This window comes from Bos javanicus, chromosome X (assembly GCF_032452875.1).
Source record: "Bos javanicus breed banteng chromosome X, ARS-OSU_banteng_1.0, whole genome shotgun sequence".
NCBI lineage: Eukaryota > Metazoa > Chordata > Mammalia > Artiodactyla > Bovidae > Bos > Bos javanicus.
Genome location: NC_083897.1, coordinates 30,645,528 through 30,717,616, shown reverse-complemented (window position 1 = coordinate 30,717,616; position 72,089 = coordinate 30,645,528). Strand labels below are relative to the sequence as shown.

At 38.9% G+C, this 72,089-nt stretch overlaps 1 long non-coding RNA gene across 2 annotated transcripts; it reads left to right on the top strand.

Moving 5' to 3' along the window:
- The first annotated feature begins 51,241 nt into the window (after positions 1 to 51,241).
- LOC133242478 (uncharacterized) lies at positions 51,242 to 71,389 on the top strand. 2 transcript variants are annotated; one of them, XR_009734869.1, is made up of 6 exons: positions 51,242 to 51,593; positions 52,598 to 52,735; positions 58,679 to 58,720; positions 58,798 to 58,862; positions 65,433 to 65,536; positions 70,846 to 71,389. It is a non-coding gene; the product is annotated as an uncharacterized LOC133242478 (long non-coding RNA). The 2 variants fall into 2 exon arrangements; XR_009734868.1 differs by having other exon boundaries at positions 58,798 to 61,724.
- Positions 71,390 to 72,089: the final 700 nt, after the last annotated feature.

Here is a 72,089-nt window from a genome sequence, read left to right as displayed (position 1 = left end):
AGTAGTGTTCCAAATAATCACATTTGGGAAAATAGGCAGTATGGTACAAATGGTACAGTATGGTACAAATCAGTGGGATTTTGACCAGACAGACCAGGTGTTAAATTTTTTCACTACCTGATATGTATTGATGAATAAGTTACTTAATGAACTTCAGTTTCCTCACTTGAAAATCACATCAATAATAGCATGTAATATGATATTGAATATTTGACTGTTGATTCGTAGGTAGACACTCAGGAATATGGTGATGCATTTCGCAATAAATCCTTGCCTAATCAGAGTCTCCGGTTATTTAGGAGACAGGTGTTACAAAGGTCATCATCTTTCTAGATGATCCTGATACAGGAGGAAAGAAAATCAATGGGATGTACTGGGCCTTGGGTGTTGGAACATGTGACTTTGAGAAATGATCAGATTAGCTGCACCAGTAGAGTTTCAAGGTAGTCAGTGGTAGGTTGTTGGGGAGATGATCTTGAATTGAGATGCCAGCTGTAAGACTGGCACATGGGACAGAGAAGAAGGGTTCAGGATAGTATGAAGAATACTGATAGTCTTACGGAGGCTAGCTATTGAAGAATTTTCTCTTCCTTTATTTCTTTTGACTTTGCATCTCTGCTTTTTTTTTAAGCTATCTGTGTGTCCTTAGTGAGTATAATTTATACTGTTTATGTATTAAGCACTGCTATAGGCACTTTACAAGTTATGTAGTACTTATGCCTATCACAGAAAAGAGAAAAGCCTATCACAGAAAAGGGAAAGATAATATCTCTCCCTTGGGCACTGGCAGCAGCAGTCCTGGGACGCAAGACTTCCTTAGACTGTTGGCCTAAGCCCTTTTGGAGGTTGCCTTTTAACCCTACCATAGATCCTGTAGACTCCAGGACAAACAACTAAAAGGGAGGGAGCACAGCCCCACCAATCAGCATAAAATTGGATTAAAGATATATTGAGCATGGCCTTGCCTACCAGAGCAAGACCCAGTTTTCCCCACAGCCAGTCCCTCCTATCAGGAAGCTTGCACAAGTCTCTTCTCCAGAGGGCAGAGAGAGGAAGCAAGAACACAGTGCCACAGCCTCCATAATGAAAAACACAAGCTAACCAAAATGATCATGTGGATCACAGCCTTGTGTAATTCAGTGAGGCTATAGAGCCATGTCATTCAGGGCTACTTAAGATGGATGGATCATGGTGGAGAGTTCTAACAAAATGTGGGCCACCAGAGAAGGGAATGGCAAACCACTGCAGTATTTTTGCCTTGAGAACCTCATGAACAGTATGAAAAGACAGAATAATATGACGCTTAAAGATGAAATCTCTAAGTTCAAAGGTGTCCAATATGCAACTGGGGAAGAGTGGAGAAATAGCTCTGGAAAGAATGAAGAGGGTGGGCCAAAGCAGAAATGATGCTCAGTTGTGGACATGTCTGGTAGTGAAAGCAAAGTTTGATGCTGTAAAGAAAAATATTGCATAGGAACCTGGAATGTTAGGTCCATAAATCAAGGTAAATTGGTCAAGCAGGGAGACGGCAAGAGTAAACATCAACATTTTAGGAATCAGTGAACTAAAATGGATAGGAATGGGCAAATTTAATTCAGATGACCATTATATCTACTACTATGGGCAAGAATCCCTTAGAAGAAATGGAGTAGCCATCATAGTCAACAAGAGAATCCAAAAAGTGGTACTTGGGTGTAATATCAGAAACAATGGAATGATCTGGTTCATTTTCAAGGCAAACCATTCAACATCACAGTAATCTAAGTCTATGCCCCAACCAAACATGCTGAAGAAGCTGAAGTTGAACTGTTCTATGAAGACCTTCAAGACTTTCTAGAATTAAAACCCATAAAAGATGTCCTTTTCATTATAGGGGACTGGAATGCAAAAGTAGGAAGTCAGGGATACCTGGAGTAAGAGGCAGGTTTGGCCTTGGAGTACAAATTGAAGCAGGGCAACAGAATTTTGCCAAGAGAATGCACTGGTCATAGCAAACACCCTCTTCCAACAATACAAGAGATAGCCTTACACATGGACATCACTAGATGGTAAATACCAAAATCAGATTGATTATATTCTTTGCAGCCAGAGATGGAGAAGTAAAATCAAGTCAGGAAAAAAAAGGCTGGGTGCTGACTGGCTCAGATCATGTGCTCCTTATGGAAAATTCAGGCTTAAATCGAATAAAGTATGGAAAACTACTAGACCATTCAGGTATGACCTAAATCAAATCCCTTATGATTATACAGTGGAAATGACAAATAGATTCAAGGGATTAGATCTGATAGACAGAGTGCCTGAAGAACTATGAACAGAAGTTCACAACATTGTACATGAGGTGGTGACCAAAACCATCCAAAGAAAACAAAATTCCAGAAAGCAAAATGGTTGTCTGAGGAGGCCTTACAAATAGCTGAGAAAAGGAGAAAAGCAAAGGCAAAGGAGATAGGGAGAGATATACCCAACTGAATGCAGAGTTACAGAGAATAGCAAGTGGAGATAAGAAAGCCTTCTTAAGTGAAAAATGTAAAGAAATGGAAAAAATAGAATGGGAAAGACTAGAGGTCTCTTCAATAAAATTGGAGATACCAAGGGAGCATTTCATGCAAAGGTGGGCACAATAAATGACAGAAATGTCAAGGACCTAAAAGAAGCAGAAGAGAATAAGAAGAGGAGGCAAGAATATACTGAAGAACTATACAAAAAAGGCATAATGTCCCAGATAACCGCAATGGTGTGATTCCCTCACCTAGAGTCAGATATCCTAGAGTGTGAAATCAAGTGGTCCTTAGGAAGCATTACAATGAACAAAGCTAGTGGAGTTGATAGAATTCCAGTTGAGCTATTTCAAATCCTCAAAGATGATGCTGTGAAAATGCTGCACTCAATATGCTGGCAAATTTGGAAAACTCAGCAGTAGACACAGGACAGGAAAAGGGCAGTTTTCATTCTAATCCTAAAGAAAGGCAATGCCAAAGAATGCTCAAACTACCGTAAAGTTGTGCTTATTTCACGTGCTAGCCATGTAATGCTCAAAATCCTTCACGACTGAGTGACTTTCACTTTGGGAGATAGTGAAGGACAGGGAAACCTGGCATGCCGCAGTCCATGTGATCACAAAGAATGGAACATGACTTAGTGACTGAACAACAACAGCTGTTCTTGTTGCAATTAAAATGCAATTAATTCCATCACTTTTACCCTAGTTTTTTATTTATTATTGATGTATGTAGTCATAGTTTAAAAGACTATTATCCTTTCCTTTTTGAAAATAGGTTCAGGAAAACTGTCACTATTTGCAGATGACATGACATTCTACATAGAAAATTATAAAGGTGCTACCAGAAAGCTACTAGAGCTCTTCAATGAATTCTATTAATTTGCATGATGCAAAAATAATATACAGAAATTTGTTGCATTTCTATACACCAACCATTTAATGTCAGAAAAAGAAATTAAAGAAACCATCCCATTTATCATCGCTTTAAAAAGAATAAAATGACCATTCTACCCAAGGAAATCTACAGATTCAATCTAATCCCTATCAAAATACCAGTGACATTTTTCACTGAACTGGAATAAGAAATTTTAAAAGTTTAAATGAAACACAAAAGACCCCAAGTAGCTATAAAAATATTGTTACTGGCACAAAAACAGACAAATAGATCAAGTTTCTCATTTTTAATCAGAAATGTCTAGCTTTATGAATTTATTCAACAGTTAATTGCAAAGAAAACTTTATTTCTTTAATGGATTTTTTTTAATTTTTAAAAAATTTATTTATTTTAATTGGAGGCTAATTACTTTACAGTATTGTAGTGGTTTTTACCATACATTGACATGAATCAGCCTTGGGTGTACATGTGTTCCCCATCCTGAACCCCCCTCCATCCCCATCCCATCCCATCCCTCAGGGTCATCCCAGTGTGCTGGCCCTGAGCACCCTGTCTCATGCATCAAACCTGGACTGGTGATCTATTTCACATATGATAATATACATGTTCCAATGCTATTCTCTGAAATTATCCCCCCTTCGCCTTCTCCCACAGAGTCCAAAAGTCTGTTCTTTACATCTGTGTCTCTTTTGGTGTCTCGCATATAGGGTCATTGTTATCATCTTTCTAAATTCCATATATATGTGTTAATATACTGTATTGGTGTTTTTCTTTCTGACTTACTTCACTCTGTATAATAGGCTCCAGTTTCATTAATGAATATTTATTGACTGTTACTCTCTGGCAGGCATTTTGGTGGTAGGCTCTAGGAATATAGCAGTGAACTAAATCAAGTCTCTGCCCTCATGAGGTTTGTATTCTACAACTATTAAATATTTCCATTCAAGGAATCCTTTTCACTCAAATGTTAGTGGCAAAGAATTTGATGAAATTCTTTGATTTAATGATTATTTTAAATGTAATTATTTTGAAAAGCCTGTTTATTTTGTTTGCTCTTTGTAGTCATCATTTATCAGGAAGATATTCCCTTCTATTCATAGTTTGCTAAGGAATTAATCATGAATAGGGGCTGATTTTTTCAAATACTTTTCTCCATTAATTGAAATAATTATCCAGTTTTTATTTTTTTATGAAGTAAATTATATCAATATTTGAATGTTACACCAGCTGTGCATTCATGGAACACACTCCACTGAGCTATAATGTATTATGCTTTTATATTGCTAGGTTGGTTTGCCAAAAAATTGTTTCTAAAGATAGTTGTGTTGATGTTTATGAGAAATATTGTTTGTAGTTTGTTTTTCCTTCTGAGGCACATGTCTGGTTTTAGAACCAAGATATGATGGCCTGAAAAATGTAGAATTGCCAGTGGACACATGTGGATTCTGTTTAATTAGAAGATGTATATTAAGAGATTTGTAGCAAAGAGTATTAGTAGGAGATTATAATTATGTATTAATGAATATGAGTACATATAATTATATAATAAATGGCAAATATATAAATGATGTTTTATGTATATATCAACATAAAATCAAACAATGAAGCAATTGAAAGTGAAATCAAACAGGAATACATACACACACATGTGAAAAGAAGGAAGAAATGAAGAAGGAAAGGAAGGAAGGAATATTTAATAAATTTAAAATAAACCTTGTGGCTTATTCTGAGTTGCCTGAACGATAAACTATCTGTGACTCCAGGTTTCTCCTTCTCTGAGCCATACTGGTTGCATTGAAGTTCAGTGCTTAATGAGGAAAATAAGCTGTATCACCCTAAGAAACCCAAGTTGTTTAAAGTCTGGAGAGCTGGAATTCCCATATAGCTCCTATATAAAGCTGGCACCTGAAAACAGGCTGCCTTGTGCCTAGGGGGTTGTTTGTAACCCATTTGACAAGGTCATGTTGTTTCTCTGCCTCGAAGAGGGGACAGCAACTTCACTCATGCTGTGTGTCCAACAGGATCAGACCCTGACCTATGTTTTTGTGTGGTAATGGAATAATGGTGGGTTTGTAATTTATCATTTCTTATTGATTCAGTTCTTGAAATGTTTACTTCTCCCTAATAATTCCTTAACTCTTGCTGTTTGATATTTTGGAATATGTCCTGAGCTTTCTTCAGTGACAGGTGGTAACTACAAGTGGATCAAACATGTTCTTCTCTGTATTACCTTCACCTACTACCAAAAGACCACTTGCTCTTCCCTTCTGTTAAGTTTGTGCACTCAGCGGCCTGTATCTTCCCTTCCTCTTTTCTCTTCATTATTACTGCAAGAAACTTATACCCCTTACCCTAAAAAATCTCTCACTAAGGTCAACAATGATGGAAGGATATTTTAATTCTGTTACCAAACAAATCCCAGGTCTTAGGAGCCAGAGTCCTGGTGGTATTAGTCTTGTATGGATCTAAGAGTTTATGGCCAATGTTGTATGAATGACTATGGAAGAGATTAACATAAGTAGTTTTGTAACTCATGAAATACAATTTAACTAATATGGTGACCATTTTCAAATTAAATTATCAAAATCCTTTGTCTACATTGTGTATTATCTGTGGGTAATATAATTGGATATTTCCAAAAATGCTAGGCCAGGTTTTGTCCTTCTTTATAAATTTCATCCTTACCAGTTTCCAACACAATTTCTAGCTCACTATACAATAATTAAAATTCCATGGCCAAGAGGCACATGAAAAAATGCTCAATATCACTAATTATTAGAGAAATGCAAATCAAAACTATGATGAGGTATCACCTCACACCAGAGTGGCCATCATCAAAAAGTCTATAATAAATGCTGGAGAGGGTGTGGAGAAAAGGGAACCTTCCTACACTGTTAGTGGGAATGTAAACTGGTAGAGCCACTATAGAGAACAGTATGGAGATTCCTCAAAAAACTAGGAATAAAACTACCATATGACCAACAGTCCCACTACTGGCATATATCTGTAGAATAATCTAATTCAGAAAGAAACATGCACCCCTATGTTTATAGCAGCTATTTACAGTAGCCAAGACGTGGAAGGAACCTAAATATCTAATGACAGAGGAATGGATAAAGAAGATGTGGTACATGTATACAATGGAATATTACTCAGCCATAAAATGAATGAAATAATGCCATTTGCAGCAACATGAATGTACCTAGAGATTATGGTATCCAGTAATACAGAGAAAGACAAATATCATATGATATCACTTATATATGGAATCTAAAAAAAATGAAACAAACTTATTTACAAACCATAAATAGACTCACAGACATAGAAAACAAACTTATGGTTACCAAAGGGGCTAGAAGGGAGGGGGAGAGAGAGAAATTAGGAGTTTGGGATTAACATATACACACTACTATATATAAAATAGGTGAACAATAAGGACCTACCACAATAAGTATACCACAGGGAATTCAATATCTTATGACAACCTATGATGGAAAAAAATGTGAAATATATATACATATATATGTGTGTGTATACATATAAACGAATCACTTTGCTGTACACTTGAAACTAGCACATTGTAAATTAACCATACCTCAATATAAAAAAACAAAAATCCAGCTTAGTGATCCAGATTCTATGGAACCTCCTAACTTCAGATTTGCTGTAGTAATACATGGTCAGGGAAAGTGATGTGTGATTTAATGTAATAAAATTTGTTACGTGCATCTTCATTCCCCATGAGATATCAAATGACTCATTTCAGTGATTTAAGAAGCTATGACATCACAGACGTTTCTTTTTCTCACTTATGTGAAGTGACTGTTTTTCATATTTTACTGTGTAAGCAACGAAGCTTGTTCATGTGATTCTTTATTCTCATGTTCACAATATAGCACTGTAAACACTAGTTAATAGCATAGGTATAAACATACTGCCAATTACATTGTAAAAGATTATTGTCATAATCCATTCACTACTATCTCAACTTGTTCTTTGGCCAAATACAAATATAAAGCTGCTTATTTTTGTGTTCCATTTATATTTTTTACAACATGGTTTAAATCATTATATCCTAAGTTTCAGGGCCTATGTGATATATTTGCAATTTTGCCATATTCATATTTTACCGCTACTAGTATTTACTTCTTATCTTTTTATATCAAATTCTTTTTGTGCTTGGTTTCTTCCTGAGAAATAATATCCCTGAAGACAAAGGTTTTATGTATTGATTAGTTTTTTCTAATGTCCATTCAAATACAGCATAGTTATTAGCCTACACTGCTTGTCAACATGCCAATCAAAATCATCTCACACATACCCAATGATCAGTTAATTACCACTTTGAAAAAAACAGGTTATGAAACCATTGTCAAATCTAAATATATTCCTTTCGTGCACACATACCTCAGGCCATATGCCAATACATGTATGGACACACTCATATACACACAAAGACATACAACTACATATACATATTAATGAAACAGACCTTTCCTTGATAATTTTGTTTTCCTTTTTGTATTTGGGTTTTATGTAGAAATTCAGAATTAACATAACAAGCTTCAATTTAAAAACAGTGAAACCATGATGGTATTAATGTAAATGACTTGATTTACAGTAAGCTTTTCTAAAAAACAGCATTTAGCAAATGAGAATTAGCATTCCTGTTGCAATTGCAATCACTACTTTGCAATTTGCTAAAGAATTAGTACTTTTTACTAGCAGGTGTTAATTTGTAAATAAAATGAAAATTCATGAGATCCTTGAATTACCTAGAGTCAGGGTCTTTCTAGTACAGAAATCTTCCCATGGAATGAGTTTTCATAAAAATTATTGACAGATTTGGAGAATAAATTCCTGTTTTTGTCATTTCTGAACTGGAGTTTGTAATTTTTTACTTTTCTATGGAGTGATTATGATGATATCTGTGTGAGAAACATTAACCTTCAGAGACAAACCAAGGCTTGATTTCTAAATATGAAAAAATGCTCAGTGGTAGTGCTGGTCTAGTATTATACTTCTGAAATTACCACTGACAAACTGTAGACTTAAAAAGATAAATTTTTGTGTATCATCATGTAATTTCACACTAAATGAAAATAGTGTTAATTGCAGGGTAAACAAAAAGAAGTTCAAAGCTGTTAGATTCAGAATAAGAACCAGATAGGGTTGTAGAGGCTAGGGAATGAGAATCTTATGAATCAATTGGTCGTAGGTTGGTCAGGGCTTGAGAATTCCCCTTAGCTTTTACTGTGGTTGTAGTGTTCTGTGGCCACTGAGTGGCTCACTAGATGGCTGTTGAATGAAAGAATTATAGGAAAAGGTATTTAGTTGGCCCATGATAGAGTGAAATGTGCACAATTAGATGATACAACAGTTCTCCAAAGTCATAATCACACAAAAAGCATAAAGACAAAGTAACATTCACTTTATTAGGCTTAAGTAATTGAGACATCTGTTTAGAACATTAAACATTAAAATAGTAAAATGCAGGTGATGATTGACATTCTTATGTGAAATTGGGTTTTCTGGTCAAAACATGACAGCATTCATATTCATTTATATTGTCTTCCCCTTTCATTTACTTTATGTATGCCTTTCAAAGCCTTTTCAACTAAAGAGATTACAGTGAATTCAATGATAAACAATTTTTTTTTAACGTGGTGGGTTGAGCCCTGTAACTTCCAAGAGACCTAGCTGTGGAACTCTTAAGAGATTGTGCTTATAGGAAAAGTGTATAACCTTAGAGAATATTATTGTACACTAATCATCCTCTTCAAACATTTGTGATACAACTTTGCAATTAAACAGTACTTTTCTTTTTTCCCCAAAAAAGCTTGACTGTAAGAACATGTATGTGCTCAGTCGTGTTCGACTATTTGCAACCCATGGATTATAGCCTGCTAGGCTCCTCTGTCCATGGGATTCTCCAGGCAAGAATACTGGAGTTAGTTGCCATTTCTTCCTCCAGGGGATCTTCCCAACCCAGGGATTGAACCCGAGTTTCCTGCTTGGCAGGCAGATTCTTTACCACTGAGCCACCTGGGAATTCTGCATTTCTGTGATAATTGATGGTTTTGACCATCTTTTCATGTGATTGTTGGCAATTTATTTATGTTTGTGAAACAACAGTGAAACTTATTTCCTAATTTTTATTGAGGTGTTTATCTTCTCTTTTTTGAGTTGTAAGAATGATCTGTGTATTCTGGATATACTATAAATGTTTCTTCCTAATCTGTGGCCTAACCCCTTTTTTCTAATGATATTTTTAAATTAGCACAGAATTTAACTTGGTGAACGTTTTTAATCAATATTTTAGCTCAAATTTAGTGCTTTTATGTACTCTGTAAGAAGCAGTTGCTTACTCCAAGGTCACAATGATGTTTGCTTTGTTTTCATTTTGAGGCTTTGTTATTTTACCTTAATAGTTAGGTGTTTCTATGATTGATCATCCTGGAAGATGAGATTTATATTATACCTGAGAATATCCAGATTTATATTAATATTTATTGAAAAAGACTTTACTTTTACCTTTAGGTTGCCTTGCTAACTTTGTCAAAACCAGTTGGCCATACAGTTAAACATATAGAGAAATAAACTCTTCTATGATGTTCCATTGATGAATCACTATTTTCTTCTCAAATACTTTAGCTTGATTGGAAATCTTGGAACTGAGTAGTATGATACCAACAAATATGTTCTATTTTTTCAATATTGTTTTGATTATATTTTTTCATGTGAATTGGATTGATTTTCATAGAAATTTTAAGACTCAACTGCTGAATTATTACCAAAAAAAAAAAAATACAGCTGGCAAATTTGACTTACATTTTTTAAGTCAGAAATTCTTATTTCTTTGAATTTATAGACAAAATTGGGGAAAATTGGTATCTAAACAGTAGTGAGTCTTCCAATCTTAGTCCAAAATAATACACTTAATTGTTTTCTTTCAAGATTAGACTCAAGATATTGAGTTTCAGAAAATATATCAGAGATGCAGTGCCCTTCCCCCATTGTATCACCTCAGGGGATCCATGGCATATATCTGACATCACTGATGTGATCAGCCTGTATCACTTGGTTATATTAGTGTTTGTCATATATCTCTACTGAAAATTAATATCTTTTCCCTTTCCATGCTTTATTATTTGAAAGTAAATAACAAGTAAAGTAAAGTAAGTAGAGCCTATACTCCAGGATTGTGGGAGTGAGGCAAAAAGGAAGATTAAGTGCCACTTCTGGGAGGAGTACTATATATAGGTATTTTTTGAAATTATTCTATAAAAATTTTGTATCTTCTCTATTAAATTATTTATATCAATATGGACTCATATATGTTTACTTTGTCTTTGGGGTGATAATCCAGTGGTAAAGTATACATTCTATTGCTACTGTTATTCCAGATTTGGCCATTGGGAGCTCTTTCAGGTTGGCTCCTGTGTCCTCTCAATTGTCCCTGTCCTTTTGTTTTCTTGAGCTCTTCATAACTTTCTGTACTATAAGATGCTCTAGTCTTGTCTCCTAATTTCCCTGCCCCATCCCTAAATTTGGTCATTTATCCAAGGATCCCTGGTTCCTTTTCTTGGAGAATTTCAAGTCCAATGAGGGAGGTGATCATTGACCTTCCTCTTCACATCAAAGGGGCAGAGTGAAGTGGAGGGAGACAGCACTAATTGGCACTCTGCTTTCCTTCTCTCCTTAGAGCAGCAGGGCCCAGTGAGGACTGAGAGTGTCAGGGTTTTGACTGAAATGGCATGGGGAGGGCTGTTTGAATAGGGCTGCAGTTGCCACCTTCAGTGTGTCTGTGTGCTGTACCCCATTCCAAGGCTTGCCATTCATCTGGCTAAACTTGTGATTGGCATGTCTTGGGATGAAGTAACGTACAACAGTGATGGTGATCCTGGAGGAGGAGGTATGGCTGCCTGAGTCTTTCCTTTCCATGTTTTCAGTGCTGGGCTGCATCAGGGGACCATTGTGCATGCCTTCTAAGGAATAAGATACAGGGAATTAGGGCACCCTAGGAAAACCTTCATATGTATGTTCTTGAGGGTTTAAAAGTTTGATAAAAAAGGGAGCTGGGTATATGGACCACAACATGGGAGAAGTTATAATGCTCCTCTGTCTTACCATTGATATTTCTCTCTGCAGAACCAGATTTTCCCTTTCTTGGATTCACCTTCAATCGTAATTGAAGTCACCAAAGAAGTAGGAGTAACCATTAAGTTAGATGAAGCTCTGTCAGTCTGATATAGTATTCAACATTTATTTATTGATTTATTATGTGTATGCTTGTTCACTTATTTTTTAGTTGTATGAAAAATGGATGGGCAATGGGTAACTATACTTTAAACTCTTTTTTTAATTAATTTATTTTAATTTGAGACTAATTACTTTACAATATTGTAGTGGTTTTTGCCCTACATTGACATGAATCAGCCATGGTAGAACTCTTGATAATGATAAAATGCTTCTATTTTTCCCTTTTGTTCACCTTTGGATTTCTATTCTTGACCCTGCGCACAGAGGGAGACAAAGAAGATAGTAGTTGGGTAGTTGGAGACCATCTGCAAAACTGGAGCAGTGCATGGGAAGCAACTTACACATTCTTTTACAACTTTTACATTCTTCTATGGAAGCATAGTCTTGAGCTCTGTAAAGGTAAGCCTTCTTCAACCAAATTAGTGGTTATGGAAAGCTAAGGGTTTTGGTATCCCTGCATCTCAGGTGGCCACAGGTTTCACTCTCACCTCAATTCTGGGCAAAAATTTAGGTTGTGATCAAAGGATGGAAATTTCTTTATCTGTCTCCTAACATTATTCAGTTCAGTTCAGTTCAGTTGCTCAGTCGTGTCTGACTCTTTGTGACCCCATGAATCGCAGCACGCCAGGCCTCCCTGTCCATCACCAACCCCCGGAGTTCAGTCAAACTCATGTCCATCGAGTCAGTGATGCCATGCAGCCATCTTATCCTCTATGGTCCCCTTCTCCTCCTGCCCCCAATCCCTCCCAGCATCAGAGTCTTTTCTAATGAGTCAACTCTTCGCATGAGGTGGCCAAAGTATTGGAGTTTCAGCTTCAGCATCAGTCCTTGCAATGAATATTCAGGAGTGATTTCCTTTAGAATGGACTGGTTTGATCTTGTAGTCCAAGGGACTCTCAAGAGTTCTCCAACATCACAGTTTAAAAGCATCAATTCTTCGGTGCTCAGCTTTCTTCACAGTCCAACTCTCACATCCATACATGACCACTGGAAAAACCATAGCCTTGACCAGATGGACCTTTGTTGGCAAAGTAATGTCTCTGCTTTTGAATATGCTATCTAGGTTGGTCATAACTTTCCTTCCAAGGAGTAAGCATCTTTTAATTTCATGGCTGCAGTCACCATATGCAGTGATTTTGGAGCCCAGAAAAATAAAGTCTGACACTGTTTCCCCATCTATTTCCCATGAAGTGATGGGACCAGATGCCATGATCTTCGTTTTCTGAATGTTGAGCTTTAAGCCAACCTTTTCACTCTCCTCTTTCACTTTCATCAAGAGGCTTTTTAGTTCCTCTTCACTTTCTGCCATAAGGGTGGTGTCATCTGCATATCTAAGGTTATTGATATTTCTCTTGGCAATCTTGATTCCAGCTTGTGCTTCTTCCAGCCCAGCGTTTCTCATGATGTACTCTGCATATAAGTTAAATAAACAGGGTGACAATATACAGCCTTGACATACTCCTTTTCCTATTTGGAACCATTCTGTTGTTCCATGTCCAGTTCTAACTGTTGCTTCCTGACCTGCACATAGGTTTCTCAAGACGCAGGTCAGGTGGTCTGGTATTCCCATCTCTTTCAGAATTTTCCACAGTTTATTGTGATTATTACTCATGTACAAAGGCTTCCCAGGTGGCTCAGCAGTAAAGAACCTGCCTGTCAGTGGAGGAGACACAAGGGATGCTGTTTTTCTCCCTGGGGCAGGAAGATCCCCTGGAGAAGGCAACTGCAACCCACTCTGGTATTCTCTATGATGAAGTTGCTTAGCGTGTTTGGCCATTAACCGAAAGGTTGGTGGTTTGAGCCCACCCAAGGATGTATCTTTCCTACTATAGAATGTAAAGGATTCATAGCTCTACCTAGGGCTTCCCTGGTAGCTCAGTTGGTAAAGAGTCCGCCTGCACTGCAGGAGGCCCTGGTTCTATTCCTGCGTCAGAAAGATCCCCTGCAGAAGGGATAGGCTACCCACTCCAGTATCACGACTGAGCGACTTTCACTTTCACCAGTATTCTTGCCATGGACAGAGGAGCTTAGCAGGCTACAGTCCATGGGATCGCAGACACTTACATGACTGAGCACACATGCCTACACAACCTGTGTCTACTACTTATGATATTTTCTTTCTTACATCACATGAGCTAAGGCTTTCTCTGCACAATCTCACTACTCCAGATGTGTGTAGGCAGTGACTATGACACCATTGAAGGTTGTTCTCAGATTTAATTGTGGGTTTATTATGGAAAGGTCTGAGAGTTTATGTGTGAGTGTGTTTGTGTATAATTGTCCTGAATTGTGTAAGGATTCTTATTTGACACTGAAATGGCCATGGATGGTTTTCAGGAGTAATGTATGTGGAGAAAGCTGATACAAATGGTACAACTACTTCAAAGATGGCTACAGAACAGCTTATAAATAAAAGTAATATGTTCCATGGAATATGAAAATATTACAGCTGGGTGTGGCCTTTGGATTTTGTCATGGATCAAGGTGCCTTATAAATGGTCTCAGTTTGATTGAAAGTAAATCCTAAAGGAAATAACCTGTTTCAAAGGACCCATTGCACAAAGAAACGCATTTCAAATATTCAAAGGAATATTTTAGAGACTTAGGTCTGTAAATAACTTCATGATTCAATATTTGAATAACAATAGCATGTAAGGGCAGCAGAGGGAGCATATAAGAAGAGTGAGCATAGAGGGAAGGGGTCAGTGGTTCAGTTGTGTCTGACTCTTTGCAACCCCATGGACTGCAGCATGCCAGGCTTCCCTGTCCATCACTGATTCCTAGAGCTTGCTCAAACTCATGTTCATTGAGTCGGTGATGCCATTCAAACATCTCATCCTCTGTCATCCCTTCTCCTCCTGCCTTCAGTTTTTCCCAGCATCAGGGTCTTTTCCAATGAGTCAGTACTTCTCATCAGGTGGCCAAAGTATTGGAGTTTCAGCTTCAGCATAAGTCCTTCCAAAGAACACCCAGGACTGATCTCCTTTAGAATGGACTGGTTGGATCTCCTTGCAGTCCAAGAGACTCTCAAGAATCTTCTCCAACACCACAGTTCATAAGCATCGATTCTTCACCGCTCAGTTTTCTTTATGGTCTGACTCTCACATCCATACATGACCACTGGAATAACCGTAGCTTTGATTCCATAAACCTTTGTTGGCAAAGTAGTGGTAGGAAATAGATTTCTCGAGAGTAAGGGAACCAATGTCAATGTGTGTTAAGAATGGTTCTGTGTACAGCAAAAGGATTCAGACACATAAACATACACGTGTGGGTGTGTGTATATATATATGTATGTGTATATATATATATATATTCTTTTCTGTTATTGCTTCTTACATGGTATTGAATACAGTTCCCTGTGCCATACTGTAGGTCCTTGTATATATCTTTTATATTTGGTAGTTTGTAACTGTGTGGATCACAATAAACTGTGGAAAAATCTGAAAGAGATGGGAATACCAGGCCACCTGACCTGCCTCTTGAGAAACCTGTATGCAGACCAGGAAGCAACAGTTAGAACTGGACATGGAACAACAGAATGGTTCCAAATAGGAAAAGGAGTTCATCAAGGCTGTATATTGTCACTCTGCTTATTTAACTTATATGCAGAGTACATCATGAGAAACGCTGGGCTGGAAGAAGCACAAGCTACTCCAAGATTGCTGGGAGAAATATCAATAACCTCAGATAGGCAGATGACACCACCCTTATGGCAGAAAGTGAAGAGGAACTCAAAAGCCTCTTAATGAAAGTGAAAGTGGAGAGTGAAAAAGTTGGCTTAAAGCTCAACATTCAGAAAATGAAGATCATGGCATCTGGTCCCACCACTTCATGGGAAATAGATGGGGAAACAGTGGAAACAGTGTCAGACTTTATTTTTCTGGGCTCCAAAATCACTGCATATGGTGACTGCAGCCATGAAATTAAAAGATGCTTACTCCTTGGAAGGAAAGTTATGACCAACCTAGATAGCATATTCAAAAGCAGAGACATTATTTTGCCAATAAAGGTTCGTCTAGTCAAGGCTATGGTTTTTCCTGTGGTCATGTATGGATGTGAGAGTTGGACTGTGAAGAAGGCTGAGCACTGAAGAATTGATGCTTTTGAACTGTGGTGTTGGAGAAGACCCTTGAGAGTCCCTTGGACTGCAAGGAGATCCAACCAGTCCATTCTGAAGGAGATCAGCCCTGGGATTTCTTTGGAGGGAATGATGCTAAAGCTGAAACTCTAGTACTTTGGCCACCTCATGCGAAGAGTTGACTCATTAGAAAAGACTCTGATGCTTGGAGGGATTGGGGGCAGGAGGAGAAGGGGACGACAGAGGATGAGATGGCTGGATGGCATCGCTGACTCGATGGACGTGAGTCTGAATGAACTCCGGGGGTTGGTGATGGACAGGGAGGCCTGGCGTGCTGCGATTCATGGGGTCGCAAAGAGTCAGATACGACTGAGCGACTGATCTGGTCTGATCTGTTAATCCCCAAATCATCTAATTTATCTCTCCCCTAGTTTGGTTCTTGTGTACACCAAGGTCAAAGATGAAAGTTAGGTTCAGCAGTTGGGTTGGGAGGTAGAGTAGGTGCTCCTTCTCTCACAAAGAGAAGAGGACCAGTCAGCCTAGGGAGTTGGCAACCTGGGAATATATTATTTTTGTCTTCTGGTCTCCACTAGAACCGAAATACTCAAGTACAGTTGGGTCAGTACTCAACTGCCCACTTTAGTAACTCTCTGAATTCTTACTCTGCTGCTCAAGATAAACACAAAGGGATGCAGCTGTTTTTGTCTTTTTTTTCTTTGTTCACTAGGCAAGAACATTCTCTGTGTTCCATTATATTTATATGAAGAAACTCGACTGGAGGGCATGGCTGAGGTAGTAATAAGTACCAGCCAAAAGACTGTCAGAGCTGAAAGAGGTTACAAGGATTGTGCCCATAACAAACCCCTTATCACAGACCAGATACTTGGGTTATAGATGATTCAGGTATATTTACTGAAGATGTGAAAGTTCTAACATTTTTGTGAAATGGGAACTACTGAACCTGTCCAGGTTCGATGCATGGTACTGGATGCTTGGGGCTGGTGCACTGGGACGACCCAGAGGGATGGTATGGGGAGGGAGGAGGGAGGAGGGTTCAGGATGGGGAACACATGTATACCTGTGGTGGATTCATTTTGATATATGGCAAAACCAATACAATATTGTAAAGTTAAAAAAAAAAAAGTAAAAAAAAAAAAAAGACCTGGGAAACTCCAGTTTATATGTCCCCTCTCCATAGCAAGTGACAGGTGGAAGTGTGTTTCCAAATCCTCTTTCCTCTCTCTCTGAAGGATTGGCAAAGGTGACTTATTCTCTTAGACTGTGGCTGGTCTGTGGTCTCCTTTCACCTTAACATGCTCTCTTTCATCTTCTATCAGGTTCAGTTGGTCATCAAAAATCAGAGTCCTTGGTGCCTGTGTCACAGAATGGAAAATTGGAAAAATACATTATCAACAGCCAAAATTTTTAATCAAGGGCTGAGATAATCTAAAGCTGAGAGGAAGAAAATATATCTCTAGGATTTCACCTCATGTCTCTCTTAGCATTGAAGAGCAAAATATTAAATGGTTAGTTTCTTTTAAAGAGACACAAGAGATGGAATTTCTGCCGTCTCAGTATTTGCATCCCTGACTGATGTCCCCTTTCCTTCCTAAGAGTTTTACTGTGCTTTCACTGATGTGGATTTGAAATGAAGGAATTTGGGGGGACTATGGAGTATGGGGGTGTTTTAAATATTTTGTTCTTGTTTTGTTTGGGTTTACTTTGGGGCAAACAGATATTTTCAATACTTAGTTCCTAATAACTTGAAAGACAACATGTTAGAGTAAAGATATTTCTTAAATGAGGAAGGAAAGCCAGGAAGGGGCTCATTCTCTTTGGGGCATGAGAAACTTCCAAGGGTACACAGACGAAGTGAGGGGAAACTTATTCACGTAGAGATGGAACTTGTCAGGCAGTATGTTTTTATGGAAAATGATGGCTATCATGCTGTGGCAGTCACTATTGGGTAGATATTAGGAGAGCTATATTGATGTAAGGTGGATTGGGCAGAGGTGCCACCTTGAGCCATGCTATGTGCACTGCCCTATTTAGGAAGACGCCATTGACATATACTCTATTATCAAGTGTGCCTTTCTGTAGAGAGTAGTGCTCAACAAGTACACCTTGGTTGGTGGCTTAAGTCCCTGAGAAAAATTTGTCTCAAGTCATTCATGAGTCTATAACCCTTTATTATAAAGAGATATGGCCACAAAGAAGGAGGCATGCACAGGGATATAAGCCTACCTAAATTCTGCTATGAAAAATTCCCTGATTTAGACAGTATCAAGACTCGATTAATATGATGCTCTCCATACTCGGCAGTGTAATGCCACTCCATCTTCATAGAAGGAACAGGGTTCCCTGGTGGGCTGTCTATGAAAATTTCACCATGGTTTTAGGTCCTATATACCACAGGACATCTGAAAGCCCAAGATTGGATATGGATGTGGCAGCTGAGGCTGGATGGAAGGAATATTCCCTGATTTTTCAGATCAAAAATTGCTAAGCACATACAGTGTGCCAGTCCTCATGAGAGGTACTGCAAATATTGTAGGAGAACAGGAGAGGCAAAACTTCAAGAAGCACTTAGTACAAATATACAATAGCTAGTAAAAAAAAAAAAAAAAAAGAATGTGAACTGTGCACAACAGCCCAAAGTACTCTGGCCGACAGTAAAGTGTATTGAGGATTGGACAGTACTCCAGAAAGAAGTCGTGGTCGTTTCAAAGACAGTGATCAGGGAAGGTTTCTCTGAGAAGACACTGAGTAAAGTCCTGTGTTATGAAGGGAGAGAATCAATCCCTAATTTCTCAATGCTCCAAGACTTCCTTTCTGCCTTAGTGATGGAGCTAATCCCAGTTTTTCCTGTTGATCTTTTCTTACTGTCCAGTTTCACCTCCAACACACATAGTTCTACCCTGGCCCAAGGGATTTTGTGGTGCAAATTCATGGAAATATTGAGATACTTTGGTTAAAGAAGTGGAAAGGAAAGGGGATCAAACAAAGAACCTGTCAAGTTGAATCATATATCTCCATGATGGGAGAATAGGAGTTAATGGAAATAAGAAAAAAAATTAACTGCTGCCATGATGCTTTATGTAGAGGGTATATCTCTTCTCTAGGAGGTTTCCAAAAATCACCAGCAAGAAATTGAGTGTATTTTTTAAAAGGGAAGAAAAGACATTGAAGACATTTGAAAATGATGCTTTTGCTGGTACTGATTATCCTTGAACGTGAGAAACCCAGATCAGGGACTGAGCCATCAGTTTCTTGTCTCAAAGGAGTTGCAGCTGCTTGTTAAACTAATAGTACATGTGTGCAAGTATTTTCTGCGAGACTTAATCTTACTTTTTACCCTCTGCCAACTTAAAACCAGTGCATGGCTACTATGGCTGTTGCTTGTGCTTCTGCATTCCTGCTAGATTAAATTGAGAATGACCTAGTGCAAGACAGCATGGTGGTAAGAGAGAAGGCTGGGTTGGACAACAGACCGCAGTCAAGCTCTGTGATGACAGAGCTCAACACATCTGCAGTGTCAATAGGAAATTGACCCTCTGTATTACATAATACAGGGGGCCCTCTGTATTATGATTTCCTTTCTCTCTTATAGGAAATAGAAGGGAAAATGGTATTTCCTCATTTTGGGTAATCTGCACAGACAGAACAGAGATACAAAGTGGCCAGTGGTCCTTAAGACATACAGCTGGGAAGAGGAGCATTGGGATGAATAATGTTGAGAGGAGTTAAAGTCTTCTTGAAAATACTGGTACAGTTGGCCTCCATATTCATGGATTGCACATGCACAGATCCAATGAAGCACAATCAAAAATATTTGAAAAAAATTAACAAAATTCCAGAAGGCAAAACTTGAATTTGCTGAGGACCAGTAGCTATTTATATAGCATTTATATTGTATTTACTACTATGTACGTAGCACTTACATTGTATGAGGTATTATACATAATATAAAGATAATTTAAAGTATACAAGATCATACTAAGAGAAGTTAGAAAGAGAAAGACAAATACCATATGCTATCACTTATATGTGGAATTTAAAATATGATACAAATTAACATATCTATGGAACAGAAACAGACTCAGAGTACAAACTTGTAGTTGCCAAGAGGGAGGGGGTTGAAGGAAGGATGGATTGGGAGTTTGGGGTTAGCAGATGCAAACTATTATATATAGAATAGATAACATCAGGTGACTCAGTGGTAAAGAATCCACCTGCCAAGGCAGGAGCCATAGGAAATACAGGTTCGATCCCTGGGTCAGGAAGATCCCCTGCAGGAGGAAATGGCAACCCACTCCAGTATTCTTGCCTGGAAAATTCCATGGTCAGTAGGAGCCTGGCAAGCTACAGTCCATAGGGTTGTAAAGAGTCAGGCACGATGCAGCATGCCCCCGCCACCATGCAGATAACAAGGTCCTACTGTATAGCAAAGGGAACTATATTCAATATCCTATAGTAAACCATAATGGAAAAGAATATGAAAAAGAACATATATAGTTATAACTGAATCACTTTGCTATACACCACAAACTAACACAGCATTGTGAATCAAGTATACTTCAATTAAAAAAAAAAAAAACAAAAAATGTAAAGTATATGAGAGTATGCATAGGTTATATGCAAAAACTCTGCCATTTTACATAAGGGGCTTGAGCACCCTCAGATGCTGGTGTCCGTTGGGGATACTGGATACCAAGGGATGAGTGTACTTTTTGGAAAAATGTGGGACTTGTGGCTACTATAGTAATATAGACCAGGTATTTTCCCTATTAAGGAAGATTTCAAGACTTTCAGACATCAAGACAATTTCCTTTATCTGTCTGGATTATTGTTTCAATAAAAATTTATAAACTAGATATAATTTCCCATACTTGTCCACCTACCTATTTGAAAGATCTTCAGCCACTAGTTATCAAGATCTAAAAAAAAGAGAACAAAACTCAAATTTTAGACTGGCACCATCTCACCTGTACTGCCAGCGTTTTCAGGTTTGTGTGTGTGTATACAACTTAACATTTCAATGTATGCACAATACTATAGCTTCTTTTTAGTGAACACTTATGCAAGTTTAGATGAATGTGAAATTTGTATAACAGTGACAAAATTCAAGATATAGAATAGTTACCACCACGTAAAAAAAAAAAAAAAATCTTACCAGCTCATAGAGTAAGAACGTCCCATAATTCCCAGAGTCTAGAATCCATTCGCCATATTTGTTTCCCTGCATTTTGGTGTCCTAGGCTTAGTCTTTGCAGAGAAACACAGGCACCTAGTAGCATGTGTCTAAGATTTAAAGAAATGGAAAAACATGCTCAAGGAAAAGGCTCAGAAAACCCAGATCCTGAGAGGGATATAAGGGCATCCTTAGGTCCCAAGTTCCTATCTGTTTTGTACATCATTCTCAGTAAGTAAAAATTTTACTCCAGAGTCTGAAAAAAAAAAAGGGGGATTTCTATTCTTTCCATCCCAACAATAAACAATCTCCCCCCCAACTTTGTTTTTAGGATTTTGTGTGTTTAACTGCTTATTTTGTAATTCTAGAGTTGAGGTAAGAAGCTCAGGTACAGGGCCTCAGATATTTGAGAGATAAACTTGGGGTTGATGTGATAGTGTGTATTTTCTGCCTAAGTGGATGTGAGGAATGTAAATTGCTTGTTAGTAACTCATTATATTAATAAGTAATAAAAGAGGCTAAGATAATTCATGCAAGGATATTTCTTCCATGAGCAAGAAAACCTAGTAGAAAGGTTTAAAGGTTTTCAGTTCTTAAAATTGTCACATAAAACCTGCAACATGGGAGATCATCGCACTCAGGAGGGTTGGATGAAAAAGACAGCGAGGTGGGTGCTCTACAGGTCCCTTGGTCAAAAATCTGTGGCACTCACTGCCTGAAAACAATGAACGTTTGTTTCAGAAGAGCATGAGTGGATCTTTAGGAAAGGTTTAGACGTTTAGAATGACATCTAGACGTTCTTTGTGTGACCATTCTAAAAATAGCTAGTAATACTGATCATAGCACTTTATGGCTTAATTTTGTGTTTTTGTTTCATTTTTTTGTCTTTTATTTTTTCACAAGTGTTTTTTGAGACAAATTTTGGATATTTTATATATGGGGTTTGGATATAAATTTTTTAAAATACATTTACTTATTTTCATTTTGAGTCTTTGGTTATTTGGTTGTTGTTGATTTGCCTGATCTACAAATAACTGGGATAATAAACAACCCCATGTCCCAAGGCCCTCCCTGATTTTCAGAGAATACCATAGGCATAATTTTGTTCTGAGGACACTGATCCTGAAAAATAAACATTTAAAAATCAACATAAAATAAGGCTCTCCCTTTATGGTGAATAAGTCTATGAGTTTTGAAAAATACATATAGATATATAGTACTGTATCCACCAATGTGGTCATGATTTTCTGCCTGGATGATCTATCCATTGATGTAAGTGGGGCTTTAAAGTCCCTATTATTATTGTATTATTGCCATTCCTAGTTGGATTTCGCCCTTTCCTATGAATTCTTTTCCACATAGAGAATACTCTTTAACATTTCTTTCAGGTTAGGTTTAGTATTGATGAACTCTTTTAGCTTTTGTTCATCCTAGAAGTTCTTTATATCTCCTTTTATTCTAAATAAGAATCCTGCTGGGTCATGTATCCCAGGCTGCAGGTTTTTTCCTTTCAGCACTTTGAATGTGTTGTGCCACTCCCTCTGGTCTTCAACGTTTCTGCAGAAAAATAAGCTGAGTGCCTTATGAGCATCAGTTATATATAACTATTAATTTTTCTCTTGTTGCTTTTAGAATTCTCCCTAACTTTTGCCATTTAATCATGTTATGTCTTGGTGTGGATTTGTTTGGGTCCATTTGTTTGGTACCCTCTTTGCCTCCTGTACTTGAATATCTGTTTCCTTCTTCGGAGTCGGGAAGTTTTTAGCTGTAATTTCATCCAATATATATATATATATATTTTATTTTTTTTAATTTTACTTTATTTTTAAACTTTACAATATATTTTTGATCCCCTCTCTCTCTTTTCTCCTTCTGGGACTGCAAATGTTGTTATGCTTAATGTTATTGGAGCATGGCCTATGGTGTTGTGACTGCTGTCAGAGTTTAGGGTTGCTTCTAATACACTGCTTGAGTCAGCACTAAAAATGGTTGCTGTCACCCCACTCAGGCTTACCCTGGGATCTCTGAGTCTTCTTCCTGGTCATGGTCTTATTCTACCCAGATCCAGTGCTCAGCTGTGACATGGAGTGAGCGGGGCCGGTGCATGCACTCACCTAGCCCTGGAGTGTGTGGTGAGCTGGTTGTGGGAAACCCAGCATCTGCTAGAGCAGTCATCTCTCTGCCCCCAGCTCTGCTTTAGAGAAGCCAGCATGCACACAGTCCTCATGGGTGGAATCCAGGCTTCCTACAGTCCTCTTGTTAGTCCCAGCAATCTTCCAACTAGCCAAGGGGGCCGATCTCCCCAAAATATGACCCCAGGATTGTGGCACCCAATTTGTGCCAAACAGAGACATTACTTTCTCAAAAAAGGTCCGTCTAGTCAAGGCTATGGTTTTTCCAGTGGTCACGTATGGATGTGAGAGTTGGACTATAAAGAAAACTGAGCACTGAAGAATTGATGCTTTTGAACTGTGGTGTTGGACAAGACTCTTGAGAGTCCCTTGGACTGCAAGGAGATCCAACTAGTCCATCCTAAAGGAGATCAGTCCTGGATGTTTATTGGTAGGACTGATGTTGAAGCTGAAACTCCAATATTTTGGCCACCTGATGTGAAGAGCTGACTCATTTGAAAAGACCCTGATGCTTGGAAAGATTGAGGGCTGGAGGAGAAGGGGATGACAGAGGATGAGATGGTTGGATGGCATCACCAACTGGATGGACATGGGTTTGGGTGGACTTTGGGAATTGGTGATGGACAGGGAGGCCTGGCGTGCTGCGGTTCATGGGGTCGAAAGAGTCGGACATGACTGAGCGACTGAACTGAACTGAACCACTCATTCCCCAGGGCAGGTGTTTGCCTATGTATTCTCCCTTTCCCCCCTGAGTCCCTTCTCAGGGGCTTGGGTGCCAAACTGATCACTTTTCTTTCTTACCTGATTATTTGTGGGTCTTTCTTTGGACATGACTGAGCAACTGAACTGACAGCCTTTATTGTATGGTATTTTTCTTCCAGCTTCTAGTTAGTTTTCAGTGAGAATTATTCCACATGTAGACATATTTTTGATATGATCATGGGAGAGAGAATAAACTCCATGTCTTCTTATTCTTCCATAAGAGCCTTTAGTCTTAGACATATGAATTTGGGGATAGAGATTTTTTTTTGCATTTTGAATACATTATCCCTTCGTCTTCTGATCTGCATGGTTTCTGATGAAAAGTCAGCTGTTAATTTTATTGAGGTTCCCTGGTATGCAATGAGTTGCTTTTCATTTGCAGCTTTGAAAATTCCCTAAATTAAGAAAAAATAAATTCAAAGCTCCCTTTTCCTCAATCTCTTTCTCCCCAACTTCTTTATTTTATCCCAACACCAAGAGATTGAATGTAATGTCTGCCAATTTGGGTTTCTTTATGTTTATGCTGCTTTGGATTTGTCACACATTTTTGATATGAATAGATTAATATTTTCATAATTTTGGGTAAGTTTTAGCCATATTTCTTTGAATATTTTTTTCTGATTTATTCCCTTTCTCCCTCTCATTTTGGTGTTTCTAATATGCATATTTTTTGGTTCCTTCAGATATTCCATCTTTCTCTGAGACTCTACACATTTTTCTGCTTTTCGTTTACTCTTTGTACTTTAAAAGTATTATCACTCTCAACCTGATTTCAAGTTTCTGATCTTTTCTGCTGCCAATTCAAGTCTCTTGTTGAGCCCCTCTGTTGATTTTTTTTTTTTCATGTCTGATCCTGTGCCTTGAAACTCCAGGATATGTTTTACTTTAAAATTATTTTTTGCCATTTTTGATATGCATGTTTGATGAGATGTACATCTTGGTATACACGTCATCATAACTTCCTCTGCTTCTCAAATTATGGTTTATTTCTTTGAAAATATAATGTTTACTTTAAATTCTTTGTTAGTATGATATTTGGAATCTGTCACAGGAATTTTCTTTTGCCTGCTTTTTTCCTGTGTGTGGAATATTTTTTTTCCTTTCTTTTCATAATTTCAGTTAAAGGATGATTGATTGTAGCAACTCTGGATGATAATCGCCCCCTCCCTGGGATTGTTTTGTTGTTGTTGTTTTCTGCTTCTATATTTACTGACTTGGCAATACCGTATCAGTGAAGTTTTGCCTACAACATGAAACAGTTTGTATTTATCCTATTAGGGCCCAAGTTTTGTTATCCACAATAATTCTGAGAAGACAGTGGTTTTAGCAGAACTTTCTTTAACTCTTCCTAATCTCTTTGTCAAACTGTCTGCCTTCATGTGTATCACACCCAGTCCTTAGACTTCCTAATTGCAGACAGATTATTGTGTAGTTTTCAAAATGTTATAGGCAAAAATTGGTCCAGAGTTTAAATAGTTTAGACCCTTTGGCACAGGTAGTTCTGAGGCAAGTCTTTGAGGTTTGTTTAGATACTGTGAGGGCTAATATTAGCTATCTGTACCCTTGTTTCTCTCCGGTAAACAAGCTGGACTATTTTCAACTTATTACTCTCAGATTACTACAAGCTCGTTTTATTTACTGACCACTAAAATCTATATTGTTTTTGAGAATGTGGCTAGGTTTGACATTCCCTTCACTCTGTTACAAATAGTCTTGTCCCTTAGGGAGAGTGTTAATATTCTGTTATTCAGGGCAGCCTCTCACACTGGGCAAAAATAATAGAATCACTAATCTGCAGTTGGCACTAAAGGCAGATCTACTTCTCTCAGAGTGACATTTCTGCTTTACAAGTAGGGTGCTTATCATGTCAGGAGATTTTGTTTTTCTCTGGTTGCCTCATGTGACGTGGAACCTAAATCCAATGATCAATCCAGGGCAAAGTGTACTAGAGATCCAGTATTTTTAAGTGCTGCACCTGTAGTGGATATTATAGTAGGCTCTATCATAGGAGGCTGAGTGGTGGAAGTGTCCCTGAACTCCCACCACATGTACCTCGTATTTAGCCTCTGAAACATTAAGCTGGTTTTGTGGAATGGATGAGAAATGCTGGAGGGTTGCAACTTCCACAAGTACACTGTAGCTCTTGAGTGGGAACTAGATGTAGAGAGAACCCATTTTGTAGGCCACAGTCACTTTAAGTACTAAAACCCCAGCCTCTGGCATCCATTTACCTTATCTGTGTACTTATATTGTGTCTTAGAAATAAGACAGAGAAATCCAAGCATCATATAATTTATGTCAGAATTGAAATAATGCAATAACATATTCTAAACAATCTTGTTTCAGATAATCACCCAGAAAATGGAAGAGCTGAAAGAATATAAAATAAGGGCATTTTCATGTGTCAGTTATATTTTACATCTTGTAGATCACTCCAATTTAGTGAAATGGGCTTTCTGTCCCCCAGGGTCTGAGGATGAAAAGGGATTTCTACTTTCTCCATCCCACCACCTACTATTTATTCTCTCTTTATTTACATCTAGGATCAGGTATACTTTTCCTGATTATTATTTTTCACTGGATTTGAGGTAGAAAACTCAGGTAGAGGGACTCATATCCAGTGAGTCAAATATGGGTTGGTGACTTGAAGTATATTTGTTGCTTAATTAATGGACCTGGGGAATGCAAACTTCTTTGTAATGGGAACAAGACAGTGGGAAAAGAAATAGGATAAGACATGCAAGGGTATTTCTTGTATAAGAAACAGAACCTATAATAGTAAGAATTAATATTTAGCAGTTCTGAAAAACTATGAAAGCTCTAGCATGTGGGTAGATTCCACCCAGGAGGAAAATATGGGAAGAACAGTGGAGTTGGTGCTATAGAGATCCTAAATGACAAATTCCACTGATCACTCACAGCCTGAAAACACTAAGGGTTTGCTTCAAAGGTGCATTAGTGGGTGTTTAGGCACGGCTGTCATCTCTAGACATGCTGTGTGTGGTACCCTACTGAAGAGGCTGGCAATCGTGTATAATTAAAAATGATTGGCATCTCTGCTGGTGAAGTAACACGTGACACGTGTGACATACGTGATGACACTGTGGGTGCACTGAGAGTGGTTAGTTACTTGTGGGGGATGATTTCCCTAGACGGCAAGAATACCACTTTCACACACCTTCCATACCTGTACTGGACTACTTCAGAGCACTCTTTTAGGTGCCTTCTCAGAGACAGCGACAAAGAATGTAAGGTGCCTTAAAAGTATCCCATTGAGTTCTGAGACTCCCATCCATTTTTCTGAAGTTACTTGACTGAAATAGTAACAAGGCTTTCTGTGCTATTCTGTTGTTCCATTATGCCTGGAAAGCATTGTTCCTTTTGCAGAACCTATTCTCTACTCCAACCAACAGATATATTGAGCTATTCTCATCTATTAGCTTCCTTCCCCTTTTAAGGCTTTTCCTTAACCTTCTGGAGCTCAAAATGTTTTCTATCTTAGGTATGCATGCATGCATGCTCAGTTGCTCAGCCATGTCCAATTCTTTGAGACCCCAGGGATTGTAGCCCACCAGGCTCCTCTGTTAATGGGATTTCCCAGGCAAGAATACGGGAGTGGGTTGCCATTCCCTTTTCCAGGGGATTTTCCTGACTCAGGGATTGAACCCATGTCTCCTGCATTGACAGGCAGGTTCTTTACCACTAACGCCCCCTGGGACGCCCAGCCTTAGAGATAACTTTCTTCCTTTCTTTCTCTCTTCCTCCACCCCTCCCTCCTCCCTCTCTACCTCTCTCTTTTTCTTTCTACATGTGTCTAAAACATGATCATTCTTTTGAGAGAATGTTTGAATCCTATGTAAGTCACCAATTTATTATGGTTTGTACACCATACTGGGAAAATTGTGCTCTTTGATAGTATTTTTCTGCTGTTGTCACTTAAAAAAAATTCACATATCCTTAGTTTTTCTCTTTCCTTTGCTTTCCCTTCCTAATACAATGAGGAAAGAGTAAAAAGAGAAGGGAGGAAAGAGAGAGAGGGGATAAAAATAATTAGATCAGTACTTCATTTCGTTTTCTTATTGTGCAGGGTACTTGTCACAGGTGAAGGATATCTAGGTTTTTTTCTACTGTTTAGAAATTTTGAATAAGTCTACTCTATTTGCATACAAATGTGCATTTGAATGCAAGATTCATTTATTATCAGTTTATGATTCTGCAGGTAAGAAGCATAGAAGTTGCCACTTCATGCTTACAGCAAGGAATCTGAAGAGACCAAAAAATAAACTCTTCTCAATTTTGCAAGAAAGACACAGAGCAAACAACTACCACCAAAATTGGAGAGACAAAGAAGCAAATACAGAGGGTGTCAGCTTACAGAGTCAGAGACTCAAGAGTGGACTTCTTTGCCAGAGTAGGAAAACAACTGTAATTGATTAGTTGCTACAAGCTCAGTGCAGACAACTCTTGAAAATTAAAAACCCCCAGGGGACCCAGTCATAGGGGACCCCACAATTTTGTAAGATTTACCTCCAGAAGATTGATAAGATTCCCACAAGAATTGTCAGATAAATATTTCCTTGGTCTCCTGACACAGGGAAGGGGAACGGATCCATTTTGAAATACACCAGAGCACTCTGCTCTTTTTTTTTAATTTTTATTTTATGTTGGAATATAGTTGATTTACAATATTGTGTTAGTTTCAAGTATACAGCAAAGTTAATCGGATATATTGTTTTTCAGATTCTTTTCCAGGTATTCAAGATATTAAATATTGTTCCCTCTGCTATACATTAGGTCCTTATTGTTTATCTAATTTATATATGGTAGTGTATCTACTGTAAATCTGTAAAAATTTGGGATCTGTTAATCCCAAACTCATAATTTATCCCTCCCCACACTTCCCTCATTGGTAACCATAAGTTTGTTTTCTATGTCTGTGAGTCTATTTCTGCTTTGTAAGTAAGCTGATTTGTATCATATTTTAGATTCCACATATAGGTGATATCATATGGTATTTGTCTATCTCAGTCTGATTTACTTCACTTAATATGCTAATCTCTAGGTCAATCCTCATTACTTCAATGACATTGTTTCATTCTTTTTTATGGCTGAGTAGTATTCCACTGTATATGTGTACCACATCTTCTTTATCCATTCATCTGTTGATGGACATTTAGGTTGCTTCCATGTCCTAGCTATTGTAAATAGTGCTGCAATGAACACTGAGGGTGCATGTATCTTTTTGAATTAGTTTTCTCAGATAGAATAGATGCCCAGTAGTGGACTTGCTCAGAGAAGGTGATGGCACCCCACTCCAGTACTCTTGCCTGGAAAAGCACATGGATGGAGGAGCCTGGTAGGCTGCAGTCCATGGGGTGGCTAAGAGTTGGACACGACTGAGCGACTTCACTTTCACTTTTCACTTTCATGCATTGGAGAAGGAAATGGCAACCCACTCTAGTGTTCTTGCCTGGAGAATCCCAGGGATGGGGGAGCCTGGTGGGATGCCATCTATGGGGTCACACAGAGTTGGACACGACTGAAGTGACTTAGCAGCAGCAGCAGCAGCAGTGGAATTGCTGGATCATATGGTCTCTAGTGGTAAAGAATGTGCCTGCCAATATATGAGACTTAAGAGACAGTGGGTTTGATCCCTGGGTCAGGAATATCCCCTGGAAGAGGGCATGGAAACCCACTGCAGTATTCTTGCCTGGAGAATCCCATGAACAGAGTAGCCTGGCAAGCTATAGTCCATAGGGTTGCACAGACGTGGACGTGGTTAAAGCAACCTAGCCCACACTCATGGTACACTATTTTTAGTTTTTAAAGAAACCTCCACACTGTTCTTCATATTGTCTGCACCAATTTATATTCTCATTGACAATATATACTTTAGTGTCGTCATAACATTCTTTACTTTTCAAACATGTCTCTGATTGGAAAATTTTGTAATGATTGCTTTAAAGACTTTGTATGTTAGTATAACTTCTGGGCACTCTCTTGGACAGTTTCTGTCATGTGTTTTTGTCCTGTGTAAGGGTTATGTTATCTTTTCTTTGCATGTTTCATAATTTCCTCTAGATCAGCACATTTGGTACTCTGGATATTTATACCCTACTGCCAGGGATTGTTGGAGAAGGCAATGGCACCCCACTCCAGTACTCTTGCCTGGAAAATCCCATGAACGGAGGAGCCTGGTGGGCTGCAGTCCATGGGGCCGCTAAGAGTCGGACACAACTGAGCAACTTAGCAGCAGCAGCCAGGGATTGTATTGTTGTTCTTGTCTGCTTTTTTATTTGTTATTTTTGAATGGGCTGGGGTATGTTAGTGAAGTGTCTTTTGTGTGCCATAAGCTTTCTTATGTTGTTCCACAGAGGGCATAGCCTTGTGCAGGTATATAGTCACTCTGATATAACAGTGATTTTTGTGAGTTTTCTTTGTTTCTTTGCCTGATCTCTCTGTCAAGCTGTCTGTCTCTGTGTGTATCATACCCAGGTACCTGCTTTCCTAATTGAAGGCTTGCTTTTTATGGTTTTCAGAAATGCCATGGGGAAGAAAATCCCTCAGAGTTAAATAGTTTGCATCACTTTGAGCAAGTAGGTTTTGAATTAAGTCTTTCATATTTGTTCTGATATTAGGAGGGTTCTTAATTACTTTCTCTTTACCTGGTGCTCTCTGGTTAGACAAGCTGTCATTTGGTGTAGCTTGTGGCTCTCATACAGCTACCAGCATCATCTTACATCTTATTTACTTATCTCTCAACCTGTATTGTTTTCTTGAGTGCTGTTAGGCTTGACTTTTTCCACACTCTGTTACAAATGAATTCATATTTTTAATGAGAACTTTAATAGCCTATGTTTTTTGACCAGACTCTCATACTTGGCAAAAATCTCTAATTCACTGCTCTGGAACTTGGGGAGGGGCAGTGAGGAGGAGGAGGAAGAAGAAAGAAAGAAAGGATTATTCTGTCTCAGATGAAAACCTGTGAAACATGCAGCACGTGGGGGGATACTCATGCAGGGGGAGGTAGAGGAGACAGGGCATGGAGTAGGTGTTTTTCATATACATTTTGTATAAATCCTGGTGGCCAAACATGGAAGCCTCCAGTGACTATGAAAGTAACACAGCTGTAGAATCACTTGGGCAGAGTCACCACATTTAACCATACTTTGTGCAGTAGCCCACCCCAAAGAGTGTCATTCAGGTATACTAAAATATGATTGGCGCTCTTTTGAGTGTGGTAAATCACAACATGTACAGTCACATGTGGTGGCCCTGTGCAGAGGTGGTATGGTTGTTTCTTCATAGCTGTACTCACTTTGAGTGCTTCTGGAAAGACTAGACCTGGGATCTGAGGGCTCTTGGGAAAACTTCCCATCCAGATTCTTCAAAGATTCACATACCTTTGTCCCAAAAGAACCCGAGACCTCGGAACAAGTTATGGGGTGGGTCCACTGTTCTCTCTCTCTTTCCCCCATTTCCCTCTTGTGCACTAATGCCACTTTTCTTCTAAGGAACATAGAACCTCCTTCTTTTTTTTAATATCCTCTACAGATCACTATATCAGCAACGGTTCAGATGGTGATCATAACTTTTTATTCAGTTAGTCCCTCTGCACATTTTAAGTATTTTTTTGTGTCTTATGTGAAATATATCATTTGTTGAAGTAATTAGAGATATTACTTCTCAGACCTTTAGAAATAAAGACATATTGCACAGACTTTTCTCTCTGTTCTTAAAGAGCCCTATCTTAATTCAGCTCCTTCAATGAGAGACCAGAAGAGAGAGACAGAGAAAGGTAAAAGATAGCAAGCATCACAGTCCTGGAGACCATTTCAGCACTGCAGCAATTCTTGGGAAGCACTTTATATATTGTACATGCCTATGTTGAAAAATTAGTATATCCTGATTTCCTCAGCTTTTGACTCCCAACAGAGCACTGAGTTGGCAAGTGGTGTTTGTCAATACTGCTGTGTATTTCCAAACATCCACTTGTCTCACTTCACCCCATATCATATGTATTAACCTTTTACAAATATGTTCAGTAGTGTAGCTAACACCCAAATATTTCTGTCAGTCCCTAGATTCCTTCATGTCCATTTACAGTCAATATCTTTTCCTCCCTCTTAGACCCTGGAAACAACAAATTGGCATTTTACCATTGTAGATTTTTTTCCCCATAATTTTAGGAAAGTGAATTCATCTAAAAATAGTCTTTATGTAGGCTACTTTCACTTAGCATAATGCATTTGATATTCATGGAGTTGTGTGTGCTCCTTTTTAACTGCTAAGAAATATTCCATGATATGGACATAGCACAGTGTTTTTATCCATTCAGCTAATGAAGGATATTTGGGTTGTTTCCAATTTGGGACAATTAAGAGTATAACTACTATAAACATTTAAGTACAATTTTTTTGTGTGAACATAAACTTTCATTTCTTTAAATATCTAGGAATGGAACTACTGAGCCATTTGTGAATATTTAACTTATAAAAAGCTGCCAAACATTCAGAGGGGCTTCCCTGGTGGCTCAGTAGTATAGAATCTGCCTGCAATGCAGGAGACGTGGGTTGGATCCCTGGGTGAGGAAGATCCCCTGGAGAAAGAAATGGCAACCCACTCCAGTATTCTTGCCTGGAGAATTCTATGGGCAGAGGACCTGGTGGGCTACAGTCCATGGGATCGCAAAAGAGTCCGATATAACTAAGCAGCTGAGCATGCACAAACATTCAAAGTGGATGAACTAATACAGCTTATCACTTCTGCCAGAAATATGTGATATCTCCTGTTAATTCACATCCTACTTTTAAACTATTTATAAGGATCATTTCTGGGCTCTGTTCTATTCCATTGATCAATTTATTTCCTCATCAACACCGTAGTCTCTTGATTACTGTAAGTGTTGCAATCAGACAGTGTTAGTCTTACAACTTTGTACCTATTTTGAAAATTGCTTCGTCAATTGTGGCTCTTTTGTATTTCCTTTTAAATTTTAGAATCAAATTGTTTATATTTATACAAGTTCCTGATGAGGTTTTTGATTAGGATGAAATTAAATTTATGGATGCATGTGGAAAGATTTGGTATCTTACCATACTGACTCCTCCAATCATGAGCACAATATATGTCTCCATTTTTTTTTTTTTTTTGGCTTCCATGATAGTTTAGTTGGTAAAGAATCTGCTTGTGATGCAGGAGAACCACGTTTGATTCCTGGGTTGGAAAGACCCCTGTAGAAGGGACAGGCTACCCACTCTAGTATTCTTGGGCTTCCCCTGTGGCACAGCTGATAAAGAACCTGCAATGTGGGAGACCTGGGTTCGAGATCTGGGTTGGGAAAATCTCCTGGAGAAGGGAAAGTCTACCCACTCCAGTATTCTGGCCTGGAGAATTGGTGGACTGTATAGTTCATGGAATCGCAAAGAGTCGGACGTGACTGGGCGATGTTCACTTCAATTCACATATGTAATATCAATTCTATTGGCTTAAACGGTGCCATATAAAAATGTTTAAATTGTAATTGTTCATTCCCAGTATACAGAAATATTATTTATAGTTTGCTACCCATGGTTGGATAGCATCACTGATTCAATGGACATGAACTTGGGTGAACACCAGGAGATAGTGAGGAGCAGGGAGGCCTGACTTGCTGCAGTCCATGCAAAGAGTCAGACATGACTGAGTGACTGAACAACAACAACCCATGTCTCAGGGATGAATCATTATCCTTTACTGCCTGATTTCCGATGTCTTATATGTTGTTTCCTATATTTTGATAGTTCCTTTTTAAATTAACTTTTTCTCTTTTTTTAATTTTATTTTTTAATTAATTTATTTTATTATTTTTTAAATTTAAATTTATTTATTTTAATTGGAGGCTAATCAGCCATGGGTGTACATGTGTTCCCCATCCTGAAACCCCCCTCCCACCTCTTTCCCTATCCCATCCCTCAGCGTCATCCCAGTGCACCAGCCCTGAGCACCCTGTCTCATGCATAGAACCTGGACTGGCAATCTATTTCACATATGATAATATACATGTTTCAATGCTATTCTCTCAAAGCATCCCACCCTCGCCTTCTTTTTTTTTTTTTTTTAATTGTTTCAAGTGGAAGAATTAATTAGTTTACTGTAACACCATGTTGGCAAAACATACACTAATAAGTGGTGGCCCTAAAACTCCAGCTGCTTTTGCAACATTCAAAGAGCTCCTCTCCAGGGCTTCCCACGTGGTGCTGGTGGTAAAGAACCCAACTGCCAATCACATCTGAGTCTTTGCACCCGGATGGACTGTAGCCCTCCAGGCTCCTCTGTCCATGGGATTCTCCAGGCAGGAATACTGGAGTGGGTTGCCATGCCCTCCTCCAGGGGATCTTTCGGCCTCAGGGATGGAACTCATGTCTCTAGCTTCTCCTGCACTGGTCGCTGGAGCTCCTCTCGGCTGCTCCTGCGCCGTTGCAGCCTGGCACTCTCGACCATTCGCATTCACATTGCTTTGTAATCATCACCACTATCCACATCCAGAACTTTTTCATTGTCCCAAACTGAAACTGTTCCTATTAAACAATAACTCTCAATTAACCTCTCACTGCTACCCTTGGTAACCTCTAGTCTACTTTCTGATTCTGAATTTGCCTATTCTAGATACCTCATGTAACTGGAATAATATAGTATGTCTTTGTGATTGACTTATTTCACTTGGCATGTCTTGAAGGTTTATCCATGCTATAGCATGAAGAATTTGCTTCCTTTTTAAAGTTTAATGATATTCCACTTTATTGCATACCACATTTTGTACATCCATTCATCCACCAAAGGTCCTTTGGGTTGTTTCTACCTTTTTACTATTGTGAATAATAATTCCATTATAAATATTGATGTACAAATATATGTTCTAATCTCTGTTTTCATTTGTTTTGAGTACATACCCAGAAGTGGAATTGCTGGAGCATATGGTAATTTTATTTTTATTTTCTTGGAAAGTGGCCATACTGTTTTCTGTGGTGGCTGTACCATTTTACACTGCCCCCCACACTCCTGCCCAGCAATGCACAAGGGTTCCTATTTCTCCATGTCCTCACAAATACCTGTTATTTCCTGGTTTGTTTTGGTTTTCCATAATAGCTATCCTAATGGTTGTGAAATGGCATTTCATTGTGGTTTTGATTTTGTTTCCCTAATGATGAGTGATGTTGAGAATTGTTTCATGTCCTTATTTTCTGGGAGTTTTAAATACACACACACACACACACACTCACACACATATATATATATATATATATATATATATATAGTTTGTTTTGGAGAAGGAAATGGCAACCCACTCCAGTGTTCTTGCCTGGAGAATCCCAGGGATGGGGGAGCCTGGTGGGCTGCCGTCTATGGGGTTGCACAGAGTCGGACACGACTGAAGCAACTTAGCAGCAGGAGCAGCAGCAGTTTGTTTATTTCAGTTTTGAGTTGTTGCTTAGATGGGGATTTGCTATTTAGACTTGAGTCGTTTTAGTCTATTGACAGCCATGGAGGTTCCTGAGTGCTGCTGCAAGACTTGGGAACATCCGGCTAAAATGCCCCTCATCTCATTCTCCCTCTCTCTCTCTCTCTCCATGACAAATGATTTAGGTAATTGTGTATTTTACTAAATATACCTATCTGCATCTCTACAGACTCATGTTTAACTCATCTCCCTAGCTCTTAAAACTGTTTTGAGTGTATGGGTTTTTTCCTCTACTTGCTTCCACTTTCCCTCAGCTTCAGTTTTAAAAGAGAAAGACAGACTCCTGGAGGCCTGTGTCTCCGAATGAAAACACAGGAGGATATTCTCTCAACAATGGGGAAAAGTTGAAAAAATCCAGAGCTGTGAAGGAAGACTCGGATACTCCCAGGACTGGTGGAGAAAATGGAATTTCTGCCCTGTGAATCATGGCACCATCTAAACAATCTTGCCTGTTCTCTTGAGTTTCCTCCATGTTAGCCTTGCTTCTTCCAGGGTTTTGCAGTTAAGTTATAGAACTTCCAGGAACACTCAGAAGGTTGGGGCACAGCAGGATGTGGATGTGGTGGCTGTGTTGGGTGAAGTTTTAGCTTTGGTGGAAAGCAAACCATTTTTTAATATGCCATTTCTCCCAACTTTGAAATCAGTAGGAAGATGTTGATGTTATCTCTTACCTGAGGAAAAGAAAAAAAAAGGAGGCTTGTTCTCTCTCAGACCTCAAAACCAACATGTTAAACATGTAGCAAGTAAGGCGGTACTCGCTCAGGAAGGGTAAGAGAAGGAAAGTGGGGTGGTCATGCACATGCTGGAAATTCAACACTGAATGAAAATTGCATTTATGTATTTGGGCAGGGCCACCAACTTCAGCTGAGTGTAGTGCCTTACTCCAGAGGGTGTCATTCAGGTAAACTAAAGCATGTCTGTCACCTTCTTGAGTGGAGTAATGCACATCATATATGAAGTATGTGGTGGCCCTGGGGGTGCAGGTACATAACTGTGTACACAGAACTGCCCTTCCTTGCGTCCAAGCACCATCCTCCCCTTTTTGGGATACCTCGATTGACTCTGCTAAGCAGGTCTTGAAGGTTCCTGGGAAAAGGCATCCATGAAGGCTTTCCAGGGATTTATCTCCCCTTGTCCAAGGAGGTGTGCCCACACAGGCTTAAGATTTGTACTGAAGATGTGGCTTTCCCTCGGCATTCAGAGCTTCTACTGTTTGCAGAACCTAGTACTTTGTATGGGAGAAGGCAATGGCACCCCACTCCAGTACTCTTGCCTGGAAAATCCCATGGATGGAGGAGCCTGGTGGGCTGGGGTCCATGGGGTCGCTAAGAGTCAGACACAACTGAGCGACTTCACTTTCACTTTTCACTTTCACGTATTGGAGAAGGAAATGGCAACCCACTCCAGTGTTCTTTCCTGGAGAATCCCAGGGATGGGGGAGCCTGGTGGGCTGCCATCTATGGGGTCACACAGAGTCAGACACGACTGAAGCGACTTAGCAGTATTTTGTATGCCCCTCCAAACCTCTAACCTATTCTTTCCTAGCAGTATTCTTTTCTTAAAAATAAATAAATATTTATTTATTTATTTGGCTGTGATGGGTCTTAGTTAAAGCACACTGGATCTTTAGTTGTGGCATGGTAACTCTTAGTTGTGGCATGTGGGACTTACTAGGTTGGTGCAAGCATAATTGTAATTTTGGACCGTGAATTTTAAATCATTATAACTAGGCTCAAACACATCTTTATTAATCAAAATAAGAACCATTACAGTGAACAGATTTTTGCCAAAAGAAATGTTTGTTTATTGCTGCAGCATAAAAATCTGTGATTTAGGATTGAAAGAACTCTTAGAAAGCATTTTCTTCCTCCTCCTGGTTGTGGAAGCATTTTCTCTGCAAAAAGTTGTCGAGGTGCTTGAAGAAGTGATAGTCAGTTGGTGAGAGGTCAGGTAAATATGGCAGATGAGGCAAAACTTCATAGTCCAATTCATTCAACTTTTGAAGAGTTGGTTGTGTGAAATGTGGTTGGGCATTGCTGTGGAGAAAAATTGGGCCCATTCTGTTGACCAATATCGGCTGCAGGTATTGCAGTTTTCAGTGCATCTCATCAATTCTCTGAGCGTGCTTCTCAGATGTAGTGGTTTCACCAGGATTCAGAAAGCTGAAGTGGATCAAACAGGCACTAGACCAACAAACAGAAACCATGACCTTTGTCTGGTGCAAGTTTGGCTTTGGGAAGTGCTTTGGAGCTTCTTCTCAGTCCAACCATTGAGCTGGTTGTTGCCAGTTGTCATATAAAAAATCTACTTTTCGTTGCACATCACAATCTGGTTGAGAAATGGTTTGTTGTTGTTGCATAGAATAAGAGAAGGTGACATTTCAAAATGATTTTTTTAATTTGCAAACAGTTCACAAGGCACCCACTTATCAAGCTTTTTCACTTTTCCAGTTTGCTTCAAATGCCAAACGACCATAGAGTGGTTGATGGTGAGTTCTTTGGCAACTTCTCTTGTAGTTGTAAAGAGAATCAGCTTTGATGATTCTCTCAATTGGTCATTGTCAAGTTCCAATGGATGGCCACTGCATTCCTCATCTTCAAGGCTCTAGTCTCTGTTGCAAAACTTCTTAAACCACCACTGTTCTGTATGTTTGTTAGCAGTTCCTGGGCCAAATGCATTGTTGATGTCGTAACTTGTCTCTGCTGCATTACGAGCCATTTTGAACTCAAATAAGAAAATCACTTGAATTTGCTTTTGGTCTAACATCATTTACCTAGTTTAAAACAAATATAAAATACACAGCAAATAATAAGTCATTAGCAAAAAAACAAAGTGAGAAAGGCACATTAAAATGATGTATAACATAACTACATTTAAGAATGTATTCCAATATCAAAGGGCAAAGTTGAACAATGCAAAAGTGCAAATACTTTTGCACCAACTTAATAGTTCCCTGACCAGGGATTGAACCCTTGCCTCTGCATTGGGTTCCTGGAGTCTTAGCCACTGGGCCACCACGGAAGTCACCTAGCAATATTCTTTATAGTTCCCAAGCCTTTCCTTTTTCCTTTGGGGTTTTCAAATTTCCTCCTGTATTCACTCTGTACCCAGAAGCTCTTTACTCTCTCAAGATTGAAATTGAGTTGTTCCTCAGGAGTTTAAATATTCTTCTTTCCTTAGAAAGATATGCATGTTTCCTTCCAAAGTACATATTTTAAATAAATATTTACATGTATATGTATACATGTAAATATTTATTTAAGTTTTTATATATCTATAGCAATTCTTTTTTTACTTGAGGTATAGTTGATTTACAGTGTTTCAGGTGTATGGCAAACTGATTCAGTTATCAGTTCAGTTCAGTCACTCAGTCGTGTCTGACTTATTTGCAACCCCATGGACTTCAGCACGTCAGGCTTCCTGGTCTAGCACCAATTCCTGGAGCTTGCTCAAAATCATGTCCATCGAGTTGGTAATGTCATCCAATCATCTCATCCTTTGTCATCCCCTTCCCCTCCTGCCTTCAGTCTTGCCGAGCATCAACGTCTTTTCCAATGAGTCAGTTCTTTGCATCAGGTGGCCAAAGTATTGGAGTTTCAGCTTCAGCATCAGTCCTTCCAATGAATATTCAGGACTGATTTCCTCAGAATGGACTGGTTTAATCTCCTTGTAGTCCAAGGGACTCTCAAGAGTCTTCTCCAGCAAGACAGTTCAAAAGCATCAATTCTTTGGTGCTCAGCTTTCTTTATAGTCCAGTTCTCACATCCATACATGACTACTGGAAAAACCATAGCTTTGACTAGATGGACCTTTGTTGGCAAAGTAATGTCTCTGCTTTTTAATATGCTGTCTAGACTGGTCATAGCTTTTCTTCCAAGTAGCAAGCGTTTTTTAATTTCATGGCTGCAGTCACCATCTGCAGTGATTTTGAAGTCCAAGAAAATAAAGTCTGTCACTGTTTCCATTGTTTCCCCATCTATTTGCCATGAAGTGATGGGACCAGATGCCATGATCTTCGTTTTTTGAATGCTGAGTTTTAAGCCAGCTTTTTCACTCTGCTCTTTCACTTCCATCAAGAGTCTCTTTAGTTCCTCTTCACTTTCTGCTGTAAGGGTGTATCATCTGTGAAGTTATTGATATTTCCCCTTGCAATCTTGATTCCAGCTTGTTCTTCATCCAGCCTGGTATTTCACATGATGTACTCTGCATATAAGTTAAATAAGCAGGGTGACAATATATAGCCTTGATGTATTCCTTTCCCAGTTTAGAACCAGTCCATTGTTCCATGTATGGTTTTAAGTGTTGCTTCTTGAACTGCATACAGATTTCTCAGAAGACAAGTCAGGTGATCTGGTATTCCCATCATTAGTTATGCTATATATTCCTTTTAAGATTTTCTTTCATTATAAGTTATTGAATATAGTTCCCTTTGCTTTACAGTAGGTACTTGTTGCTTATTTATATATATGATCTATCTATCTATCTATATATATATATATATATATATATATATATATATATATATATATATATATATAAATTCTTTTTGAATTTGCCATAACCATAGAGGTTAGGAAACTGCCTAGAACATTTAATTTGGTTAGTTCCTTTTACTCTGTTTAATGTTTTGATTTTTAAATTCTGTGAAAGGATGAAGGGAAGGGAAGGTACTCATCTCAGACCTCTTATGAATGAAGTCTTTTCCCTTCCATATTTCTTGAGTTGTCTTTTACCTTCCATATATTTTGTTTGTTTTATCCCTCCCATATTCTTTTTTTTTAAATTTTATTTTACTTTTTAAACTTTACAATATTGTATTTGTTTTGCCATATATCAAAATGAATCCACCACAGGTATACATGTGTTCCCCATCCTGAACCCTCCTCCCTCCTCCCTCCCCATACCATCCCTCTGGGTCGTCCCAGTGCACCAGCCCCAAGCATACAGTGTCGTGCATCGAACCTGGATGGGCGACTCGTTTCATACATGATAGTATACATGTTTCAATGCCATTCTCCCAAATCTTCCCACCCTCTCCCTCTCCCACAGAGTCCATAAGACTGTTCTATACATCAGTGTCTCTTTTGCTGTCTCATATACAGGGTTATCATTACCATCTTTCTAAATTCCATATATATGTGTTAGTATACTGTATTGGTGTTTTTCTTTCTGGCTTACTTCACTCTGTATAATAGGTTCCAGTTTCATCCATCTCATTAGAACTGATTCAAATGTATTCTTTTTAATGGCTGAGTAATACTCCATCGTGTATATGTACCATAGCTTTCTTATCCATTCATCTGCTGATGGACATCTAGGTTGCTTCCATGTCCTGGCTATTATAAACAGTGCTGCGATGAACATTGGGGTACACGTGTCTCTTTCCCTACTGGTTTCCTCAGTGTGTATGCCCAGCAGTGGGATTGCTGGATCATAAGGCAGTTCTATTTCCAGTTTTTTAAGGAACCTCCACACTGTTCTCCATAGCGGCTGTACTAGTTTGCACCTTCTCCAGGATAGATCACATCCTGGGCCATAAATCTAGCCTTGGTAAATTCAAAAAAATAGAAATCATTCCAAGCATTTTTTCTGACCACAATGCAGTAAGATTAGATCTCAATTACAGAAGAAAAACTATTAAAAATTCCAACATATGGAGGCTGAACAACACACTGCTGAATAACCAACAATCACAGAAGAAATCAAAAAAGAAACCAAAATTTGCATAGAAACGAATGAAAATGAAAACACAACAACCCAAAACCTGTGGGACACTGTAAAAGCAGTCCTAAGGGGAAAGTTCATAGCAATACAGGCATACCTCAAGAAACAAGAAAAAAGTCAAATAAATCACCTAACTCTACACCTAAAGCAACTAGAAAAGGAAGAAATGAAGAACCCCAGGGTTAGTAGAAGGAAAGAAATCTTAAAAATTAGGGCAGAAATAAATGCAAAAGAAACAAAAGAGACCATAGCAAAAATCAACAAAGCCAAAAGCTGGTTCTTTGAAAGGATAAATAAAATTGATATCCCTCCTTTAAGTTATTCCTTCTTAGCCCAAAGTCTTTGCAAAGAAAAACAAGAGTCACAGAGACACGGTAGATGGTCTCAACCCCCTGGGGACCATCTATAGGACTGGGGCAGCGACTTGGAGACAGGTTGCATACACTATGGTGCTGGGAAATGAAGGTGGGGAGCCATCATTCTGATGCCCACTCCCAGATGAGCCCCTATCAACCACATTACATCAGTGGATTGAATGGACAAGTGGAAGTTTGTGGAATTTCATTGTCATCTCAAATGTGTTGCATGTATTACCCTACTCCAAATCTTGGGGGAAACGAGATTACAAACAAGATGAAGGGGAGTCCTCTATCTTGTCTCCTAGTATTACTACTCATGTATAGCCAGTGTCTACTGCTTCAGAGGTGTGTTCCCCTCTCATGAATTCTACAGGTTTCCCTGGGCAGAAAGTCTCATACACTCAGATTAGTCTCGGTCAGTGACAATGATGCTACTGCAGATTGTTCTTAGATTTGATTGTGTGCGTTTTTTAAAGAAGGTATGAGAATCTGTGTGTATATTGGTATTCTTGTTAGATGATTGGTTCATGTACATATTGTCCGAATTTGGTTTGAGCTGCAGGTTGCTTTTGTTTAGTAATATTGTTTACCTGGACTTTGGTACCTGATTTTATTTTCAATTTGCTTTTTGATTGTTTTGTTTTTGATATTGTTTTCATTTGAAGAGTCTGTATATTTAAAATTCGGCTTTTTGTGTTTTTTAATTAATTTATTTTAATTGGAAGACAATTACTTTACAATATTGTGGTGGTTTCTGTCATACATCGACATGAATCAGCCACAGGTGCACGTGTCCCCCTATCCTGAACCACCCCCCACATCCCTCCCCATCCCATCCCCCTGGGTTGTCTCTGCACCAGGTTTGAGTGTCCTGCTTTATCCATCAAACTTGCAGTGGTCATCTATTTCACATACAATAATATACATGTTTCAGTGCTATTCTCTCAAATCATCCCACCCTCGCCTTCTCCTCTAAAGTCCAAAAGTCTGTTTTTTACATCTGTGTCTCTCTTGCTGCCTTGCATATAGGATCGTCATTACCATCTTTCTAAATTGGCTTTTGCTTTTTCATTAGTGGTTTTTCTTTCTATTTTAGTATTCATGGCATTTTTGTTGGTATTGTTTGCTTGTATGCTTGAGGGTTTTTTTTTCCCCTAGAATTTTGGCTTCTTCAGTGAATTTTGATTTGGGGGCTTGTGGGGTGTTATTTTTGAACTATTTGTTTTTAGTTTAAGTCTAAGTTGGTCTGGTTTTGATTTGTTCATGTGCTTTAATTTGTTTAGAGATGTGCTTTGTGGTTTTAGGTGTGGTTTTTTGTGTGTATATGTGTGTTTCTGTGTGCATTTTCCTTGTGTTTTGGGATTTAAAATTTGGTATGAATTTTGCTTGCTCTTATTTATTTTGCTATTTTTCCCTTTAATATTTGTGTTGGATTCTAAGTTTTGTTTTGTGGATGTTTGTGTATGTGCATTGTATTTGTGTTTCATTTATGCAACTTGTAGGACTTCATTTCAGTTTTATATGTTTTGCCTCAGTTTCTATGTATGCTTGAATGGCTTGGTATTTGTAGTATTATTTTTGTTTGGACTTTGTGTAGTTGCTTTATTATTATTATTTTTTAATCCTATCTATTGAGCTTGGCTTATAAAGAGGATTGTTGGTAAGGATTTAAAAAAAATCTTATTGGTTTTGTTTTATTATTGACTTATTTGTGCCTTGTTTTCTTGACTGAGTTTTTCATTGTTTATAAAGGTTTTGTTGTACAGGGATATAAATAGTTTTCTTAGGGATAGATTATTTGTATTCTTGTTTGTTGATTTTTTTAAAGCTTATTTTAGGTATTTGTATTTTGAGTTGTGTATATGAGTATATATTTGGTATAAAGGACTTTTCATATTAAGAAATAACTTTATTTGGGGAAATGACTCTATTTGGGGAGATAACGCCTTTTCATTTCCATTTAAAAAACATTATTAAGGAATATTTGGCACAATTTAAAGGCTACAGTTTGATACATTCTAGCATGTTTATAACCATGAAACCATTCAATTCAGTTCAGTTCACACTCAGTCGTGTACGACTATTTGCAACCCCATGAATCACAGCACGCCAGGCCTCCCTGTCCATCACCAACTCCCTGAGTTCACTCAAACTCATGTCCATCGAGTCAGTGAAGCCATCAAGCCATCTCATCCTCTGTCGTCCCCTTCTCCTCCTGCCCCCAATCCCTCCCAGCAAGAGTCTTTTCCAATGAGTCAACTCTTCGCATGAGGTGGCCAAAGTACTGGAGTTTCAGCTTCAGCATCAATCCTTCCAATGAACACCCAGGACTGATTTCCTTTAGAATGGACTGGTTGGATCTCCTTGCAGTGCAAGGGACTCTCAAGAGTCTTCTCCAACACCACAGTTCAAAAGCATCAATTCTTTGGCACTCAGCTTTCTTCACAGTCCAACTCTCACATCCATACAAGACCACTGGAAAAACCATAGCCTTGACAAGACAGATCTTTGTTGGCAAAGTAATATCTCAGCTTTTCACTATGCTATCTAGGTTGGCTATAACTTTCCTTCCAAGGAACAAGCGTCTTTAATTTCATGGCTGCAGTGACCATCTCCAGTGATTTTGGAGCCCAGAAAAATAAAGTCTGATGCTGTTTCCACTGTTTCCCCATCTATTTCCCATGAAGTGATGGGACCAGATGCCATGATCTTCGTTTTCTGAATGTTGAGCTTTAAGCCAACTTTTTCACTCTCCTCTTTCACTTTCATCAAGAGGCTTTTTAGTTCCTCTTCACTTTCTGCCATAAGGGTGGTGTCATCTGCATGTCTGAGGTTATTGATATTTCTCTTGGCAATCTTGATTCCAGCTTGTGCTTCTTCCAGCCCAGCGTTTCTCATGATGTACTCTGCATACAAGTTAAATAAGCAGGGTGACAATATACAGCCCTGAGGTACTCCTTTTCGTATTTGGAACCAGTCTGTTCCATGTACAGTTCTAACTGTAGCATCCTGACCTGCATATAGCTTTCTCAAGAGGCAGGTCAGGTGGTCTGGTATTCCCATCTCTTTCAGAATTTTCCACAGTTTATTGTGATCCACACAGTCAAAGGCTTTGGCATAGTCAATAAAGCAGGAATAGATCTTTTTCTGGAACTCTCTTGCTTTTTCCATGATCCAGAGGATGTTGGCAATTTGATCTCTGGTTCCTCTGCCTTTTCTAAAACCAGCTTGAACATCTGGAAGTTCACGGTTCATGTATTGCTGAAGCCTGGCTTGGAGAATTTTGAGCATTACTTTACTAGTGTGTGAGATGAGTGCAATTGTGCAGTAGTTTGAGCATTCTTTGGCATTGTCTTTCTTTGTGATTGGAATGAAAACTGACCTTTTCCAGTCCTGTGGGCACTGCTGAGTTTTCCAAATTTGCTGGCATATTGAGTGCAGCACTTTCACAGCATCATCTTTCAGGATGTGAAATAGCTCAACTGGAATTCCATCACCTCCACTAGCTTTGTTCATAGTGATGCTTTCTAAGGCTCTCTTGACTTCACATTCCAAGATGTCTGGTTCTCGGTGAGTGATCACAGCATTGTGATTATCTGGGTTGTGAAGCTCTTTTTTGTACAGTTCTTTTGTGTATTCTTGCCACATCTTCTTAATATCTTCTGCTTCTGTTAGGTCCATACCATTTCTGTCCCTTATCGAGCCCATCTTTGCATGAAATGTTCCCTTGGTATCTCTAATTTTCTTGAAGAGATCTCTAGTCTTTCCCATTTTGTTGTTTTCTGCTATTTCTTTGCATTGATCCCTGAGGAAGGCTTTCTTATCTCTTCTTGCTATTCTTTGGAACTCTGCATTCAGATGCTTATATCTTTCCTTTTCTCTTTTGCTTTTCACTTCTCTTCTTTTCACAGCTATTTGGAAGGCCTCCTCAGACAGCCATTTTGCTTTTTTGCATTTCTTTTCCATGGGGATGGTCTTGATCCCTATCTCCTGTACAATGTCATGAACCTCTGTCCATAGTTCATCAGGCACTCTATCAGATCTAGTCCCTTAAATCTATTTCTCACTTCCACTGTATAATCATAAGGGATTTGATTTAGGTCATACCTGAATTGCCTACTGGTTTTCCCCACTTTCTTCAATTTACATCTGAATTTGACAATAAGGAGTTCATTATCTGAGCCACAGTCAGCTCCTGGTCTTGTTTTTGTTGACTGTATAGAGCTTCTCCATTTTTGGCTGCAAAGAATATAATCAATCTGATTTTGGTGTTGACCATCCGGTGATGTCCATGTGTAGAATGCACATCTTGTGTTGTTGGAAAAGGGTGTTTGCTATGACCAGTGCATTCTCTTGGCAAAACTGTATTAGCCTTTCCCCTGCTTCATTCCGTATTCCAAGGCCAAATTTGCCTGTTACTCCAGGTGCGTCCTGACTTCCTACTTTTGCATTCCAGTCCCCTATAATGAAAAGGACATCTTTTTTGGGTGTTAGTTCTAAAAGGTCTTGTAGGTCTTCATAGAAGCGTTCAGGTTCAGCTTCTTCAGTGTTACTGGTTGGGGCATAGGCTTGGATTACCATGTTATTGAATGGTTTGCCTTGGAAACAAACAGAGGTCATTCTGTTGTTTTTGATATTGCATCCAAGTACTGCATTTCAGACTCTTTTGTTGATTATGATGGCTACTCCATTTCTTCTAAGGGATTCCTGTCAACAGTAATAGATATAATGGAGGAACTTTGTCCATTGTCTCCTAAAGATTCCTCCTGTTCTTTGGTGATCCCTTTTTCCTTCCCCTCCTGTTACCACTATATGCTGAGGCAACCACTGATCTGTATTAATCATTACAGATTATGTTTTATTTTCCAGATTTATATCAAAATGAAACCATAAAGTATGTAGCCTTTTTGTCTACTTAATTTTCTACTGCATAATTATTTTGAAATGATTTCATATTGTTGTGTGAATCAATATTTATTTTTATAGCTGAATAGTATTTCTCTGTATGGATATACTATAGTTTTTTTTTTTTTTTTAATGCGTTCACCTGTTAGTTAACATTTGCCTCGAGTTTGAAGTGACTTGAGCTTTGGCTATTGGAAATAGAAGAGATATGAGCTTTGGTGTACAAATATCTGTATGGAAATGTGCTTTAATTCTCTTTGAAAAGCTGGATCATACAGTAGTCATATATTTACCTTTTTAAGAAACTAACAAGGTGTTTTCCAAAGTGGTTTTGTGTACTGATTTATAGTCCTACAACCAGTTTATAAGAGTTCCAGTTACTCTGCATCTTTGCCAGTACTTTTTCTTGCCTGTCGTTTTAATTTTAGTAATCCATATAGATGTATTCTGGTGTTTCCATGTGGTATTAATTTGTATTTTCCTATTTGATAATGATGTAGAGTGTCTCTTCATATGATTAATCCTCATCCGTCTATCTCTTTTGGTCAAGTGCCTAATTAAATCTTTTGTCCATTTTTAATTGCATTTGACTTGTTAAGAGCATTGAGAGTTCTTTATAAATTCTGAGTACAAGTTCCTTATCAAGTATGTGATTTGCAAATATTTCCTCCCATTCTCTACTGTGTGGTCTTTTTATTCTCTTCAACAATATCCTTCAAAGACCAGAAGAATTTAATTGGATGAAGTCCAGTTTTTCAATTTCTTCTTTTATGGATCATGTTTTTTATCTAAGAAGTGTTTCCCTAACCCAAATTGGGAGATTTTAAGAGGACCTTCATAAAAACGAAAATATGTTGTCACCTGATCTCAGACCTCCAACCTGTAGAGCAATACATTTCTGTTGCAATACATTTCTCTTGTTTACAAGCTATCCAGTCTATGTTACTTTTATAACAGTGTGACTAGACTAAGACAAAAGGGATGAGTGAGAACTCTGCTACCTCTCTCTTCAGGTGTCCAGTGAGAGTGTTAGGGCTGGGATGAGGGTAAGAGTTTTGTAAGGTGGCGGTGGTGGAAAAAGCCAGATATGGGTATATCTGATTTCCTGTATTCCCCTGTTTCCCATTTCAGTGTTTACAATAACTGCTTTTGACTAAATAGTCATAAATATCCTATTATTACTACTTCCTTTTCTCTCTTCTAAAACGTTGCCTAGGAATGCTTGTGGCAGGGAGACGATATTAGCTCCCTCATCATCAGAACTATCAGTCAGTAGTTGCCATGGGCTTAAAACCAGAATTCACAAAACAAAAAACAAACAAACAAACCAAAATCAAAAACATATTGCACTGAAAATCATTGCAAATCCAAATCTCGCCAGTAGAATGAGAGACTTCACATTCAGACAGTGTGGCGTAGCCCAAACCCTGCACAGCTCAGCTAAATACAACTGTTATTGTTCAATCCCTACGTTGTGTCCGACTCTTTGCGACCCCATGAACTGCAGCATGCCAGCCTTCTCTGTCCTTCACTCTTTCCCAGAGTTTGCTCAAACTCATGTCCATTGAGTCAGTGATGCCATCCAACCATCTCATCCTCTGTTGCACACCTGCAATGCTGGAAATAACACAAAAGAAAGTAAAGGAAAACTCAAAGTTGGAAAGAAAGAGGTGAACTGGTTAAAATCTTCAAGACTGGAGATAATCTTACAGTCTCTCAGCCAACACAAAAGTCAGCGTAGGCATAGTGTTTTTCAATTCCCATCTAGCAACAGAAAGTGAGCCGGGTAGGCTCTTTATTCCTCTCCTTTGATCATTAAAATGAAAGCAATATCTTCATGTGATTCGTCTCAGTTATTCTAAGGTTTCTGTTATCAATGATGGATATTGAGTTGAAGAGTCCAAGGAGTTGGAGTCATTTGTATCTATTACTTTACCCCAGTTTTCCTTTTTCTTTCAATGAAAAGTATTACAACTAGGTATGGTGCTCGTGGTTTGGTCATTAAGTTTTGTCCAACTCTTGCAAACCCTGTAGCCCACCAGGCTCCTCTGTCCATGGAATTCTCCAGGCAGAAATACTGGAGTGGGGTGCCATTCCCCTCTCCAGGGGATCTTCCTGTCCCAGGGATTGAACCCAGGTCTCCTATATTGCAGGCAGATTCTTTGTTGCTGAGCTACTAGGGAAGCCCACAACTAGGTATGGATTTCCCTAAATCCTCCCACTTCTCTATCTATAAGAACTTCAGATTCTAGTTGTTAATCTGTCAAAGTCTCATTTATTTTTGGAAATTCTTTACCCTGAACTTCATTCTGAGTTTATGCAGTTGCATGTTGTCATAAGAGTTAAAAACACCTGAGAGACAGGTGGAAAGGTGGAAAAAAATGCTCTCAGCAATCAGGTCTCACATGAAAGCCTAAGAAATTCTGTTTTGTCAACCACTTTTGTTTGTTTATATGGGCTGTGTGTGTGTGTGTATGTGTTTGTGTGTGTTCTTTCCTCCAATATCCTCCTGAGGAAGAAGTGGGCTTTCTGATCTCACCATCCTGGCACCTGAATCCCCACTCTTCTCTCCAAGGAGGTTCTTGTTGCTATTCTCTGGCTTATGTGTGGGTTGGAGTTTAAGTAAAGAATACTTTAAAAACATCAGGAATTTTGCAGTGCAGGAGTCTGGAGAATGAGGTGTTTGACTTTCTTCTTAAAGGGTTACTTTGGGAGGGGTGGTAAAGCGGTTTTTAATGAACTAAGCACTAATATCATTAATAATTTGAAAAGACAATAATGCAGATACAGATTGTTATTCCTAAGTAAGAAGAGAGAAACAGATTTATTCTACCTTGCTCCTGAAACCAGGCTCATTAAGGATGCCATAGGGGAGGGGACTTTCAGAGAAGGACGGAAGATGAAGAATAGTGATTTGGAGGTTACAGAGGCACTTTGGACAAATGCTGGTGTCTGTTAAAAGGCATAAAGATCTGCGAGATGGAATGAAAGCTATGTGAGATGTCCTTGAGCAGGGCTGCCACATTATATGCAATGAGATGGTGTACAGTGTACCACATGAACATGTGGTAGTTCTGGAATTGGGGCTGAAGCTTCAGCCATAGAGCTGCCTTCCCTTTAGTAAGGTACCACCCTTCATACTGAGCTGTTGTTACTCAGGACCCTCAGAAGCACATCCCAAATACCCCAGACACTGGGAGTTCCCTGGTGGTCCAGTGGTTAGGACTCAGTGTTTTCACTGCTGTGGGCCCAGTTCAATCCCTGGTCAGGGAACTAAGATCCTGTAAGATGTAAACTGTGGCCACAAAAAAAAAAAAAAAAAAAAGGCAGACCCAGAATATGAAGGTCCCCAGGAAAAGTTTCTCATACATATTCTTCAGAGATTTGTAGCCCATTGTTCTAAAAAGGCCTGACCAAATTGGAAAGAATTCTGCTGGGGATGTGGCCCTCTCTATAATCTCAAGAGTTCCTTCTTTCTAAAGAAGCTAAATACACCTCCAGTGAACCTAAATACACTACTCTATGATCAGCTTTCATATTTCCTCACAGAAGCCTTGTTCCTCTCCTTCACCCAAATGCTATCTTACCTTCGAATCTTCCTTTGCTGAACTCAGAAGCCCTTTACACTTTCAGGGACAGAATCTACCTGTTTTTTCAGTCTACATGCTCTCTCTTCCTGTAAATATTGCTTTGTATGTTGTCTGGTCACCATATCAACAGGGGGTTAAGGTGGCACACAGAAATTTTCATGTACTAGATCTGTTTGCATTTTAATTATTATGTGATACCATATAATATTTGTCTTTTTTGGTCTGTCTTATTTCACTTGACATAATGCCCTCCAGGTTCATCCATGCTCTCAAATATGGCAAGATCTCCTCCTTTTTATGACTGAATAAGTCGCTCAGTTGTGTTTGACTCTTTGCGACCCCATGGATCTTAGCCTGTCAGGCTCCTCTGTCCATGGAATTCTACACGCAAGAATACTGGAGTGGATTGCCATTTCCTCCTTCAGGGGATCTTCCTGACCCAGGGATTGAATCCAGATCTCTTACATCTCCTGAATTGGCAGGCAAGTTGTGTGACATGTGTGTGTGTGTGTGTGTGTGTGTATAGGAGCAAGAGCGAGAGAGGGATAACATAGGTTGTTTCCCTATCTTAGCTATTGAAAACAGTGCTACAATGAATGTGAGGATGCAGATATATTTTTGAATTAGTGTTTTCATTTTCTTTGGATATATACCCAGGAGTGGAATTCCTGGATCATATGGTAGTTCTATTTTTAATTTTAAAAAGAAGCTCCATATTGTTTTCCATAATGGCTCTGCCAATTTACATTCTCACCAAAAGTGTACAAGGGTTTCCTTTTCTCTACATACTTGCTAATATATTTCTTATCTTTTGATAATAACCATTTTAATAGGTGAGGTGATATCTCATTGTGATTTAGATTTGTTTTTCCATGAGGATAAGTGATATCAAGCATCTTTTCATGTGCCTATTGGCCACCTGTATGTCTTCTTTGGAAAAATGTCTATTCAGGTCCTTTGCTTGTTATTAAATTGGATTATTTGGAAGATTTGCTATGGAATTATATGAGTTCCCTATAGAATATTAACCCCTAATCAGATATGAGGTTGGCAAATGTTTTCTTCCATTTCGTAGGTTGCCTTTTCAATTTTCTGTTTCCTTTTCTGTATAGAAACTTGTTAGTTTGATATAGACCCACTTGTTTGCTTTAACTTGTGTTGCCTGTGCTTTTGGTGTTTCAACCAAAATAATCATGACTGAGACCAATATCAAGATTTTCCCTATTTTTTTCCCTAGGAATTTTAGCATTGCAGGTCTTGCATTTACATTTTTAATCCGTTTCAAGTTAATTTTTGTGAATGGTGTATGATATGGGTCTGACTTCATTCTTTTGCATGTGACTATCAGTTTTCCAATACCATTTATTGAAGTGACTGTTCTTTCCACATTGTGTGTTCTTGGTGCCCTCATCAAAGATTAGTTGACCATACACATGTGGTTTTATTTCATGTCTCTCGATTCTGTTCCTTAGGTGTATATACTTGTTTTTATGCCAGTTATTTTGCTCATTTTGAGGTGTCATTCTTAACCTACGGCTGTCACAGGAAAGGGCAGAAGACAGTGAGTGAGCACCACCCCTTTGAGGCTACTATAGGACTGAAGCACAACCTGAGAACCAAGGCGGAAGTGTTATGTGCATCTCTCCAGGAATGGGATGTATCCTGATAACCTGATGCCACATCACCTCCTAGGTAAGCTCTTTTACGTCACATCAGGGTGTTGACTTGGCAACTAATATTTGTGGATTTTATTGCCTGTCTGTAAATCCCCATAGATCCAAAAGCTTCACCCAGAGGCACGAGGACATTTGAGCTGTAGTGAAAAGGAGGGAAATTGTTCTGCTCTGTCTGTTAACAGTGTCCCGTAACCACATCTGATTACTTATCAGTGTCCACGCCTCATTTTCCTGTATCCTCAGCATTTTCCTAGAAGTGAATGGCCTCCATTCTTAATATGTGCTAGGTTGCATAGGGACTCCATTGAGAAGTTTGCTTTCAGGCTTTGTGTTTACTGAGGAGTACTCTTGCCTGGAAAATCCTATGGACGGAGGAGCCTGGTAAACTGCAGTTCATGGGGTCACCAAGAGTCAAACAGGACTGAACGACTTCATTTTCCCTTTTCACTTTTATGCATTGGAGAAGGAAATGGCAACCCACTCCAGTGTTCTTGCCTGGAGAATCCCAGGGACGGGGGAGCCTGGTGGGCTGCCGTCTATGGGGTCGCACAGAGTCGGACACGACTGAAGTGACTTAGCAGCAGCAGCAGCAGCAAAGTCATTTTTAGTGCATATGTTTTGGGAGTTTTGTACTTGTGTGTGTGAGGATATACTCTATGGCTGGGTTTTTTTTTAATTTATGAATTAATTCTTGTTTTTGTTTATTGTATGTTCATTAAAATTTAGTTCATGCATTATTTTTTGTTGCTGTTTTATTTGTGTTTGCTTACTTTGGTTTGTTTCTTGTGTTTTGTGTATTTGAATTTGTTGTATTTTGTGCATTCTTTTTTTAACCATTCTGTTATTTAAATGTGTTATTTAGAATATTCCATAGTAATTTTAATTTCTTGTTGTTTGCACTGCACTGTTTTGTGTGGATTATCTTTTGGTTTGTTTCATTATCTGCATCTTTATTTGCACATATTGGTCTATCTGCACATTGATTTTCAGACTTTCATATTTGTAATGTTGCCTCTATAGTCCTCCATCCACGACCAGAGGGTGCCAAGCAGAAGCCCACATGGTGATATAAGGAAGACTCAAGGTGTGAAGAAGATAATTCTATCCAACACTGTTCCAACTGAGATTTATGTAGTCTGCAGTATTCAAATAAAATGAGTAAGTCATGTGATTCTTTTAATTGCACAACTAATACATGGGAAATACAAAGTACTTTTGCATGATCCAACCACATTACATTAAAAATAAGCAGGACTCAGGACTTTGCTGGTGGCACAGTGGTTAATACTCCATGCTTCCAACGCAGAGGGTATGTGTTCAGTCTCTGGGTGGGTAACTAAGATCCCACATGGCCTGTGGCCTGACCAAAACAAACAAAAACTCCTTCAAAACCAGAAAACTTTAAAAAGTTTAAAAACGTAAGAAAAATAATGTAGGCAAATATTCTATATCCAAGAGAAAGAGGGAAAGGGAAAGGAAGAAGGCTTATTCTCTCTCAGATGTAGATTCTGTCCCACTAAATTCACAGCAAGTGAGGAGAGAAACACTCAAGGAAGGGGAAGAGGGAGGAGCACAGTGATTGTTCCCCAGGTCTTTTGGGTCTATTCTGTCAATTCCTCACTGGCTGAGAATGTTGTAATGTTGACAAAGTACCATAGTGAGGGAAGGTTTTGTAGCTTGGGCAGGGTCACCACGTTTCACTATGCTGCGTGCAGTGCTGCACTTCAGGAAGTGCCATCCATGTGAATAGAAATATGATTGGTACTTCTTAGAGTGGAGCAATACACAGCAAATCCATCAGTGCTGACCCTGACGGGGGAAGTTGGTCATTTCTGGCACCTTGAAACCACTGAGCTAGTGCAGGTTCAACTCCTGGGATCCTTTACAGAGCCTTCTATAACCTAGAGAAGGAAGGCCCTAGGAAAAACTTCACCTAAATGTTCTTCAGGGTTTTGTATCACTTTGCTATAAAGGACAGGGCTGCCACGTTCACCTGTGTTTTGCTCCGTGTTCTACTCAGGAAGGCGTTATTCACTTATATTGATTTTTGAGTCGTGCCTCTCTGAGTGTAGCAATGTGTATATGGACAACATTTGAGGTAGCCTTAGTGATGGTGGGTGGATATTTAATTACAGAGCTCCACTGGGATGGGTCACCTCTTCAAAGACCTGACTGGGAATTTGAAAAGCTCTGGGAAAAGTCTCCCATGTGGGTTATTCCTGTATTTTAGCTTTTTGTCCACAAAATAATTGACCACACATGGAACAATATTTGGGGTACAAACATCCTTCTCCCATATTTCTTAGTTTTTTCCCTCAATGTACAACCCAAATATACTTCCTACTTGTGATACTCCTGAAAAGTTTACACCTATTTTTGTTTTTCCCACAATATTCAAGGTTTTTTCCAAAGCAATTGGAAAAATTAAAAAATTCCTTTGAATATTTTTATGTCTCCTTGATGATATCATTATATCAGTAACTCACATATGCACACTGATACCTGCCACCCATGAGAAAGAGAGATTTATTTCTTGTAAAAACTGGCTCACATTATTAGAGTGGCTGTTAAGCCCCCATATGCTACTTTCCAACATCTTCAGGGTGAACTAGAAAGCTGGGGACCTAGGGGAACTAATGATGTAGTCCCTGTCTGAAAGTTGGCAGGGTTGAGACTCAGAAAGAGTTAATGTTTCATTTAAAGTCTAAAGTCAGGGAAAAATTGTTTTGGCTCAGTGGAAGTTGGGCAGGAGAAGTTCTCTCTTACTCAGTGACAGTGAGCCTTTTTCAGGCCTTCAACTGATTTGATGTGGCCCACCATTAGGGAGAGCAGTATGCTTTACTCCATCTACCAATTTAAATCTCATCCAGTAATACCCTTACAGAAACACCCAGAGTATGTTTTACCAAATACCTGGACACACTGTTGCCCAGTCAAATTGACACCTAAAATTAATCATCAAAATTTCACCCCTTATCAATTTGGAATCCCTATGTATCTCTTTAAAGCACAATTAACCTCAAAATGAACAAAATAACAAGGTCATAATTCTCCCTAATGTGATACAACATGATCCTACATAGAACTGAAAATGCATTAACCCCTTTCCCAGAAGAGGAGGTTAATTCTTGAGTGATGTTTACTCTTCTCTTTAGTATCTTACAAATGAAATACTATGATGTAAATTTTATAATATTTAATTAATATGTTTTAATTTTTTATGATTTCATGTTTCAGGATAAGGGGGCAGTAGAATAAAACAATAAATTTACTATAAAATGCAAATATGTATACAACAAAATGTCATATGACATTTGTCATATTTGCACATATGACAATTGTCATAATTGCACATTTTTGTAACAGTTTATATGGTTTTGGTATCATTTATAATGACCTTCTTCCACTACCCATTCTGTTTTCACTCTGCCTTCAGTGAATACCTCACCTGGTCATGGTTCTTTATTTGATGGGCTTACCCAAACCTTTCCTGAAGGGCCTTAGCCATTAGTAGTCCTGGATTTGGTGGTTGTATTTTCATTCACATTAATCACAGGTCCAGAAATACTAAGAGATGTCCTATGGGATCTCTTATATTCCAGAGATATTTTTCCTTATCTTTGATTTAGAATAGAAGTTCCATGGGGTTGCAAGAGTCGGATATGACTTAGTGACTAAAGAGAGTGAGAGAAGTTCAGTTTACCCTTGGCAATCTGGATTAGTCACCCTAACTCCCCTCTAAGATGTTTTAAAAATTAGAAAAAATTACATTGACTTTTACTTCTCCATGTTTTGAGGGTATCTATTCACAAACCACAGCTGTCATCACACACACAGACACACAACAGAGAAATGAAACTTACTGTACATTGATGTATTGGGAAATGTGGTTTAGCCTGATGCCTTCCTCCAGGAAAATTGAATTAAATCACAATCAAGTGTTGGTAAATGGTGCTTAGGTGATTTGCAACCCATCTCCAAACATCCTCATGTCCCTCCTTATCCCAAGGAGTTGGGGGATGTGTAGGTTGTAAAGAAATGGAAGGAAATTACTTTCTTTCTCAATAGTATTATGATATACCACATATGTTTACTAATCATAGTGTCTATTCCCATCTTTTCTTCACTTAGAAGGGTTTTCTGAGCACTGGGTCTCATTACCCTAGTCTATACTTATTGGTGACAGTGATTTTGACATTTATTCTAAGACTTTTTTGTATTTATATGGTGATGGGAAGAGTCACATATGTGTTTGCATATGTTTTGGTGTATATGTTCATATATATTTGTGTGCATGGGATATGGTGTATGAGAATTTTGTTATGAGGTTTTTAGAGTTTGGAGTTGTGGGTTTGCTTCCTGTTCGGTTTTTGTTATACTTTTCCTATCAATTTGTTTCATGTGTAGGGTTTTGCTTTGTTTGACTTTTGCTCCTTTTAGATTTTATGAATTTTAATTATTATTTGACTTTGTATACTCTTTCTTATTATTATTTTGATTGGTAATTTTTGTGAGTTGATTGGAATTTTGTATTTTCTTTTTTTTTTTTTTTGTATTTCACTGTGTTTTCTGTTGTACTTTAATTTACATATTGATTTGTGCCTATGTCAGTAGTTTGGAAGGCTTCCCAGGTGGCTCTGTGATAAAGAATCTGCCTGTCAATGCAGAAGACACAGGTTTGATCCCTGTCTGCACATTGATTTTTCTGACTTTCATGTTTGTAGTGTTGCTACTGCAGTCCTCCATCCATGACCAGTGGGTGCCAAGCCGAAGCCCACATGGTGATATAAGGAAGACTCAAGGTGTGAAGAAGAAAATTCTATCCAACACTGTTCCAACTGAGATTTATGTAGTCTGCAGTATTCAAATAAGATGAGTAGGTCATGTGATTCTTTTAACTGCACAACTAATACATGGGAAATACAAAGTACTTTTGCATGATCCAACCACATTACATTAAAAATAAGCAGGACTCAGGACTTCCCTGGTGGCACAGTGGTTAATACTCCATGCTTCCAACGCAGAGGGTGTGTGTTCAGTCTCTGGGTGCGTAGCTAAGATCCCACATGGCCTGTGGCCTGACCAAAACAAACAAAAACTCCTTCAAAACCAAAAAAACATGAATAAGTTTTAAAAACATAATGTAGGCAAGTATTCTATATCTAAGAGAAAGAGGGCAAAGGAAAGGAAGGTGGCTTATTTTCTCTCAGGTGTAGATTCTGTCACATTAAATGCACAGCAGGTGAGGAGAGAAACACTCAAGGAAGGGGAAAAGGGAGGAGCACAGTGATTGTTTCCCAGGTCTTTTGGGTCTATTCTGTCAATTCCTTACTGGCTGAGAATGTTGTAATGTTGACAAAGTACCATAGTGAGGGAAGGTTTTGTAGCTTGGGCAGGGTCACCACGTTTCACTATGCTGCGTGCAGTGCTGCACTTCAGGAAGTGCCATCCATGTGGATAGAAATATGATTGGCATTTCTTAGAGTGGAGCAATACACAGCAAATCCATCAGTGCTGACCCTGACGGGGGAAGTTGGTCATTTCTGGCACCTTGAAACCACTGAGCTAGTGCAGGTTCAACTCCTGGGATCCTTTACAGAGCCTTCTATAACCTAGGGAAGGAAGGCCCTAGGAAAAACTTCACCTAAATGTTCTTCAGGGTTTTGTATCACTTTGCTATAAAGGACAGGGCTGCCACCTTCACCTGTGTTTTGCTCAGTGCCCTACTTAGGAAGGCGTTATTCACTTATATTGAATTTTGAAAGGCATCTCTCTGAGTGTAGCAATGTGTAATATGAACAACATTTGAGGTAGCCTTAGTAATGGTGGGTGGATATTTAATTACAGAGCTCCACTGGGATGGGTCACCTCTTCAAAGACCTGACTGGGAATTTGAAAAGCTCTGGGAAAAGTATCCCATGTGGGTTCTTCCTGTATTTTAGTTCTTTATCCACAAAAGAACTGACCACACATGGAACAACATTTGGGGTACAAACATGATCCTTCTTCTCCCATATTTCTTAGTTTTTTCCCTCAATGTACAACCCAAATATACTTCCTACCTTCAATATTCCTGAAAAGTTTACACCTATGTGTTTCTCCCACAATATTTAAGGTTTTTGATTTTTTTGTTTTTGGTAGCTTGAACACCTTCGTGCCCTTCCCTACAGACCTCCAAACTCTTTTAACCCTCTCATGGAGTGATGCTGCCTCTCTCTTCAAGGCTTAGATACTTCAAAATTCCTTTGAATATTTTTATTTCTCTTCAATGTTGTCACTATATCCGTAACACACACATACATACACACAGATATGCGCACTGATGTCTGCCACCCATGAGAGAGAGAGATTGACTTATTATAAAGAATTGGCTCACATTATTAGAGAGGCTGTTAAATCCCAGTATGTTACTTTCCAATATCTTTGGGGTGAACTAGAAAGCTGTATTTGTTTCATGTGTAGGATTTTGCTTTCTTTGACTTTTGCTCCTTTTAGATTTTATGAATTTTAATTTATTTTTAGACTTTGTATGCTCTTTCTTATTGTTATTCTGATTAGTATTTGTTGGTCTGCATTGAATGGTTTTTTTGTATTTCCTTTTCTGTTCTTTTTTTTTTTTTTGTATTTCACTGTGTTTTCTGTTGAACTTTAATTTGCATAATGATATGTGTCTATGCCATTTGTTTGGAATACTTCCCAGGTGACTCAGTTGTAAAGAATTTGCCTGCCAATACAGGAGACACAGGCTTGTTCGCTGGGTCAGGAAGATCCCCTGGAAAGGGACATGGCAGCCCATTCCCATATTCTTGCCTAGGAAACCCCATGGACAGAAAAGCCTGGCAGGTTCCAGTTCATGGGATTGCAAGAGTTGGTCACAGCTTAGAGAGTAAACAGCAACAGCAGCAATATTTGTCTGGACTTTGAACTGTGTGTTGCTGGAGTTTTTTGTTGTTGTTATTGACTTATGAGTTTGGCTTGTGGTTAGTTCTTTGTGTTTTTCTTGTGAGATTTCATCATTTGTTTTAAATTATTGTGTGATTGGATGTGTCTATGTGTGGTTTTGTGGGGTATGGGGTCTTAAAATCTTTTGCTGTTTGATAGGTTCCTACAAAGAAGACTTCTTTGAAGCTCCTGAGGCATAAGGTATGTAGAGGAGAAATTTTACTTATGGCTGACAGTTGAAGGAGAGTTCTGAGTTGTTATTCTTTTCCCTTGAGAAGTTTGGAGAGACATGTCAAGGGCCCAAATACTTCAAGGAAGAGAGAAGTGGACAAAAGAGAAATTGGTATATATAAATATTTCTGTGGAATCTAACTTCGGTTACTTTTCAAATTTTTTGAATTTCAAGAAATTCAAAGAAAGGATCAAGATATTTAGAATTGTTTATTTTCTGAAACATGTTTCTGAGAATTAATTCTTAGGTAGGTTGATTAGAAGTCTGGGGTCCCTGAGGAAGAGAAAGGGGTCTGAGGCTCTCAAGGAGGAGAAAGGACAAACTGTTTTTTCTACACTCCTTCGATTTAGTCACATAAAACAGTTTTTTCTTTAAGCCCAGGGCTAATAATTACAGAACAAAACAACTCATATTGCTCAAGGGTATGTTTTTCCTTAAACTCTGTATGATGATTATATAACAGCAATGTATCCTGAGGACAGGTTTCTCCTTAAGAACCTTCTGACTAATCCTGCCATCTTATATATTATGGGAGTGGAACTGGTAAGATCTTTCTATTGTTAGTTCTAATCTTATTATCTTAAAATGTAAATTGGGAGAGTGGGTCTAGTAAGACCTTTACAACCTTGAAACATTCTTTTGATTTATTTTAATAACCAACTGATGCTTTTGAACTGTGATGCTAATAATCAATTGATGCTCTTGAACTGTGGTTTTGGAGAAAACTCTTGAGAGTCCCTTGGACTGCAAGGAGATCCAACCAGTCCATCCTAAAGGAAATCAGTCCTGAATATTCATTGGAAAGACTGATGCTGAAGCTGAAACTCCAATACTTTGGTCACCTGATGTGAAGAACTGACTCACTGGAAAAGACCCTGATCTGGGAAAGATTGAAGGCAGGAGGAGAAGGGGATGACAGATGGTTGGATGGCATCATGGACTCAATGGACATGAGTTTGAGTAAACTCCAGGAGTTGGTGATGGACAGGGAAGCCTGGCATGCTGCAGTCCATGGGGTCACAAAGAGTCAGATGCGACTAAGCGACTGAACTGAACTGAATAACCAAGTGAAAAAGTTTAAAGCTCCCTTGCTGAGACTAGTGAGGGGGCACTCTCCATCCCCTTCTGATGTCTATGTCAGAAGCTTTCTCTGTCCCTTTTCACTATAATAAAACTTCCGCCACACAAAAGCTCTGAGTGATCAAGCCTTGTCCCTGATCCTGAAGCTAAATCTTCTTTTTCAGAAATTACAAATCTGACATTGTTCACTGTAAGCTATCATTTCCTTCACCATGACTAAGCTCTGAGACTGAGCTTTGTGCTTTCCTGTCTTTTGGGAGTCGTAGATGTTTAGTAGGGTGATGGGAATGGTACACAGGAACATCTGAGACAAAGAATGTTCATTATTTCCCCATATCAACTTAAAATGAGTACATGGCTACTGTTTCATGGCTACTTCAAAATAATTTAGCCTTATTAAACTGAATGCAGAATAATCCAGCCCAGTAGTATATGCATGGAAGCAGAGAATTCTATCTAGCTTTCCAAAAACAGTTTCATCATATCTGTAGTATATTCATTGGGCTTCCCTCATAGCTCAGTTGGTAAATCATCTGCCTGCAATTCAGAGACCTGGGTTCAATTCCTGGGTTGGGAAGATCCCCTGGAGAAGGGAATGCAACCCACTTCAGTATTCTTGCCTGGAGAACCCCATGGATAGAAGAGCCCGGCAGGCTACAGAAAGTGAAGATGTGCAGATGACACCACCCTTATGGCAGAAAGTGAAGAGGAACTAAAGAGCCTCTTGATGAAAGGGAAAGAGGAGCGTGAAAAAGCTCACTTAACTCTCAACATTAAGAAACTAAGATCATGGCATCTGGTCCCATCACTTCATGGCAAATATATGGGGAAACAGTGACAGACTTTATTTTGGGGGCTCCAAAATCACTGCAGATGGTAACTGCAGCCATGAAATTAAAAGACACTTGCTCCTTGGAAGAAAAGCTATTACCAACCTAGACAGCATATTAAAAAGCAAAGGCATTAGTTTACCAACAAAGGTCCATCTAGTCAAAGCTATGGTTTTTCCTGAGTGCTGCATAATTGATGCTTTTGAACTGTGGTGATGGAGAAGACTCTTAAGAGCCCCTTGGACAGCAAGGAGATTCAACCAGTCCATCCTAAAGGAAATCAGTCCTGAACATTCATTAGAAGGACTGATGCTGAAGTTGTAGCTCCAATACTTTGGCCACCTGATATGAAGAACTGACTCATTAGAAAAGACCCTGATGCCAGGAAAGATTGAAGGCAGGATAATAAGGGAAAGACAGAGGATGAGATGGTTGGATGGCATCACTGATTGATAGACATGAGTTTGAGCAAGCTCTGGTAGTTGGTCCCTACCATTTCTGTCCTTTACTGTGTACATCTTTGCATGAAATGTTCCCTTGGTATCTCTAATTTTCTTGAAGTCATCACTTATCTCTTTCTATTGTTTTCCTCTATTTTTTGCACTGATTACTGAGGAAGGCTTTCTTTCTCTCCTTGCTATTCTTTGGAACTCTGCATTCAGATGGGTATATCTTTCCTTTTCTCCTTTGCCTTCTACCTCTCTTCTTTTCACAGCTACCTGTAATGCCTCCTCAGACAACCACTTTGCCTTTTTGCATTTCTTTTTCTTGGGGATGGTCTTGATCACTGCCTCCTGCACAGTGTCATGAAAGTGAAGAATGAAAGTGAAAGTGAAGTCACTCAGTCGTGTCTGACTCTTTATGACCCACCAGGCTCCTCTGTCCATAGGATTTTCCAGGCAAGAGTACTGGAGTGGGTTGCCATTTCCTTCTCCCGGAGATCTTCCCGACCCAGGGATTGAACCCAGGTCTCCTGCACTGTAGGCAGACGCTTTACCATCTGAGCCACCGGGGAAGTCCGAACCTCTGAACAATGTCATGAACTTCCGTCTATAGTCTTCAGGTACTCTGTCTATCAGATCTAATCCATTGAATCTATTTATCCCTAATTAAAACTGAATTAAAGTGCCTTAAGTTTGGAGTATAGTGTTTTTGTTGTTGTTGGCTTATTTACAATGTCTTTATTTTTCTTTTTTTTTTTGGAGAAACATTTTTCAGTTAACTTTTTAGGGGGCTTTCTGGATGTCTATTCCTCTTTGCATGAGGCACTAAATACACACCAAAGTTTTGTTTACATATATTTTGGCATTTGCATGTATTTTGTTGACATATATTTTGGTATACACAATAGCACTTAGGAGGAGATAGAGATCAGATACTAGTCTTTTTCACATATCCAAAATAATTGCTTTTTAAGTGTTACAAGTAAGTTTCCTGATAAGTGTCCACCTGTTATTAGGAAGACTGGACCATCATTGTAGCAATTTTATCCCTTAAAAAATTTAAGGGATTTGTAGAATGCCTGTACTATGCAGATTTTTGATATGAGGTGATGCATGGCTGCAGAACTGGCCCTGCCTTCGTGGAACTTGCAGTCATGTCAGAGAAGAGGAGGCATACAAATTGAAAAGCAAAATATATACAGCACAGTTGCTTCTCCCTTGGTGAAGATGGCAGTAAGTAGTCCAGTACTGTTCATGTTGACCAGATCTCAGGACCTGAGGCTCCAGTCACTTACCTCATGCAAAGCTCACTACTTTACTAGAATTTAGTCTCTCAGCTAGTCCAGAATTAGGCTCTCTGTCATAGAATTTGGGGAAGATCCTCTCTCCTTGGTGAATCTGGGTGAAGAAGACTTGTGCTCAGTGCTGTAAAGCTATGGTAAATTCTGAGTTGAGGACTTCATATTCTCTCTCTTAGGTTCTAATTATGCATAGTCTTGGGGCAGCACTTTCTCCAGAAAGCAGGTTAATCACAGCTGGGCTGAGAATACAAATAAATGGTTAGTGCTTTCCCCAAACTCACTTTGTAGTTATGGTTCTGGTAGTTACACATAATATACAGACGGTGTCTATCCTCAATGTATAAACAATAGGACTACATAAGGAACCTGCCTTATTCTTGAAGATCTATTTTTTTTTCCCTCTAGCCACTCCAGGTGGTTTATGGGATCTTGGAACCCATGCCCCCTGCAGTGGAAGCACAGAGTCTTAACCACTGGACTGCCAGGGAAGACCCTCAGTAGATCTATTTATTCATAGTATTCAGGTCTCTTATAGAATTGCTAAAATTCTGTCCTTACACAAAAAAACTTTAAACACCAAATCTCTTTACTCTCTAACTCGTTTATTAGCCTTTCTTCTCAGAGCCTAGAACCTTCCCAGTGGTTAGAAACTCCCCTCTGATTTCACCATATATTTAGAGATTAAGACGGTACCGTCCACACAGCAAAAAAAACAACCTACAGAATCGGAGAAAATGTTTACAAATGATGCAACTGACATACAACTCAGTATCAAAAAATCAACCCAGTCAGGAAATGAGCACAAGACATGAATAGACAATTTTTTTTTTCCAAATAAGACATACAGATGGCTAATAGGCACATGAAAAGATGCTCAACATCACCAATTATTAGAGAAATCTAAATTAAAACTATGTATAAAATAGTTAAGCAACAAGAATATATGGTATAGCACAGGTCATTATAGCCATTATCTTATAATAACATTTAATCAAGTGTAATTGTAAAAATTCTGAATCACTGTTATATACAGGCAAATCAACTATACTTCAATTATATAAAAAAAATAAAATCACTGGGCACAACATACAATAAAACTAAGAAAAAACTTTAGACTACTATAAAATTTTATTTGAATATAATCAATTTTAAGCATTGATTATTAGAACATAATAAGTGACTTGAATTTGGCAATAGGGACCTAACAGAAGCAGAAGGTATTAAGAAGAGGTGACAAGAATACACAGAAAAATTGTACAAAAAAGATCTTCACAACCCAGATAATCACAATGGTGTGATCACTCACCTAGAGCCAGACATCCTGGAATGTGAAGTCAAGTGGGTCTTAGGAAGTATCACTATGTACAAAGCGAGTGGAGTTGATGGAATTCCAGTTGAGCTATTTCACATCCTGAAAGATGATGCTGTGAAAGTGTTGCACTCAATATGCCAGCAAATTTGGAAAACTCAGCAGTGGACACAGGATTGGAAAAGGTCAGTTTTCATTCCAATCCCAAAGAAAAGCAATGCCAAAGAATGGTCAATGTATCGCACAATTGCACTCATCTCACACACTAGTAAAGTAATGCTTAAATTTCTCCAAGCCAGGCTTCAGGAATACATGAACCGTGAACTTCCAAATGTTTAATCTGGTTTTAGAAAAAGCGGAGGAACCAGAGATCAAATTGCCAACATCCACTGGATCATAGAGAAAGCAAGAGAGTTCCAGAAAAAGGTCTATTCCTGCTTTATTGACTATGCCAAAGCCTTTGACTATGTGGATTACAATAAACTGTGGAAAATTCTGAAAGAGATGGGAATACCAGACCACCTCACCTGCCTCTTGAGAAACCTGTATGCAGGTCAGGAAGCAACAGTTAGAACTGGACATGGAACAACAGACTGGTTCCAGATAGGAAAAGGAGTACATCAAGGCTGTATATTGTCACCCTGCTTATTTAACTTATATGCAGAGTACATCATGAGAAACGCTGTGCTGGAGGAAGCACAAGCTGGAATCAAGATTTCCAAGAGAAATATCAATAACCTCAGATATGCAGATGACACCACCCTTATGGCAGAAAGTGAAGAGGAACTCAAAAGCCTCTTGATGAAAGTGAAAGTGGAGAGTGAAAAAGTTGGCTTAAAGCTCAACATTCAGAAAACAAAGATCATGGCATCTGGTCCCATCACTTCATGGGAAATAGAGGGGGAAACAGTGGAAACAATGGCTGACTTTATTTTTCTGGGCTCCAAAATCACTGCAGATGGTGACTGCAGCCATGAAATTAAAAGATGCTTACTCCTTGGAAGGAAAGTTTTGACCAACCTAGACAGCATATTAAAAAGCAGAGACATTACTTGGCTAACAAAGGTCCATGTAGTCGAGGCTATGGTTTTTCCAGTGGTCATGTATGGATGTGAGAACTGGACTATAAAGAAAGCTGAGCACCAAAGAATTGATGCTTTTGAACTGTGGTGTTGGAGAAGACTCTTGAGAGTCCCTTGGACTGCAAGGAGATCCAACCAGTCCATCCTAAAGGAGATCAGTCCTGGGTGTTCATTGGAAGGACTGATGTTGAAGCTGAAACTCCAATACTTTGGCCACCTGATGTGAAGAGCTGACTCATTTGAAAAGACCCTGATTCTGGGAAAGATTGAGGGCAGGAGGAGAAGGGGACAACAGAGGATGAGATGGTTGGATGGCATCACTGACTGGATGGACATGGGTTTGGGGGACTCCAGCAGTTGGTGATGGACAGGGAGGCCAGGTGTGCTGCGGTTCATTGTGTCACAATGAGTTGGACGTGACTGAGTGACTGAACTGAACTGAAGTGACTTTGATTGGTTGAGAGAAAGGAAAATATGGTGCCCACATCTTTCAGTTTATCTCCTTACAATTTTAATGTTAATACTACATGTGAAGGGACGAAGTGGCAACAGGATCACTTAAATCTGGATAAATATTGCAGCGTTCTTAAATGTGAATAAATAATACATTGACTTTTGCCCTTTTTTTTTCTACAGTTGTTATTTCTTAATAAAAATGCTACATAAAAAGAAAGAGAATGAGTGACCGAAGAGCCACACACTTTTGGACATGATCACAGGACTGGAATAGTGCCTGAAAGGTATGTTGTAAATTTTATATTCTTCTGTTGGGGAATGGGATTAAAAACTGGTGTCACCTCTGATATAAGCTTGTTCAAACCATTTTAAGGGTTGAATTAGCAATTATGTTTGTGAAATTTTTGCCCAGATCTAATACCACATTGCAGCCACGAAATTAAAAGATGCTTAGTCCTTGGAAGGAAAATTATGACCAAACTAGATAGCATATTAAAAAGCAGAGACATTACTTTGCTAACAAAGGTCCATCTAGTCAAGGCTATGGTTTTTACAGTGGTCATGTATGGATGTGAGAGTTGGACTGTGAAGAAAGCTGAGCACAGAAGAATTGATGCTTTTGAACTGTGGTGTTGGAGAAGACTCTTGAGAGTCCCTTGGACTGCAAGGAGATCCAACAAGTCCATCCTAAAGGAGATCATTTCTGGGTGTTCATTGGAAGGACTGATGTTGAAGCTGAAACTCCAATACTTTGGCCACCTCATGCGAAGAGTTGACTCATTGGAAAAGACCCTGATGCTGGGAGGGATTGGGGGCAGGAGGAGAAAGGGATGACACAGGGTGAGATGGTTGGATGGCATCACCGACTTGATGGACATGAGTTTGAGTAAACTCTGGGAGTTGGTGATGGACAGGGAGGCCTGGCATGCTGTGATTCATGGGATCACAAAGAGTCGGACGTGACTGAGCAACTGAACTGAACTGGACTGAATACCATAGTAAATCTGATAGAGTGCCTTAGGAACTATGGACAGAAGTTCATGACATTGCACAGGAGGTAGGGATCAAGACCATCCCCAAGCATAAGAAATACAAAAAGGCAAAATGGTTTTCTGAGGAGGTCTTACAAATAGTTGTGAAAAGAAGAGAAGCTAAAGGCAAAGGAGAAAAGGAAAGATATGCCCGTTTGAATGCAGAGTTCCAAAGAATAGCAGGGAGAGATAAGAAAGCCTTCCTCAGTGATCAGAGCAAAAAATAGAGGAAAAGAATAGAATGGAAAAACTAGAGATCTCTTCAAGAAAATTATAGATACCAAGGGAACATTTCATGCAAACTTGGGCACAATAAAGATAGAAATGGTATGGACCTAACAAAAGCAGAAGATATTAAGAAGACATGGCAAGAATACACAGAACAAATATACAAAAGAGATCTTCACAACCCAGATAACCACGATAATGCTCACTCACCTACAGCCAGGCATCCTGGAGCGCGAAGTCAGTTGGGCCTTGGGAAGCATTGCTATGAACAAAGCTAGTGGAGGTGATGGAATCCCAGTTGAGCTATTTCAAATCCTAAAGGATAATGCTGTGAAAGTGCTGCACTCAGCATGCCAGCAAATTTGGAAAACTCACCAGTGGCCATAGGACTGGAAAAGGTCAGTTTTCATTCCATTCCCTAAGAAAGGCCATGTCAAAGAATGCTCAAACTACTGCAGACTTGTACTCATCTTACTCGCTAGTAAAGTAATGCTCAAAATTCTCCAAGCCCGGCTTCAACAGTATGTGAAACGTGAACTTCCAGATGTTCAAGCTGGATTTAGAAAGGGCAGAGGAACCAGAGATCAAATTGCCAATATCTATTGGATCATTGAAAAAAGAAGGGAATCCATAAAATGGTATATTTCTGCTTTATTGACTATGCCAAAGCCTTTGCCTGTGTGGATCACAGTAAACTATGGGAAATTCTTTAAGTGATGGGAATACCAGACCACCTGACCTGCCTCTTGAGAAATCTGTATGCAGGTCAGGAAGCAACAGTTAGAACTGGACATGGAACAACAGACTCTTTCCAAATAGGGAAAGGAATACGTCAAGGTTGTATATTGTCTCCCTGCTTATTAAACTTATATGCAGAGTACATCATGAGAAACACTGGACTGGAGGAAGCACAAGCTGGAATCAAGATTGCCGGGAGAAATATCAATAACCTCAGATATGCAGGTGAAACCACCCTTATGGCAGAAAGTGAAGAACTAAAGAGCCTCTTGATGAAACTGAAAGAGGAGAGAGAAAAAGTTGGCTTAAAGCTCAACATTCAGAAAACAAAGATCATGGCCTCCGGTCCCATCACTTCATGGCAAATAGATGGAGAAACAGTGGAAACATGGCAGACTATGTTTTGGGGGCTCCAAAATCACTGCAGATAGTGACTGCAGCTGCAAAATTAAAATACATTTACTCCTTGGGAGAAAAGTTATGACCTATCTAGACAGCATATTAAAATGCAGAGATGTTACTTTGCCAACAAAGGTCCATCTAGTCAAGGCTATGGTTTTTCCAGTAGTCATGTATGGATGTGAGTGTTGGAGTATAAGAAAAGCTGAGTGCTGAAGAATTGATGCCTTTGAAGTATGGTGTTGGAGAAGACTCTTGAGAGTCCCCTGGATTGCAAGGAGTTCCAACCAGTCAATCCAAAAGGAAATAAGTCTTGAATATTCATTGGAAGGACTGATGTTGAAGCTGAAACTCCAGTACTTTGGCCACCTGATGCACAGAGCTGAGTCATTTGAAAAGACCCTGATTTGGGGTAAGATTGAAGGCAAGAGGAGAAGGGGGTGACAGAGGATGAGATAGTTTGATGGCATCACTGATTCAATGGACATGATTTTAGTAAACTCTGGGAGTTGGTGATAGACAGGGAGGCCTGGCATGCTAGGCCATGGAGTCAGTCGGACATGACTGAGTGATTGAACTGAACTGAAATGAAATATAAGACAAATCTTGAGCAGCTTGGAGTATCAGTAATTAAAGAAGTGTTCCCCAAAAAGCATGGGGCATGATAAATGATTCAACCTGAAAGAACTTCTAATTCCCAAAGCTGAATACTTTGATTGGCAAATAGCAATCAGTTCAGTCATTCAGTTGGGTCCGACTCTTTGTGACTCCATGGACTGCAGCACACCAGACTTCCCTGTCCATCTCCAGCTCCCAGAGCTTACTCAAACTCATGTCCATCTAATCGGTGATGCTATCCAACCATCTCATCCTCTGTCGTCCCCTTCTCCTCCTGCCTTCAATCTTTCTCAGCATTAGGGTCTTTTCCAAGGAGCCTGATAACAATAGCCCTTGATTAAAACCCAAATAATAAAATACTCATGAATCCATAGTGATATAATGAAATTATTTAAGAAGTGAATACATGTGGGAGAAGGTACAGAAGAATTCTAAATAATATATGTAGATACTTCCTTCTCCAAGAGGTGTACTTTAATGCCTCTGCACTATGTTGGGTAGGCTTAGTGACTCACTTCCAGAATGAATAGTGTGGCAAGGTGAAAGTAGTGACTTTACATTATGGAAATCTGGCACACAGATACTATCGTAAACAAGAATTTAAAGTTAATACTACCAGTAATTAAATTATGTGGATACACCTCCTAATAAGATGCAATGTGAAGAGTACTTCATCTCTGTGGTATTCCCTCAAACTCAGAACCCCAGTATATTCAAAGGAAAACATCAGAAGAACTCAGCTTGAGGGACTCTGTAGAAAATGCTTGACCAGTACTACTAAACACTATACATGGCATGAAAAACAAACAAAAAAAAGGACTGGGAAATTTTACTTGTCAGAGGAATAGAAAAGGAAGTTATTCATTATCAAAAAATGCAAATCAAAACCACAGTGAGGTACCATCTCATGCCAGTCAGAATGGCTGCTATCAATAAGTCTACAAACAATAAATGCTGGAGAAGGTGTGGAGAAAAGGGAACCCTCCTACATTGTTGGTGGGAATGCGAAGTAGTACAGCCACTATGGAGAACAGTGTGGAGATTCCTTAAAAAACTGGAAATAGAACTGCCGTACGACACAGCAATCCCACTACTGGGTATACACACTGAGGAAACCAGAAATGAAAGAGACGTGTGTACCCCAATGTTCATCACAGCACTGTTTATAATAGCTAGGGCATGGAGGCAACCTATATGTCCATCTTCAGAGGAATGGATAAGAAAGTTGTGGTACATATACACAATGGAATATTACTCAGCTATTAAAAAAGAATGCATCTGAATCATTTCTAATGAGGTGGATGAAACTGGAGTCTATTATACAGAGTGAAGTAAGTCATGAAGAAAACCACCAATAGAGTATATTAACACATATATACGGGATTTAGAAAGATGGTAATGATGACCTTATATGTGAGACAGCAAAAGAGAAACAGATGTAAAGAACAGACTTTTGGACTCTGTAGGAGAAGGCGAGGGTGGGGTGATCTAAGAGAATAGCATTGAAACATGTGCATTAACATATGTGAAATAGATCACCAGTCCAGGTTCAATGCATGAGATAGGGTGCTCAGGGCCGGTGCACTGGGATGACCCTGAGGGATGGGATGGGGAGAGAGGTGGGAGAGGGGTTCAGGATGAGGGACACATGTACACCCATGGCTGATGCATGTCAATGTATGGCAAAACCACTACAATATTGTAAAGTAATTAACCTCCAATTAAAATAAATAAATAATATTTTAAAAGAAGTTAGTGGGGAAAATGCCAAGCAATGTGTATAGTTTTGTTGATATTATTATGCTTCTGTTAATCTCTGAGTTTTTACTAATGTCCCATGGTTATATAAGATGAGAAGCTTATGGGAAGCTGGGTGATGGGTGCATGAGAACTCACCATACTCTAGTTATATACAACTTTTTTATAAATCTAAAATTATTCCAAAATAAATGGAGGAGAAGCTAAGAAATAACAACTAGAAGGCATACATCCAATTCTGCTTCTGCATGGTATATAGAACAGTGAATGATGTGACATGAGAGAGTCAGATAAACAACAGACTCATAATTTTTCTTGAACCCCTTGGGGATCTAAGGTCTTAGATCTGCTAAGTAGCTTGATTTTAAGGACAGATATCCCCTCCCATGAGAAATGGGATACAGGGACTGGTTTACCAGTGCAAGCAAAAGTAAATGAATTGTACTGGCCTAGAAAGCATCCATGATGCAAACAAGAGCACCCCTGGGAAAGGGGTAGGGGCCTGGAGAGAGATCACTGTGTGGTTTAGGTGTGATGGGTGTCTGAGATCAAGGACTAAAGCAGAAAGTACTGAGAAAAACCCTCTGGAACCCTGACATTACCTTAAGCACAAAACAGTGCTTGAAGAATTCAAACCTGGTGTAGCATGTAAGCTAACTACCACAGCGATTAAGTTAATACTGCTTAGATATTGACACCATTCCCAAGTTAATAACTGACAAGACTGACTCACCTGCCCCATCACAGAAGCAAAACCTGATAGCAGAAGTGGTATGTTCATTTCCAAGTGCAAAGATTAATCTCATTTTTCACTGTTGTAGGTACACATGATGTTCAGCATCACATGAAAGTTTTAAAATGCACACTCTAAAGAAAGACAAAAAAAAGCTCCTATCAAGAGACAAAGAAAAGAATAAAACCAGATTCCAAGATCATCCAGATTCTTTGTGATCCCATGAACACTAACCCACCAGGCTCCTCTGTCCATGGAATTCTCCAGGCAAGAAGACTGGAGCCATTCCCTTCTCCAGGGGATTTTCCCAACCCAGGAATCGAACCCAGGTATCCCACATTGCAGGTGAATTCTTTACTGCCTGAGCCAATAGGGAAGCCCCATTCCACCTATCAGACCAGGGCTTTACCATAACTATGATGTATTTAAATATTTAATAAAACAAGTAGACATCTTGTGTGAGCAGATGGATAATTTTAGCATAGAAACAAAGACCATAAGAAAGAGGTAAAAGAAAATACTACATATACAGAAAAACAACAGACTTCTTTCAGAGATAAAGGGTAATTTTGATGTGCTCATAATTATTATCTCAATGCCATGTAAAGGCAGAAACCTGTGAAAACTTAAATAAAAGCCTTTCCATTTAACTTTTTTACAGTTTCTATCACTGTGCTAAAATTCCCCATGTTTTCATACTAGATGCTTACTTTTCCCACTGGATATTAAATAGATTGATCATATTTTGATTGGGCTACCACACTAAGCCATTCAGTGTACAGTGCCTTTCATAGGAAGGTGTCATTCATGTGGTCTACAATTTGAATGCCACTTTTTTGTGAAGAGTAATGTACAACATGCAGGGCATGGTGGTAGTCTGGGGGTCGGGCTTTAGCTGTGAGCACACGTGCCTCTTTTGGAGTGCAGGCACCCACTCTTCAGGGTTGGGCTACCTCGAGGAACTTTTTATTCTACGTTTTATTCTAACTATTTTATTCTAAGAGAATATACATGGAAACTATGGGCTCCTGGGAAGGCACTTCCACTTAGGTCCTTCAAGAATTTATACTTTTGCAAGTTGAGGCTTGACTAAAACTGGAAAAACATTGTTTTGAGAAAACAGTCCTCCTTTTTCAGCTGGTCATTTACCCCTATATTGCAAAATTCCCTAACCTTTTTCCACCTATCAACTTCTCATTGGCCATGCTTCTCTTTTAGAGCTCCTCAAATACTCTCCTGTCTCAGATTTCTCTACTGCTGAAGCCCAACATTGATTTTCCTCTCAAAGACTGAAACCTGTTCTTATTTTTTCCCAATTTTATTGAAGTATTA